The 60,948-nt window shown below is 42.8% G+C and overlaps 2 protein-coding genes across 2 annotated transcripts; both read right to left on the reverse strand.

Annotated features, from left to right (window-relative positions):
• Positions 1 to 13,565: 13,565 nt before the first annotated feature.
• Positions 13,566 to 15,691, reverse strand: pxmp4 (peroxisomal membrane protein 4). Its single transcript, XM_046333986.1, has 4 exons — positions 15,523 to 15,691; positions 15,013 to 15,075; positions 14,678 to 14,876; positions 13,566 to 14,109 (listed from the first exon to the last, which is right to left on the reverse strand). The coding sequence occupies exons 1-4, from the start codon at positions 15,633 to 15,635 to the stop codon at positions 13,840 to 13,842; spliced, it is 645 nt and encodes a 214-aa protein (XP_046189942.1). The 5' UTR covers positions 15,636 to 15,691; the 3' UTR covers positions 13,566 to 13,839.
• Positions 15,692 to 21,518: 5,827 nt separating this feature from the next.
• Positions 21,519 to 59,951, reverse strand: LOC124026329 (E3 ubiquitin-protein ligase Itchy-like). The gene is given in 25 exon segments (XM_046339378.1): positions 21,519 to 22,342; positions 22,892 to 22,964; positions 24,806 to 24,902; positions 25,015 to 25,119; positions 25,327 to 25,447; positions 25,630 to 25,770; positions 26,067 to 26,200; positions 27,871 to 28,030; positions 28,138 to 28,226; positions 28,548 to 28,619; positions 32,310 to 32,382; positions 32,693 to 32,821; positions 32,934 to 33,018; positions 35,873 to 35,942; positions 36,723 to 36,757; positions 36,760 to 36,896; positions 37,526 to 37,621; positions 47,285 to 47,486; positions 47,951 to 48,132; positions 49,306 to 49,357; positions 49,716 to 49,847; positions 53,330 to 53,454; positions 54,447 to 54,588; positions 55,084 to 55,152; positions 59,794 to 59,951. Coding segments are annotated over 24 exon segments (2,577 nt in total). The 5' UTR covers positions 55,109 to 55,152; positions 59,794 to 59,951; the 3' UTR covers positions 21,519 to 22,242.
• Positions 59,952 to 60,948: the final 997 nt, after the last annotated feature.

A 60,948-nucleotide genomic window follows, 5' to 3' on the forward strand; every position in this document is an offset into this window, starting at 1 on the left:
TTTCCGCTGAAGGCATTCAGATGGATTCCGCTAAGGTCCAAGCTGTCAGTGATTGGCCCGTTCCAAGGTCACGTGTCGAGTTGCAGCGCTTTTTAGGTTTCGCTAATTTCTATCGGCGTTTCATTCGTAATTTCGGTCAAGTTGCTGCCCCTCTCACAGCTCTTACTTCTGTCAAGACGTGTTTTAAGTGGTCCGGTTCCGCCCAGGGAGCTTTTGATCTTCTAAAAGAACGTTTTACGTCCGCTCCTATCCTCGTTACTCCTGACGTCACTAGACAATTCATTGTCGAGGTTGACGCTTCAGAGGTAGGCGTGGGAGCCATTCTATCCCAGCGCTTCCAGTCTGACGATAAGGTTCATCCTTGCGCTTATTTTTCTCATCGCCTGTCGCCATCTGAGCGCAACTATGATGTGGGTAACCGTGAACTGCTCGCCATCCGCTTAGCCCTAGGCGAATGGCGACAGTGGTTGGAGGGGGCGACCGTTCCTTTTGTCGTTTGGACAGACCATAAGAACCTTGAGTACATCCGTTCTGCCAAACGACTTAATGCCCGTCAAGCTCGTTGGGCGTTGTTTTTCGCTCGTTTCGAGTTTGTGATTTCTTACCGTCCGGGTAGCAAGAACACCAAGCCTGATGCCTTATCCCGTCTGTTTAGTTCTTCTGTGGCTTCTACTGATCCCGAGGGGATTCTTCCTTATGGGCGTGTTGTCGGGTTAACAGTCTGGGGAATTGAAAGACAGGTTAAGCAAGCACTCACGCACACTGCGTCGCCGCGCGCTTGTCCTAGTAACCTCCTTTTCGTTCCTGTTTCCACTCGTCTGGCTGTTCTTCAGTGGGCTCACTCTGCCAAGTTAGCTGGTCATCCCGGTGTTCGAGGCACTCTTGCGTCTATTCGCCAGCGCTTTTGGTGGCCGACTCAGGAGCGTGACACGCGCCGTTTCGTGGCTGCTTGTTCGGACTGCGCGCAGACTAAGTCGGGTAACTCTCCTCCTGCCGGTCGTCTCAGACCGCTCCCCATTCCTTCTCGACCATGGTCTCACATCGCCCTAGACTTCATTACCGGTCTGCCTTTGTCTGCGGGGAAGACTGTGATTCTTACGGTTGTCGATAGGTTCTCTAAGGCGGCACATTTCATTCCCCTCGCTAAACTTCCTTCCGCTAAGGAGACGGCACAAATCATTATCGAGAATGTATTCAGAATTCATGGCCTCCCGTTAGACGCCGTTTCAGACAGAGGCCCGCAATTCACGTCACAGTTTTGGAGGGAGTTCTGTCGTTTGATTGGTGCGTCCGTCAGTCTCTCTTCCGGGTTTCATCCCCAGTCTAACGGTCAAGCAGAGAGGGCCAATCAGACGATTGGTCGCATACTACGCAGCCTTTCTTTCAGAAACCCTGCGTCTTGGGCAGAACAGCTCCCCTGGGCAGAAGACGCTCACAATTCGCTTCCTTCGTCTGCTACCGGGTTATCTCCGTTTCAGAGTAGTCTGGGTTACCAGCCTCCTCTGTTCTCATCCCAGCTTGCCGAGTCCAGCGTTCCCTCCGCTCAAGCGTTTGTCCAACGTTGTGAGCGCACCTGGAGGAGGGTGAGGTCTGCACTTTGCCGTTACAGGGCACAGACTGTGAGAGCCGCCAATAAACGCAGGATTAAGAGTCCAAGGTATTGTTGCGGCCAGAGAGTGTGGCTTTCCACTCGCAACCTTCCTCTTACGACAGCTTCTCGTAAGTTGACTCCGCGGTTCATTGGTCCGTTCCGTGTCTCCCAGGTCGTCAATCCTGTCGCTGTGCGACTGCTTCTTCCACGACATCTTCGTCGCGTCCATCCTGTCTTCCATGTCTCCTGTGTCAAGCCCTTTCTTCGCACTCCCGTTCGTCTTCCCTCCCCCCCTCCCGTCCTTGTCGAGAGCGCACCTATTTACTAGGTACATAAGATCATGGACATGCGTTCTCGGGGACGGGGTCACCAGTACTTAGTGGATTGGGAGGGTTACGGTCCTGAGGAGAGGAGTTGGGTTCCGTCTCGGGACGTGCTGGACCGTTCACTCATTGATGATTTCCTCCGTTGCCGCCAGGATTCCTCCTCGAGTGCGCCAGGAGGCGCTCGGTGAGTGGGGGGGTACTGTCATGTTTTGTCATTGATTATCATGCCTTGTCCCTGTTCTTCTCCTTCTATTCGTTTCCCTCTGCTGGTCTTATTAGGTTCTTTCCCTCTTTCTATCCCTCTCTCTCCCCCCCCTCTCTCACTCTCCCGCTCTCTCTTCTCTCTATCGTTCCGTTCCTGCTCCCAGCTGTTCCTATTCCCCTAATCAATCATTTAGTCTTCCCACACCTGTTCCCGATCCTTTTCCCTGATTAGAGTCCCTATTTCTCTCCTTGTTATCCGTTTCTGCCCTGTCGGTTCCTTGTCTAGAATTCACCGTGCTGTGTTTGTGTATCGCCCTGTCGTGTCGTGTTTTCCTCAGATGCTGCGTGGTGAGCAGGTGTCTGAGTCTGTTTGGTTCAAGTGCCTTCCCGAGGCAACCTGCTGTTCACCTGCTGTTCAAGATCGAGTCTCCAGTTTGTCCTCGTCTTTTCGAGTGAAAGTTGTGTTTTTTGATTGTATTTACTTTACTGGATTAAAGACTCTGTTTTCGCCAAGTCGCTTTTGGGTCCTCTTTCACCTGCATGACACACTCATTACTGTTCTGAATATACACTCTATACTCTACTGAATATACACTCTATACTCTACTGACTATACATTTACATTTACATTTAAGTCATTTAGCAGACGCTCTTATCCAGAGCGACTTACAAATTGGTGCATTCACCTTATGACATCCAGTGGAACAGTCACTTTACGATAGTGCATCTAAATCTTAAAGGGGGGAACTTATCCTATCCTAGGTATTCCTTAAAGAGGTGGGGTTTCAGGTGTCTCCGGAAGGTGGTGATTGACTCCGCTGTCCTGGCGTCGTGAGGGAGTTTGTTCCACCATTGGGGGGCCAGAGCAGCGAACAGTTTTGACTGGGCTGAGCGGGAGCTGTACTTCCTCAGTGGTAGAGAGGCGAGCAGGCCAGAGGTGGATGAACGCAGTGCCCTTGTTTGGGTGTAGGGCCTGATCAGAGCCTGGAGGTACTGAGGTGCCGTTCCCCTCACAGCTCCGTAGGCAAGCACCATGGTCTTGTAGCGGATGCGAGCTTCAACTGGAAGCCAGTGGAGAGAACGGAGGAGCGGGGTGACGTGAGAGAACTTGGGAAGGTTGAACACCAGACGGGCTGCGGCGTTCTGGATGAGTTGAAGGGGTTTAATGGCACAGGCAGGGAGCCCAGCCAACAGCGAGTTGCAGTAATCCAGACGGGAGATGACAAGTGCCTGGATTAGGACCTGCGCCGCTTCCTGTGTGAGGCAGGGTCGTACTCTGCGGATGTTGTAGAGCATGAACCTACAGGAACGGGCCACCGCCTTGATGTTGGTTGAGAACGACAGGGTGTTGTCCAGGATCACACCAAGGTTCTTAGCGCTCTGGGAGGAGGACACAATGGAGTTGTCAACCGTGATGGCGAGATCATGGAACGGGCAGTCCTTCCCCGGGAGGAAGAGCAGCTCCGTCTTGCCGAGGTTCAGCTTGAAGTGGTGATCCGTCATCCACACTGATATGTCTGCCAGACATGCAGAGATGCGATTCGCCACCTGGTCATCAGAAGGGGGAAAGGAGAAGATTAGTTGTGTGTCGTCTGCATAGCAATGATAGGAGAGACCATGTGAGGTTATGACAGAGCCAAGTGACTTGGTGTATAGCGAGAATAGGAGAGGGCCTAGAACAGAGCCCTGGGGGACACCAGTGGTGAGAGCGCGTGGTGAGGAGACAGATTCTCGCCACGCCACCTGGTAGGAGCGACCTGTCAGGTAGGACGCAATCCAAGCGTGGGCCGCGCCGGAGATGCCCAACTCGGAGAGGGTGGAGAGGAGGATCTGATGGTTCACAGTATCGAAGGCAGCCGATAGATCTAGAAGGATGAGAGCAGAGGAGAGAGAGTTAGCTTTAGCAGTGCGGAGCGCCTCCGTGATACAGAGGAGAGCAGTCTCAGTTGAATGACTAGTCTTGAAACCTGACTGATTTGGATCAAGAAGGTCATTCAGAGAGAGATAGCGGGAGAGCTGGCCAAGGACGGCACGTTCAAGAGTTTTGGAGAGAAAAGAAAGAAGGGATACTGGTCTGTAATTGTTGACATCGGAGGGATCGAGTGTAGGTTTTTTCAGAAGGGGTGCAACTCTCGCTCTCTTGAAGACGGAAGGGACGTAGCCAGCGGTCAGTGATGAGTTGATGAGCGAGGTGAGGTAAGGGAGAAGGTCTCCGGAAATGGTCTGGAGAAGAGGGGAGGGGATAGGGTCAAGCGGGCAGGTTGTTGGGCGGCCGGCCGTCACAAGACGCGAGATTTCATCTGGAGAGAGAGGGGAGAAAGAGGTCAGAGCACAGGGTAGGGCAGTGTGAGCAGAACCAGCGGTGTCGTTTGACTTAGCAAACGAGGATCGGATGTCGTCGACCTTCTTTTCAAAATGGTTGACGAAGTCGTCTGCAGAGAGGGAGGAGGGGGGGAGGATTCAGGAGGGAGGAGAAGGTGGCAAAGAGCTTCCTAGGGTTAGATGCTTGGAATTTAGCGTGGTAGAAAGTGGCTTTAGCAGCAGAGACAGAGGAGGAAAATGTAGAGAGGAGGGAGTGAAAGGATGCCAGGTCCGCAGGGAGGCGAGTTTTCCTCCATTTCCGCTCGGCTGCCCGGAGCCCTGTTCTGTGATACACTCTATACTATACACTCTATACTCTACTGCATACATGCTCTATACTCAATACTCAACTGAATATACACTCATTACTCTTCTGAATATACACTCTATACTCTACTGAATATACACTCTATACTCTACTGACTATACACTCTATACTATACACTCTATACTCTACTGCATACACACTCTATACTCAATACTCTACTGAATATACACTCTATACTCTACTGAATATACACTCTATACTCTACTGGATATACACTCTATACTCCACACACTACTGCATATACTGTCTATACTCTACTGGATAAACACTCTATGCTCTACTGCAAATACACTCTATACTCTATATTCTACTACATATACACTCCATACTCTACTCTATACTCTACCTCTATACTCTATACTATACCGCATATACACTCTATGCTCTACCACATATACACTCTATACTCCAATACATATACACTCTATATTCTACTGCACATACACTCTATACTCTACTGCATATACACTCTATACTCTATACTCTACTGCATATACACTCTATACTCTATATTCTACTACATATACACTCCATACTCTACTCTATACTCTACTGCATATACACTCTATACTCTACTGCATATACACTCTATACTATACTGGATATACACTCTATACTATACTGCATATACACTCTATACTATACTGGATATACACTCTATACTATACTGCATATACACTCTATACTATACTGGATATACACTCTATACTATACTGCATATACACTCTATACTCTACTGCATATACACTCTATACTCTACTGCATATACACTCTATACTCTACTGCATATACACTCTATACTTTACTGCATATACACTCTATACTCTACTGCATATACACTCTATACTCTACTGCATATACACTCTATACTTTACTGCATATACACTCTATACTCTACTGCATATACACTCTATACTCTACTGCATATACACTCTATACTCTACTGCATATACACTCTATACGCTACTGCATATACACTCTATACTCTACTGCATATACACTCTATACTTTACTGCATATACACTCTATACTCTACTGCATATACACTCTATACTTTACTGCATATACACTCTATACTCTACTGCATATACACTCTATACTCTACTGCATATACACTCTATACTTTACTTCATATACACTCTATACTCTACTGCATATACACTCTATACTTTACTGCATATACACTCTATACTCTACTGCATATACACTCTATACTTTACTGCATATACACTCTATACTCTACTGCATATACACTCTATACTCTACTGCATATACACTCTATACTTTACTGCATATACACTCTATACTCTACTGCATATACACTCTATACTTTACTGCATATACACTCTATACTCTACTGCATATACACTCTATACTTTACTGCATATACACTCTATACTCTACTGCATATACACTCTATACTCTACTGCATATACACTCTATACTTTACTGCATATACACTCTATACTCTACTGCATATACATTCTATACTCTATAATCTACTGGATATTTGGCACATTGTTTTGTTGTTGTAATGAAACATGAATTCCATTTTCAACATTTACAATTGTAATACAGGCACCTTTTCCTTGACATTGCCCGTTGGATCTTCACTGGAGTGTTTTAGAGGTGTGTCGGTTTTGTTCGCGGACAATGTCAGTGGCTCATTCTCATGCTGGGGCTCTGCTTCACTGACCGCAGAGGTTTGATGCTCTGCATTTGTTACCTGGCAGTTACCTGACATTGAAGACACATTCATTTGGTGAACTACATGATACGAACATTCAAGCTATCTTGCATTTAATAGTTTGGATTTATTTCCTATTGGACAATTCCATATATTATGCAAAGGGCCAGGGTTTTTCTTGGTCAGGTCACATATTCAGTTAAAACTCCTGGTCCTAGGCAGGGCCGGACTAATCAAATCTGGGGCCCTAGGATAGATCACTTTAGAGCAGGGGTGTCAAAGTCAAATGGACGGAGGGCCAAATAAAAAATTTAGCTACAAGCCGAGGGCCGGACTGTTCGAATGTTCATTGAAAAATTTTTAAATGACGCATATAGTCTAGTGAACCTAATTGAACCTACTGAAAACCTAACAAATATATTCCAATATGATCAGATAAATAAAGCAATATTTTCTTATGGCTCTGTCAGTAATCTTTAATTTTCAACAGACACAAAAGACAAATTTCCTTTATATAAAAATCCCCATAACATGAACATTAAATGAAAGAAACCGGTATTCAAGGCACCATCAGTAGCCTATATTTTCTATTTTAGCAAAAGTGGGCTAAATTTACTTCAAAGAAAAAAACAATAATAGCAAGTTTCTATCATCCACTCAACTTGGTTTTAAATGCCTTCACTGTACTGTACATATCAGAGATGACACGATCCCGACCCTGCAGCTGCAAGTTCATTGCATTCAGATGACTCGTAATGTCACACAGAAAAGCCATTTCACACAGAAACATTTCGTCTCGGAGTTGTGTTGTGTCTTTCCCTTTGCTGTCCAAGAACAGACAAATCTCCTCACGAAGCTCGAAACATCTTTGAAGCACCTTTCCCTGGCTTAGCCATCGCACCTCTATGTGATAAGGCAAATCACCATGCTCCGTTTCTAACTCCGTCAGAAATGCCTTGAACTGGCGGTGATTCAAACCTTTGGCTCTGATAAAGTTAACTGTGCGCGTGATGATGCTCATTACATGCTCCATTTTCAAGGCTTTACCGCACAACGCTTCCTGGTGTATGATACAATGATAAGCTGTCAGCTCACCTGTCGCGTTTTCCTCTTGCATCTTTTCCCGTATCTTCACCACCAGTCCGCTCCTGTGTCCACACATCGCAGGTGCTCCGTCGGTTGTCAAACCCACGAGTTTTTCCCAAGGCAGCTCCATCTCATTTACACATCTTGACACCTCTTCATACAAATCATGCCCCGTAGTTGTGCCATGCATAGGACGTAAAGCCAAAAACTCCCCTGTCACGCTTAGGCTGGAGTCCACTCCGCGGATGAAAATTGACAACTGGGCAATGTCAGAAATGTCGGTGCTCTCATCCACAGCCAAGGAATATGCAATGAAATCTTTTCCCTTTTTCACAAGCTGCTCTTTTAGATTGATGGACAACTGGTCTACTCTCTCGGCAATGGTGTTTCTGCTCAGACTCACATTTAAAAAGAGTTGCCTTTTTTCTGGGCAAACTTCGTCACAAACTTTAATCATGCAGTTTTTGATGAAATCCCCCTCCGTAAATGGCCGGGCTGATTTAGCGATCTCTTCTGCCAAAATAAAACTGGCCTTGACAGCAGCCTGGCCTTGTGATTTGGCTTTTTTGAACAGAGCCTGTCGAGATTTGAGGCCTCGTTTTAATTCCTCTGCCTTTTGTAGCCTTTGTTCCATGTCCATATTCTTGTTTTTGTCCGCGTGTTTCGTTTCATAATGTCGTCTCAGATTATACTCTTTCAGTACCGCCACACTTTCTCCACACAGAAGACACACAGGTTTTCCAGCTACCTCCGTGAACAAATACTCCGACTCCCACCTTGTTTGAAACCCCCGGTTCTCAGTGTCCACCTTCCGTTTTGCCATTTTTGATGGGTATCTGAAAGTTAATTTTACTGTGATGCTGACAACTGCTGTGCCAATAAATATTGAAATGAAGCAGCCTACTGCTCGGTGCGTCACCGTTGCATTGTGGGAAATGTAGTATTGGTGCGTGTAAAAGATCTGCGGGCTGCCGGCTTGCTGCGGTCTGCGGGCCGGTTCTAATAACAAATCAAGATCATCCCAGGGGCCGTAAAAAACCTTCTCGCGGGCCGGATGTGGCCCGCGGGCCTTGACTCTGACATATGTGGACTAGACAATCTCTTTCTAAAATGATCCACCGCAATTGTTGCAGCCATATTACTATTCTGTCTAAACTTTCATATACTATGAGATCCCTAAAGATTGGAAAGCTGCCACGGACATCTCCTCTTCAAATGGGGAGACACTCTAGACCCAAACTGTTACAGGCCTATATCTATCATACCCTGCCTTTCTAAGGTCTTCGAAAGCCAAGTTAACAAACAGATCATCGGTCATTTTGAATCCCACCGTACCTTCTCCGCTATGCAATCTGGATTCCGAGCTGGTCATGGGTGCACCTCAGCCACACTCAAGGTTCTAAATGATATCATAACCGCCATCGATAAAAGACAGTACTGTGCAGTCGTCTTCATTGACCTGGCCAAGGCTTTCGACTCTCTCAATCACCACATTATTTTCGGGAGACTCAACAGCCTTGGTTTCTCAAATGACTGCTTCGCATGGTTCACCAACTACTTCTCAGAGTTCAGTGTGTCAAATCGGAGGGCCTGTTGTCCAGACCTCTGGCAGTCTCTATGGGGGTGCCACAGGGTTCAATTCTCAGGCTGACTCTTTTCTATGTATAAGTCAATGATGTTGCTTTGGCTACTGGTAATTCTCTGATCCACCTCTACGCAGACGACTCCGATCTGTATACTTCTGGCCCTTCTTTGTACACTGTGCTAACAAACCTCCAGATGAGCTTCAATGGCATACAACACTCCTTCCGTAGCCTCCGACTGCACTTAAATGCAAGTAAAACTAAATGCATGCTCTTCAACCGATCGCTACCCGACCGTCTAGCATCACTACTCTGGACGGTTCTGACTTAGAAAATGTGGACAACTACAAATACCTAGGTGTCTGGTTAGACTGTAAACTCTCCTTCCAGACTCACGTTAAGCATCTCCAATCCAAAATTATATCTAGAATCGCCTTCCTACTTCGTACAAAACCTCCTTCACTTATGCTGCTAAACATACCCTCATAAAACTGACTATCCTACCGATCCTTGACTTCGGTGATGTCATTTACAAAATAGCCTCCAACACTCTACTTAGCAAATTGGATGTAGTCTATCACAGTGCCATCCGTTTTGACACCAAAGCCCCATATACTACCCACCATTGTGACCTGTATGCTCTTGTTGGTTGGCCCTCAGTACATATTTGTTGCCAAACCCACTGGCTCCAGGTCATTTAAGTCTTTGCTAGGTAAAGCCCCACCTTTATCTCAGCTCAATGGTCACCATAGGAGCATCCACCCGTAGCACATGCTCCAACATTTCACTGGTCATCCCCAAAGCCAACTCCTCCTTTGGCTGCCTTTCCTGACAGTTCTCTGCTGCGAATGACTGGAACGAATTGCAAAAATCACTGAAGCTGGAGACTTATGTCTCCCTCACTAACTTTAAGTATCAGCTGTCAGAGCAGCTTACCAATCATTGCACCTGTACACAGCCCATCTGTAAATAGCCCACCCAACTACCTCATCCCCATGTTATTTTTTGCTTTTTTGCACCCCAGTATCTCTACTTGCAAATCTATCACTCCAGTGTTAATGTTAAATTGTAATTATTTCCCCACTATGGCCTATTTATTGTCTTACCTCACTAATCTTACATTTGCACACACTGTATATAGATGTTTCCATTGTTATTGACTGTATGTTTGTTTATCCCGTGTGTAACTCTATGTTTGTGTCGCACTGCTTTGCTTTATCTTGGCCAGGTCGCAGTTGCAAATGATGAAATAGTGAAATCAAATAAAAAAGTGAACAACACACTAAATGCTGGCCAATAAATCAGTATAGTGGAATTACAAGTCGATAGGTGATTATCATACTATTCCGTGGCTTGACAGTAGTTATGGTTGAAATTCAGGTCACAACATCTATTACTGTTTGAAGGTCAGGGGTAGCTGTGCAGAAAGAAGCCTGTCCTAAAAAGGCCGTAGTGTGTGCAGGCTTTTATAGGCTGCAGCCAAGCATTAACACACCTGATTAACTAGTTGTGAACACCATGATAAGTTTTTTTTAAAGTATTTCCTTCTGAAACTGATCTACATCTTGAGTGTGGGTGCAAGGTGTATGTATGGGTTGTCTATTTCACATGAAATTGTGAATTACTTGGCACCACCATGTGGCTACTTTGTTTGACAAATACAATCATGTTTCATTCCATGCAAATCACAGGCAAGTGTCAAGAAAGTAATAATATACTACATAAATCATAAAAGCAGCATTTATTCTGTTGCATTTGAAGAGCCTGTATAATTAGATAACTGAATGTAATCTGTAACCCGATTCCAATTCTAAGCAGAATAATTTTGTGAGGAATGGGTTGGTGAAAGGAATATAATTGAGGCTCCCTCAAGCCAAATGCATACACCAATGGTTTGAAATCCCTGAGGGGGACTGAATGCGTGCATACTCAATGAGGGAGAAACGGAATTGGGCTTGTATCACGTTCACTCCCACTCCACGGGTGGAACCTGAATTGAGCAACAAACAGACCAAAGGATCAATGCTAGACATAAAAAAGATTGAGAAAGTAAGAATGGGTCAGACTATTCTTGTTTTTACACCACTTACAAAAACAACATTGTAAAGTGTGTGATCTGAAAAGGACACATACTTTACCATGAATAGCACAGTGAATGTGTCCTTAATAAATGAAAAAGCATTGTTCAAAGACAGTATGGCTAAGAAAGGCAATTCACTTTTAAGAGAACTGTAGGTACATTTTGTATCATGCTAACCTACATTTAAAAAAAAGTAATTGTAACAAACATTTAAAAAGCAAACACTGTTCAAGGTCAAACTGATGATTCGTACCAAAAACAACTAAGGAAAGTAAAATGAGTAGTATATGAATATTCAAATAAAATGTTTAAAAACACCGGTTTTAGATCATGGAAATATCACATTAAATCCTGCTTACTGCTTTGTTATTAAAAACAAAGTAGCACTATCTTATGAAATAAACATTAAAGAACATTACAAAGAATCTAGTAATTACTGGAAAATATGCTATTCTATGAATCAAGTGCGGTAAGTGCATGGAAAAAAAAACTGTAGGTAGTGCATAGTCTTAAGCAGGGGTTCCCAAACTCGTTCCTGGGGGCCACATTTTGGTTTACACAGCTGATTCAAATAACAAACTCATGGTCACGCTTTGATTACTTGAATCAGCTGTGTAGTGCCCGGGCAAAAACCAAAACAGGCCCCCAGGACCGAGCTTGGGAAACTCTGTTCTAAACTACAGTAGCATATAAAAACTGATACAATTCTAGATTGACAGGGAGAGCAAATCGGCTTCACACCTTTTCAGGTATTATTTATTTCACTTACACTAGATCTAGGAGCACATACTTTTTAATGAAAGCCAACTTTAAAAAAAAATATATTTAATTTCTTTAAAAGGTTTATAATCACTAGCTCTTGATTTAACATGGCAGAGAACCAGGACCCGTATTCACAAATAGTGCTGATCTAGGCGATATACAGTACCAGTCAAAAGTTTGGACACACCTACTCATTCAAGGGTTTTCTTTTATTTTTTACTATTTTCTACATTGTAGAATAATAGTGAAGATGTCAAAACTATGAAATAACACATATGGAATCATGTAGTAACAAAAACCCAGATATTTTATATTTGAGATTCTTCAAAATAGCCACCCTTTGCCTTGATGACAGCTTGGCACACACTTGGCATTCTCTCAATCAGTTTCATAAAGAAGTCACCTGGAATGCATTTCAATTAACAGGTGTGCCTTGTAAAAAGTGCATTTGTGGAATTTCTTTCCTTCTTAACGCGTTTGAGCCAATCAGTTGTGTTGTGACAAGGTAGGGGTGGCATACACAAAAAAAGCCCTATTTGTGTATGACCAGGTACATATTATGGCAAGAACAGCTCAAATAAGCAAAGAGAAACAGTCCATTATTACTTTAAGACTTGAAGGTCAGTCAATCCGGGAAATGTAAAGAACTTTGAAAGTTTCTTCAAGTGCAGTCGCAAAAACCATCATGCGTTATGATGAAACTGGCTCTCATGAGGACCACCACAGGAAAGGAAGACCCAGTTACCTCTGCTGCAGAGGATAAGTTCATTAGAGTTACCAGCCTCAGAAATTGCAGCCAAAGTAAATGCTTCACACATGTCAACATCAACTGTTCAGATGAGACTGCGTGAATCAGGCCTTCATGGTTGAATTGCTGCAAATAAACCACTACTAAAGGACACCAATAAGAAGAGACGTGCTTAGGCCAAGAAACATGAGCAATCGACATTAGACTGGTGGAAATCTGTCCTTTGGTCTGGAGTCCAAATTTCAGATTTTTGGTTCCAACCACGCAGTGTCTTTGTGAGACGAAGAGAAGGTGAATGGATGATCTCCACGTGTGGTTCCCACCGTGAAGCATGGAGGAGGTGTGATGGTGCTTTGCTGGTGACAAGGTCTGTGATTTATTTAGAATAAGGCACACTTAACCAGCATTGCTAATGCAGCATTCTGCAGTGATACGCCATCCCATCTGGTTTTCGCTTATAGCACAATGACCCAACACACCTCCAGGCTGTATAAGGGCTATTTGACCAAGAAGGAGAGTGATGAGCGCTGCATCAGATGACCTGGCCTCCACAATCACCCGACCTCAACACAATTGAGATGGCTTGGGATTAATTGGACCGCAGAGTGAAGGAAAAGCAGCCAACAAGTGCTCAGTATATGTGGGGACTCCTTCAAGACTGTTGGAAAAGCATTCCAGGTGAAGCTGTTGAGAGAATGCCAAGAGTGTGCAAAGCTGTCATCAAGGCAAATGGTGGCTACTTTGAAGAAGCTAAAATCTAAAATATATGTTTTGATATCTTCACTATTATTCTACAATGTAGAAAATAGTCAAAATAAAGACCCTTTAATGAGTAGGTGTGTCCAAACATTTGAGTGGTACTGTATGCATCATCTTATTAATCATTTTCTAAAGGGCAAAACTGATCCTAGCTCAGCCCTCCTACTCTGAGACACTTTAAATACGGGCCAAGGCCTGCATCGCAACAGTCTAAAGTCATACTGGGAATTTGCTTTCCACCCTGTCCAGTTCTTTCAGACCAGATGAAGTAAAGGAGACGAGGAAGACACTTTAGTCTATTGAGATGCTTATTTTAGCTTTAGCTCACTTGGGAGCGACAGTCCTTGGCTTGTTGTAGACAAGGAAGTCTGAGATATCGTGCCACACGTTGCTGTCGTGGTAGAGGTAGTTCATGGAGGACTGCAGTGAAGGCTGCAGGGTGTGGGGGTGGTACTCGAACAGCCATAGCACAATGCCCCACACCAGGGTAGCAAACAGGGGGAAGGGGTCCCGCTTGGGCTGTGGTACAATGCCTTTCTCCACAGCCAGACGAGACAAGGCAAACAGGATCCTAGACAGCAGGTACATGTTGATCTAGAGACGTAACAAGAAAGATCCTTTCATTAGACAAGACAACAAGGAAGTACATTTCATTAGAAATACAGTAAGGTAGAATATTGGCTAGCCTACATAAGAACAAGCTTTCTTTCGACCACTATTTTCTCTCGTAACCACTTTGAAGACTTGACATAGTGCAACAAGGTGACAAACTATCCAGATGTTTTATTGGGCATGTATTGGCACTCGTAACCCAGGTTGAGCGCAGCCCTCATGACATAAGTATCGTCAATTTATCTGGCTATTAATCTCTTGTGGAAAGGCAAATATAAATGGGATGGGACAACTACCGAGGAACAAAATGTTCCAGTGTGCTGGTTTTGTGTCACTGGTTATTTGGACAGTTCACAACTCACCTGTAGATTTAAAATTTCAGGAGTAGACATTTGGCCCATAGACTTACCTGAGACTTCAGGGAGAGGAGAGGAGGGGGGGGGGATAGAACTACCAATGAGGTTCTGGCACTCGTGCTGGTTTCATCTCTCATAACTCTTCCCCTAGATCATCATAGAGCAGTTTCTGCCATGTTTTAGTTCTGGATTACCTGGCTATTGATGTTGTTGTTTTCCCCAAACACCAACCAGCCACCGAGGCAGGCGGCGAAGAAGGACTGAGATGGTAGACTCTTCCCCTGGATCCTCTCCTGTAGGGCTTGCAGTCCTTTGTACGTGAACACAAAGTAGGCGAGGTTGCGCGAGTGTTGGTACGTGGCCTTCACAATGGCTCGCAGCTTATCTTTCAGGCTGTGCATATGAAAAAGGGTGGTGGGTGGGGAGCGCATTGTCCATTGTTAATAGACCATTATCAATGTTTGATGCAGTTTTGATTTATTTTAGCGCTAGCTAAGGGATCTGGGAGAGTGCTTAAATGTCTTCTTACCTTCCACTTCTGAAAAGAAACGTCATGACAAGAGCATGGGGTGCCCGGATTTTTGCCCCATAACTGGAAATGAGAAATATCAGGTTCAAGGTCAGTGTCAACTGATTTACACGTGTGTGTGATATGGCAGGTCAGCCAAACTGTATGAATCTTGAGAAAGGTCAAACCACTGAGTTAGCAAGCTAGCTACAGTTAGGTTAACTAATGTCAAGTGTTTCAGGGTTTGATAGATAGCTACTAACTTTAGTTAACTAACAACAGCGCTAGGTCTATCTAGTTGACTTTGCTTGACCATCATCATTAGCTACATAGCTAGTTATTTCAATATGCTTGCTGGCCAACCTTAGCTAACTAGCTCAAAGGGCAGCTAGCTACTGTACGTTGGATAGCAAGCTGTAAAATAATAGCTAACGTAGATAACAGATTCGAGCGGATTGGACAAGCTAGCTAGCTAGAAATAAGCAACGTAAGTTAGCTAGCTAGCTAGAAAGTAAGTAGTAAACAACTCACACAGCACCATTTCGGAATCCTTTAACAACTGCAAGTGCAGCTTTATACTTTTCTTGCTGTAATATATTATTAATTGTGTACAACACAGTTTTGACTAAATCTGGACCTGCCATTTTGGGGGTCTTGAATGAATGTGACACAAACCCAATCGTTTCAGTGCCGCGCAAATATTTTCCGTCACGGGACGAGGATTCTGCATGAAGGTTCCTATTTAAGCCTGAGGACAGCCACCAAAGTTACAGTAACTGTCCAGTGTTGCCAGAGTTCTATGAAATATGACCTATTTACAATATGAGAAAAATAGTTTCTTTAAAAAAATGGTAGTTAAGTATGTTTTAAGAGCAGCTTTTCTGTGTTGGAATGTTGTGAGCGTACTCCAATAACAGAATTGTGTGGGCATATACCCGTCATTAAAAATATGAATGAGAGTACTTCTCCATTTGGGTTTAATGGCAGTTGGCATCCAATACAACTCTGTTTTTCAACTTCAAATGCAAACATTTTTTTTTTGCACAAATAAAAAAGAAACATCCCAAACTACATATACTACACCACCCACCCCTAGCCATCTATCCATGCTAGAGTTCAGGTAAATTAATCCCTTCTTGGCCCACAGGCCTGGGAGGGTGGCACTCCTTCTCCCAACATCTTCTGTAGATCCTCTGTAGTTATGTCTCGAGCATCCAGAAAACATCCTGCCGATTTCACAATAATGGCCAACTCTCTGACCTGCTTTCTACTTGCGCAGCACAATTCACGACCATTGCCATGAAGGCCAAAAACCTGGATTTGTCAACGCACAGTAACATTAACTTTTTAAATTGGCCCTGTTATCACAGCGACAGCAGAAGCATTCCCTCTCTCTCCACCCTTCTCACTGCATATGTAACACCCGGTCCTACTCTGACTTTAGCTACCTCTATCTGTTTCACTTTAACCAGGATTTCTGTATTCTTGGCTTAATGACTATCTTCAGTTACTACACTGTCAGGGCTCCTCCTTCAGACATGTCTCCACTAAATGGAAACCTCCACCCCTACCACATCTCAGCTGAACCTTCCTACACACTGACCATGCCCATACTTCTGGCAGCAGAAACCCTGAAAAACATTAGGCACAAATGCTCTAACCAAACAACTCATATCCTAACATCACCCTATCAGGGAGAACCTCCAACTCAGAGCACAGCATCACGGCCAGACTTTCCTCCCTCCAGCCGCCTCGATTTCTGGTTAATCGCCGGGCTTCACACACGCCAAGAACCTTCTTTAGTTGCTAATCCTCTACACTTAGAGGCATGGTTATCACTCCCTTGAGAGGAGCTCTGCTCCGTAGACTAAAACACATTACCTCTCATTCCCTGCAGTCGACCCAAGCACAATCCCTCGGATATAAACTTTCAGGACCTTGTCTTTCAAAGATAACTCGTAAAAATCCAAATAACAGATCTTCATTGTAAAGGGTATAAAAACTGTCTCCCATGCTTGCTCAATGAACCATAAACAATTAATGAACATGCACCTGTTTAAGAGTAGTTAAGACATCCAGCCCTGAGTAGTGAAAAGAGGTGAGGTAGACAAGCTAACTCATTCAAGGGAGTAGACCTCTGATTGGCCAGCCTATCCTCCTAAGGATGACATCATCCTCTAAGAGGAAATAGCAAGTTTGAGGTTTTTTTTGTCATTTCTCTAATTTGTGTTTTGGCCACAAATACGAGTATAGGAAGAGTCAACAACCTTATTTGGGTAGGAGTTAACAGAATATGAACTTTTAAGTGAGATTTTCACAGGACAGTTACTAAATTAATTTCAGTGTCAGATATTTGATAGCGTCTGAATTGAGGTTTTGCGGGACTTAAATGTAAAAAAAAGAAATCACGCAAGACTGAAGTTCCAGTTGCCCACTGTTTATTTAGATTTTTTTTTTACATGATAAAGATCCTTCATCTTCACGTAAGAAAAAATAACTAGTATCCAACCATTAACTCACATTTATTAAAATGTTAGAGAGCTTTAACAATGAAAAATACTATCAACATGATTAGTTAACACATTTCTGTACATTTTATTCCTTTATGATCTGGGAACATGGCAATACTTTAAAAAAGAACAATAATTTAAAGTGGTTAATAAGCCGAGTAAGGCGCTATCACTTGTTATGTGTTAATAACAGCCATCTCTTCATGGCAGTGCACTATGAGGTGGTGAGCCAGAATGAGTGTGTGGTCAAGAAGTCTTGAGGATGCAGTGAAGCAATGGGATGTCGAATCGCCCTGACTTTACACCCAGTTATAAAACTGGTATCAGAGACGAGACAGCCACGGCACACAATACATGACGTTTTGAAAATATTTGTTTTTAAACGAAAAAGTGTGTTTCTTAATGGAAGTTCAAGGAGTTTCCAAAACAACCCAGACACTCACAGCTAAGACAGCCACTAGGCTGGGGTTAACACTATTTTTGTCATTCGGAAAGTATTCAGGCCCCTTGACTTTTTCCACATTTTGTTGAGTTACAGCCTTCATTTAAAATGTATTAAATTGCTTTCTCCCCCTTCATCAATCTACACACAATACCCCATAACGACAAAGCAAAAATTGGTTTAGACATTTTTTTAAATTTACAACACCCCGCCCCCCGGAAATATAACATTTACATAAGTATTCAGACCTTTTACTCAGTACTTTGTTGAAGCGCCTTTGGCAGTGATTACAGCCTCAAATCCTATTGGGTATGATGCTACACGCTTGGCACACCTGTATTTGGGGAGTTCCTCCCATTCTTTTCTGCAGATCCTCTCAAGCTGTCAGGTTGGATGGGGAGCGTCGCTGCACAGCTATTTTAAGGTCTCTCCAGAGATGTCCGATCGGGTTCAAGCCCAGGCTCTGGTTAGTCCATTCAGAGACTTGTGCCCAAGTCACTCCTGCGTTGTCTTGGACCCCATTCTGAGGTCCTGAGCACTCTGGAGTAGGTTTTCATCAAGGATCTCTCTGTCCTTTGCTGCATTCTTCTTTCCCTAATCCTGACTAGTCTCCCAGTCCCTGCCAATGAAAAACATCCCCAAAGCATGATGCTGCCACCACCATGCTTCCCCATAGGGGTGGTGCCAGGTTTCCTCCACAGGTTACACTTCACATTCAGGCCAAAGAGTTTAATCTTGGTTTCAACAGACCAGATAATCTTGTTTCTCATGGTCAGAGTCCTTTAGGTGCCATTTGGCAAACTACAAGCGGGCTGTCATGTGCCTTTCACTGAAGAGTGGCTTGCATCTGGCCACTCTAAGATAAAGGCCTAATTGGTGGAGTGCTGCAGAGATAGGAGAACCTTCCAGAAGGACAGCCATCTCCACAGAAGAACTCTGGAGCTCTGTCAGTGACCAACAGGTGCTTGGTCACCTCCCTTCTCCCACGATTGTTTGGATGGGCGGCCAGCTCCAGGAAGAGTCTTGGTGGTTCCAAACTTCTGCCATTGAAGAATGATGGAGGCCACTATGTTCTTGGGGAACTTCAATGCTGCAGAATTTTTTTTGGTACCCTTCCCCAAATATGTGTCAAGGCACAATCCTGTCTCAGGGCTCTACAGACAATTCGTTTGACCTCATATGGCTTGGTTTTTGCTCTGATATCCACTGTCAACTCTGGGATCTTATATAGACAGTTGCGTCTCTTAACAAATCATGTCAAATCAATTGAATTTTACCACAGGTGGACTCCAATCAAGTTGTTGAAACATCTCAAAGATGATCAATGGAAACCGGATATAGCCAAGCTCAATTCCCGAGTCATAGCAAAGTGTCTGAATACTTATGTAAATAAGGTATCCGTTTATAATTTTTGTATACATTTGCTAAAATAAAAAATAAAATAAAAATGTTTTTGCTTTGTCATTATGGGGTATTGTGTGTAGATGAGAAAAATATTATTTAAACCATTTTAGAATAAGGCTGTAACGTTAGAAAAATGTGGAAAAAGGGAAGGGGTCTGAATACTTTTCGTATGCACTGTATGTAAATTGGTGTCAAATGAATTCAAATACGTCACTCACGACAAGGATATTACGTGTGTCACTTGGATGCTTGATTTGACTGCAAATACACATCTGTGACCTAAACATTTCTTGAAAGAAAGCTATATTTAATCTAACTTGATTATACTGCCACTGTTCTTACGAAGAAATGCTACCGAGAGGCATGTTGAGGAAATGCCTGAGAAGCAGAGTTCACAAAAGGTCAGATGTGGTAGATCTCATTCAATGCCAATCAACATGGTGATGTTCATCAGGTCACATGAAGGAAAAAGTTATGGAACATTTTGCAATGTGTAAAAAATCTAGAATGACAAAACTGAACCCTATAAAACTAGGGCCGCTATATATATATATATATATATATATATATATATATATATATTTCTTAGGGCTATGGGCCTGGGACATACATATAAACACTCGGCGTCCAGTTTATTAGGTACAGCCATCTAGTACCGGGTTGGACCCTCTTTGCCACCAGAACACCCCAACTTCTCCGGGGAATTGATCCTACAAGGTGTTGAAAATTTTCAAACGTTGCTCAATTGGTATCAAGGGACCTAAGGTGTGCCTGAAAAACATTCCCCACAACATTACACCACCAGCCTGTACTGTTGACACCAGGCAGGATGGGGCCATGGACTCATGCTGCTTATGGCAAATCCTGACTACTATCAGCATGACGGAAAAGGAACCGGGATTCATCGGACCAGCCAATGTTTTCCCACTCCTCAATTGTCCAGTGTTGGTAATCCCTTCTCGTGTTTAGCTGATAGGAGTGGAACCCGGTGGCGTTGTCGGCTGCAACAGCCCATCCGCGACAAATCCGCGACAAGGACCGACAAGTTGCACGTTCCGAGTTTGCCGTTCTGTGCCATTATTTGCCTGTTTGTGGCCGGCCTGTTAGCTTGCACAATTCTTGCCATTTTCCTTCGGGCCTCTTATTAACGAGCCGTTTAGCCCACAGGACTGCCACTTACTTAATGTTCTTTATCGCACCATTCTATGTAAATCCTAGACACTGTCGTGCGTGAAAAGCCCAATCGGCACGAATGGCACCGAGGATCATACCACTCTCAAAGTCGCTGAGGTAACTCCTTTTGCCAATTCTGACGTCAAATCATTGAGCAGCTGCTCTTTAACATGGTCTCTAAGCCACACCCCTTCCACATGTGTTAGAAGCTCAGAATGAGAAGGTCTAGGCTATATAGAAATAATGATGCTCAAATTGAAAATCAATTAACAAAATAATAAGGATTTATATCATCCTAATCGAGGTGTAGATTACATCACAGATGCCAGTGTTCAGAATTGTAACACAGCTGCATGGGATTTCTGTTAATGTGACATCCAATGTCTGCTTCAGGTAAAACCCCATCAGCCGCTTGTGAATTTGACAGCTCCAACACAGTTCCACCTCAGACACCACCAAAACAACAGCTATGCAGGTGTCAGCTAGCGCAGATATGATTTAAACTAGTCGTTAATCATTAGATCTTGGAGTTGATGATAACTCTCTATACAACAAAAAAAGGTTTACCTTTCAGTGGGAGTGATTTTCACAAGCAGTCGTCTTATTTCTAATTCCTAAATGTACTCTTTCCTTATCGGTTGTCCTTACATTAACTTTTGACACACTGCTGACACTCCCACGTCATTAGTAACTCATTCGGTTTGCCTTAAAAATTAAAACAATGCTATTATTGTAGACAAGTACGGTCCTAATGCCGACTGTTTGGGAAAGAAAGGGTCTAATCACACAACAAACCAGGGTCATGGTCAGAAGGCACAAAAACATTCAAAGTTTTAAAAAAAGATCAATGTTCTCCCATTAGGTGAAAAATGAATACGACCCTGTTTTGCTACAACAATTTTAGGCTATAAATTTTTTAATAAAAACCTTTTCAATATTCAGGGTTGAAATCAATACGTAGACTTGATTACAACTGACTTTATAAACAAAAACTTTGGATTGAGGTAATTAATGAACGTCTGGTTTATCTATATAAAGGGCATAAACATCTGACTGTAAAACTATTGCACGCCAAAAATAAAGCTTTTCATCATAACATTCACAAAAACCCTTACCACCACAACCGTGGTGTACCAGCAAAGTAAATGTCTTAAGATTCAATATTTCATCTGGAAAGCAACATGTTAAATCAACTAAAACACTCTAAATGTCACAAATTGACAACGGGACTTTTTTGGAAGAGTCAGCTGCACACAATTCTAACATTCATTCATACACTCAACAGTCAGGGAGACGAAGGGGAAGAAATGAAACAGCTGACATTGTAGTGAATATCTTCCGTGATTATTAACTACTGTGGTGAAGAGGTGACAGGCAGATGTGACATGGGGAGGGAATATCCCCTCCCCTTCCTCTCTCTCTTTCCGGACACGTGGTCTGATTAGGCAGAATAATTAAGGCAAGCTTCAACAGGGTTACACAGGTCAGGGGGTGAAAGCGGAATCATTCAGTATGAAGGGTCGTCACCATGGAGACAGTGATTCCACCTCAGGTGTAATGACTTTGGGGGTCTGTATAACGTGGCAGAAAGGGACGCGTCTGTTAGTGCCTGTCCATCTCAAGAGAGCCAGGACCTGGGGGAAAAAGTGCAGCTGCCTGAAACCTAGACAGATCAAAGTGCGTGGAGAACGGCTCCTCATGGTGGCCGTATAGGCTGTGTTACTACTCCTGTCCGAAGCCCTCAGTTTCCTCGATGGCAAACATCAGCTTCTCCTTCAGTTGCTCGTAGCTCTTGTAGGGGGGCAGGTCCAGTCGATTAAAGCTGGGATTACAAAATAAAACAATTACATTGTAGATAGACACATAAATGGAATTAGGTCCTGTGTGACTCAGTTGGTAAGAGCATGGCACGATTAACACCAACAAATTATGTTCTCACTGTACAGAGTTGCTTTGGATAAAAGTGTCTTAAGTGGCAGGGTAGCCTAGTGGTTAGAGCGTTGGACTAGTAACCGGAAGGTTGCAAGTTCAAACCCCTGAGCTGACAAGGTACAAATCTGTCGTTCTGCCCCTGAACAGGCAGTTAACCCACTGTTCCTAGGCAGTCATTGAAAATAAGAATTTGTTCTTAACTGACTTGCCTAGTAAAATAAATAACATTTCTATTTGATAACAAAATCAATAGTTCAAATACCAAGAGGAAAGGTTATTAATGACAAAGTATTGTGTGCCAGGGTCAGTTTAATGCAGACTGAGTTGACATTGAGAGGTGAACTGGCATAAACCCTCAGATATGACAGGAATTGTATGTTGATGTTCAGACAGTGAGCGTTTAGAAACGACTGGAGAGTAACTCCACTAATGGACTTACCAAGTGTGACTTCTTGGAAGCCAGTTTTCTTTGCCCACCTTCTCGATGCAGAACTTCTGTGGTCCATTACTCCCTGTAAACACAAAATGACGACATGAAAACTCTCCTCAGAAATACCAAAATCCTCAATTTCTGTGACTAGAGCTGGTCCATCGATCTCTTTCAATGTCTATATCTTTCAAAATAAAAGTCCCAAAAAACATTTGTATCCTCGACTTCCATGGATTATTTGCTAGTTATCCATAAACAATCCCTTAAGGTGTAGATTAGTTGTTAGTTTAATACACTGCTCACACTTAAACAACACAATATAACTCAAAGTCAATCACACTTCTGTGAAATCAAACTGTCCACTTAGGAAGCAACACTGATTGACAATAAATTTCACATGCTGTTGTGCAAATGGAATAGACAACAGGTGGAAATGAGCAAGTCACCCCCAATAAAGGAGTGGTTCTGCAGGTGGTGACCACAGACCACTTCTCAGTTCCTATGCTTCCTGGCTGATGTTTTGGTCACTTTTGAATGCTGGCGGTGCTTTCACTCTAGTGGTAGCATGAGACGGAATCTTACAACCCACACAAGTTGCTCAGGTAGTGCAGCTCATCCAGGATGGAACATCAATGCGAGCTGTGGCAAGGTTTGCTGTACCGTGTCCAGAGCATGGAGGCGCTGCCAGGAGACAGGCCAGTACATCAGGAGACGTGGAGGAGGCCGTAGGAGGGCAACAACTCAGCAGCAGGACTGCTACCTCCACCTTTGTGCAAGGAGGAGCACTGCCAGAGCCCTGCAAAATGACCTCCAGCAGGCCACAAATGTGCATGTGTCTACTCAAACGGTCAGAAACAGATTCCAAGAGGGTGGTATGAGGGCCCGACGTCCACAGGTGGGGGGTTGTGCTTACAGCCCAACACCGTGCAGAACATTTGGCATTTGCCAGAGAACACCAAGATTGGCAAATTCGCCACTGGCACCCTGTGCTCTTCACAGATGAAAGCAGGTTCACACTGAGCACGTGACAGACGTCACAGAGTCTGGGGAAGCCGTGGAGAACGTTCTGCTGCCTGCAACATCCTCCAGCATGACCGGTTTGGCGGTGGGTCAGTCATGATGTGGGGTGGCATTTCTTTGGGGGGCCGCACAGCCCTCCATGTGCTCGCCAGAGGTAGCCTGACTGCCATTAGGTACCGAGATGAGATCCTCAGACCCCTTGTGAGACCATATGCTGGTGCAGTTGGCCCTGGGTTCCTCCTAATGCAAGACATTACATTACATTTAAGTCATTTAGCAGACGCTCTTATCCAGAGCGACTTACAAGACAATGCTAGACCTCATGTGGCTGGAGTGTGTCAGCAGTTCCTGCAAGAGGAAGGCATTGATGCTATGGACTGGCCCGCCCATTCCCCAGACCTGAATCCAATTGAGCACATCTGGGACATCATGTTTTGCTCCATCCACCAACGCCACGTTGCACCACAGACAGGATGCTTTAGTCCAGGTCTGGGAGGAGATCCCTCAGGAGACCATCCACCACCTCATCAAGAGCATGCCCAGGCGTTGTAGGGAGGTCATACAGACACGTGGAGGCCACACACACTACTGAGCCTCATTTAGACTTGTTTTAAGGACATTACATCAAAGTTGGATCAGCCTGTAGTGTGGTTTTCCACTTTAATTTTGAGTGTGACTCCAAATCCAGACCTCCATGGGTTGAAAAATTTGATTTCCATTGATCATTTTTGTGTGATTTTGTTGTCAGCACATTCAACTATGTAAAGAAAAAAGTATTTAATAAGAATATTTCATTCATTCAGATCTAGGATGTGTTATTTGAGTGTTCCCTTTATTTTTTTGAGCAGTGTATAAAAAAAACATATGGTATATATGGATAGCAGAAACGGTTCTCTTACGTACCCATAAGGTCAGCGAAGCCACCCATGGGGAGCCGACAGGTGCCAGTGACAAACTGTAGCAGCCTCATGCGTTTCTCGTTGTCCATCTCCTTCACAAACTGTAAGAAACACGTTCACGTCAGAACATTTAATTGTCAAAATACACCAAACAGTAAACACCCCTTCACGATATATCATAATTGATGAATGAAACAGTAGAGGCCTGCTGACCTGCCAGAACCAGAGGATCTGCTTGCTGCTGCGAGCATAGTGTCTGTAGATGGTGTGCCTCTGCCAGTCCACCAGGTCTATCTCCTGCATGCCACACAGCATCACCTAGTGGGGGGACCAGATATTATGTTACACCACTCTCAATGGGGAACAATGACCAGTGAAATCTGGGATAGAGGTTGGTCCATGCCATTTTCTGTGTAGCCACCATACGTGGAGATAAAACAGATCGAGTAAGCATGAAGTTGTGTGAGTGGTTTTCACATCTACAGTAACTCATTTGATCTGTGTATGAATAAACCCATGGTGTACCTCCAGTTCCTTAGCGTCAAAGTACTGCAGGTACTGCTGGGGGAGGACCTCGTTGAAGCCCTCGAAGAAGGCCTGGGTCTGCTCCTCCACCCCTCTGGACAACCTCCACTCTGCCACCAGCCTGGAGGAAGCGCACACACACACACACACACACACACACACACACACACACACACACACACACACACACACACACACACACACACACACACACACACACACACACACGTATCAGATAATATGCTTTCTTCTGTTGGGCAATAAATATGTACCCACTAATTTCTAGTTGGTTTTCAATCCTACCTGATGTATTCCTCTTTGTTCTCCTCAGTGACCAGTACGTTGCCTCCGTCCGGCTTCAGCTCGTGAGTAGTAACCTCCCCCAGGATCTCCTTGTCCACAGAGAAGAACATCTCCAGACCACACTCCTCCAGGTTGTTATCCCTGGGAGCAACCACAAGAGGGTAGAAGTCATCACCAGCCCCTCAACTCATCAGTTACTATCATCATCATTTTCTTCTCCTCTTCATCATCATTTCCTCATAGTTATAATCATCACCATCATCACTAGGATCGTCAATATTATTTGTTCATCATATTCAACATCATTATAACCCTTACCATCATCATCATCATCATCATCATCATCATCATCATCATCATATCCTAACCGACACCACCACTAAACCACCATTATAAGGGAAAGCTCTCCACATTCCCATTCCCATTCCCAGACTCACTTGATCCAGATGAGGGAGTTGTAGAATTCCGTGTCAATGGATTCCAGGTCCTTTAGGGCCAGGGGCTTGTTCAGGATGCGCTTGTAGAAGGGCAGGGAGAATCCCGTATCGATGAACTTCCCATGGAACAAGGACTGTAGAGAAACATCAAGAACGAGGGATGCGATCAAGAACTACAGAGTGACATCATGAACCAGGGATGTGATCAGAAACTACAGAGTGGCATCATGAACCAGGGCTGTGATCAGCAACTACAGAGTGACATCATGAACCAGGGCTGTGATCAGCAACTACAGAGTGGCATCATGAACCAGGGATGTGATCAGCAACTACAGAGTGGCATCATGAACCAGGGCTGTGATCAGCAACTACAGAGTGACATCATGAACCAGGGCTGTGATCAGCAACTACAGAGTGGCATCATGAACCAGGGATGTGATCAGCAACTACAGAGTGGCATCATGAACCAGGGCTGTGATCAGCAACTACAGAGTGGCATCATGAACCAGGGATGTGATCAGCAACTACAGAGTGGCATCATGAACCAGGGATGTGATCAGCAACTACAGAGTGGCATCATGAACCAGGGCTGTGATCAGCAACTACAGAGTGGCATCATGAACCAGGGCTGTGATCAGCAACTACAGAGTGGCATCATGAACCAGGGATGTGATCAGCAACTACAGAGTGGCATCATGAACCAGGGCTGTGATCAGCAACTACAGAGTGACATCATGAACCAGGGCTGTGATCAGCAACTACAGAGTGACATCATGAACCAGGGCTGTGATCAGCAACTACAGAGTGGCATCATGAACCAGGGATGTGATCAGCAACTACAGAGTGGCATCATGAACCAGGGCTGTGATCAGCAACTACAGAGTGGCATCATGAACCAGGGATGTGATCAGCAACTACAGAGTGGCATCATGAACCAGGGATGTGATCAGCAACTACAGAGTGGCATCATGAACCAGGGCTGTGATCAGCAACTACAGAGTGGCATCATGAACCAGGGCTGTGATCAGCAACTACAGAGTGGCATCATGAACCAGGGATGTGATCAGCAACTACAGAGTGGCATCATGAACCAGGGATGTGATCAGCAACTACAGAGTGGCATCATGAACCAGGGATGTGATCAGCAACTACAGAGTGGCATCATGAACCAGGGCTGTGATCAGCAACTACAGAGTGGCATCATGAACCAGGGCTGTGATCAGCAACTACAGAGTGGCATCATGAACCAGGGATGTGATCAGCAACTACAGAGTGACATCATGAACCAGGGATGTGATCAGCAACTACAGAGTGGCATCATGAACCAGGGCTGTGATCAGCAACTACAGAGTGGCATCATGAACCAGGGATGTGATCAGCAACTACAGAGTGGCATCATGAACCAGGGCTGTGATCAGCAACTACAGAGTGGCATCATGAACCAGGGCTGTGATCAGCAACTACAGAGTGACATCATGAACCAGGGATGTGATCAGCAACTACAGAGTGGCATCATGAACCAGGGCTGTGATCAGCAACTACAGAGTGGCATCATGAACCAGGAATGTGATCAGCAACTACAGTCGGCGCTGAACAAACTGAAACAGAGAGGCTCATTTTCTGTTACAACATGTTATGTTACTAGCCCTTATGAACAAGGCCCAGGCTAGTGAAGGGCCGCATCCGAATTCCCACTGAAGTCAATTTCACTTAGTCTCCCATTGACATCAATGCATGACTTAGTGAAAATTAGACTAAAGGTGGAGGTTAGGATTCACCCCATAGATAGCATTGAGGTAGGTACCATGGCGATGAAGCGTCCGATGAACTTGAAGTACTTGAGGTGGTCGGGGTTGATGTAAGAGGCAGGGTTGATCTGGAGACAGTAGTTGTCCTTCCCAGCGTACTCAAACAGGCAGTACATGGGGTTCAGCACCTCATGAGACAGCAGGAAGAACCACTCCCTGACAACACACACACACAATGTTTTAAAAAATATGTTGAAAAGACTGACACACACACACATTCCTTATATGAGCTCATACTTAACCTATCAAAATAGTTAAGTTACCTTGCCACTCCTCCGTAGTCCAAGCCTTCCTCTCCGGGGAATATTATCCACAGCCTCCGTCTGAGATCTTGTGGATGAAAGCTCATTATCTTTGATGGACAAAGAGAGAGAATTGGAAACATTACAACGTTTGACTATTTTTGAACACAGCCCCAGTATTCATCCACCTTTCTGTATCACTGGTGCAAAAATAGAGTACTCAAAGTTGCTCAAAAGAAATTAAAAACTATTCCTGGAAGACTAACAACTTTTTAATTTGTGTTATTTTTGTATTTATTCACAGGGCTACAAAGAGCGCAAGTTTAGTGATGTGCCAATTTTTAAATATATATATATATATATATATATATATATATATTTTTTCAATCTAATATATATATAGTATATATATTTTTTTTAAATAGACTCACTTGCTGGAATGAATCCTCAAAGAGGGTTTTGCGGGTGACGGTGATCTTGATGTGCTGTGGCATTGACAGTTGCTGAAAGACAAAGACTCACATTATGGTCCCAGGAACAATAGGATTTACTCGGGGTCTTCCCTTTTGGCCAAAATGGGGAATCGTAAATTCCAATTAAGTCAAATTTTCACTTAGTTTCCCATTGACATCAATGAATGACTAAGTGAAAATTGGACCTAAGTGGGAATCACAAAGTGTCCTTAAGTGTGCACATGTTCACTTGTCTTCGTCCTTAAAAGGAAATGACGACTGGAAGAAGCCAGACCTGGGTTCAAGTACTATTTGAAAAGTCAAACACGTTAGCTGTGCTTGATTGAGCTTGACTGTTTACATTGACATGTTAGTCATTTAGCAGACGCTCTTACCCAGAGACACTTACAGTTAGTGCATTCATCTTAAGATAGCTAGGTGGGATAATCACATATGCCAAGAGTGTGAAAAGCTGTCATCAGGGTAAAGGGTGGCTATTTGAAGAATCTCAAATGTAAAATATATTTTTGATTTGTTTAACACTTTTTTGGTTACTACATGACTCCATATGTGTTATTTCATAGTTTTGATGTGTTCACTATTATTCTACAATGTAGAAAAAGTAGAGATAAAAGAAAACCCTTGAATGAGTAGATGTTCTGAAACAGTGTATAAAGATATTTTTTTTGGGGTAGGGGGGGGATTTCCTGTTTGCATGTTATTTTGGCATTAATACATGTCACATATCAGTTGGAAAACAATGTAAAAAATCTATCATTGAGTTAATAAAGCCAAATACACACATGGTCTCTTTTTTGTTTTCTTGAGTGAGGCAGCTCCAAAATGCAGACGTTTCAGCCTAGCTCAGTGCTTTCTGTGGTGGTAGGGCGAGCCAGCAGAAAATAGGAGCATTGCGCAACAATCTACTGGCAAATCCCATTTAATCCTTGTCATATGAAGAGAAATAACTAAGATAAATGATAGATAAAACGTATCGGTGCTCATTGGCCATTGGACATAAAGATTAAACAAGTTGGAAATCGCAAATTCAACAATGAGTCGTTTGGAAGGAATCCGTGGCTAACTGCAACCAACCACTAGCCTGCTATTCAATGGAGTGCCTGTGTGCCCCCTTCCCCCCCGTTCCCACCATAAATCCAGAGAATGCTAGACTTTTATGACATAATTTGCCCACAATTGACCGCCGTTAGACCTAATTGAGCAAAAGTCCAAAATGTCTTGTATGCTGCTGCATAATAAAGTACTATGCAAGGGACATACAGTGAGCACCATAATTCATTGGACAGTGACAATTGTTGACAATGACAATGAGGGTGAAGTGCAGACTGTCAGCTTTAATTTGAGGGTATTTTCATACATATCGGATGAACCGTTTAGAAATTACAGCACCTTTTGTACATGGTCCCCCCATTTTAAAGTAATACAAGTATTTGTTGAATTGGCTTCACAGATGTGTCGTTAGGCAGGTGTATTCATTTGTGTCATTAGTGAATGCAGTAGAGCTGTTGATGAATAGTATTGATTCTAGACTTTGCTATTGCCTTTGGAGGTTGTTATTGGGGTGTGACAACATGAGGAAGACAGCAGTGTCGATTGCAAATGAAGCTGGCCGTCATAAGGCTCGGAAACCAAAATCCAGTGGACTGAGGAAGCACCTAAAAGAGCCCCAAGAGTTCTGGTAAAAAAGTATTGTGGACAGATGAGACAAAAAATAACATGTACCAGAGTGATGGAAAGAGGAAAGTGTGGAGAAGAAAAAGACATGCCCATGATCCAAAGCATACCACCTCATCTGTGAAACATGGTGGAGGGGGTGTTATGGCTTGGGCCTGTACGGCTGCCAGTGGAACAGGCTCACTTGTCTTCATCAATGATGTGACTGCAGACAGAAGTAGAACAATGAATTCTGAAGCATACAGAAATATTTTATCTGCTCAGATAAAACCAAATGCCTACAAACTCATTGGACGGCACATCATCATGCAACAAGACATTGAACCTAAACATACTGCTGGAGCAACGAAGGGGTTTTTGATGGCCAAAAAGTGGAAAATCCTTGACTGGCCGAGTCAATCACCGGATCTGAATCACATTGAATATGCATTTTACATGCTGAAGAGGAGACTCAAGGCAATAAGTCCCTGAAATAAGCAGGAACTGAAGATGGCTGCAGTACAGGCCTGGCATCACCAGGGAAGATGTCCAGCGTCTGGTGATGTTGATGCATCGCAGACTTCAAGCAGTCATTGCATGCAAAGGATATGCAACCAAATATTAACTATGATTACTTCATCCTACATTATGTTAAAGCTTCTATCATTTCTAAACGGTTCATCCAATATGTATGAAAACACCCTCAAATTAAAGCTGACAGTCTGCACTCCACCCTCATTGTATCCTTTAAAACTCAGTGCTAGAGTACAGTACCAAAATAACAAAACAAATGGTCACTGTCCAATGAATTAAGGTGCTCACTGTATGTATACTGTAGCTAAGAAAGTAATAGTAAGTGTATATTGTGTAGTAAGCTGTTAGTAGCCCATGCGCATCACCCTAATCATTTGGTATATTTTCACCTCTTAATTTCACCTAAAGCTACTGTTCTGACTAAGTGGTGCACATGTAGCCTATAACCTGTTTTTGAGAAATGTTATCATCTAATATTGTAAGAGGTTTCATTGTTGGCTTAAATGCCTCTTTTATTGATCCTACGGTTCAGACTTGATGTACAGTGAAAATACTGTAAGAGCAAAGCAACCCATGTTCTGCATTCTGTCGCTTTTATTGATCCTACGGTTCAGACTTGATGTACAGTGAAAATACTGTAAGAGCAGCCCATGTTCTGCATTCTGTCACTTTTATTGATCCTACGGTTCAGACTTGATGTACAGTGAAAATACTGTAAGAACAACCCATGTTCTGCATTCTGTCACTTTTATTGATCCTACGGTTCAGACTTGATGTACAGTGAAAATACTGTAAGAACAACCCATGTTCTGCATTCTGTCACTTTTATTGATCCTACGGTTCAGACTTGATGTACAGTGAAAATACTGTAAGAGCAACCCATGTTCTGCATTCTGTCGCTGTACATTTTAAAAGTGCTGAACAAACAGTTATTGACTTCGTACGTCTTAACTCGCTCATTAATGTCTTAATGGAAATGACGGAATGCCTCTTATGCGCTCATCGCTCCCCTATGCCATAGTTTGTACATTTCAATTGTCAGTAGAAACCACATTTGTTTAAGCAAGTCAGCCATATCAGCTATGTTCTTTAAAAAGACAGTAAACGAGGCTGAATTAACTGTTTCGCTGCCAGACAAAGCCTCACTGATAGTCAAGTGTAACAGTGGTAAGGATTCACTCTATTGTGCTGGAAAGAAAGCTCTGCTGTTGGGACAGTTTTATGTAGGCCCGAACAGTTTGTGGGCACCACTTGTCACCATTATAGTGTAATTAAAGTATTGTTTAGTGTTGTGTAGAGGCTTTGCTGGCATGCATCTAAAAAACATTTTTTGCGTTTGCCCCACCAAAATGTACATGCTAGAATAGCCACTGCATACCTCAATCCTCCTTTTAAATGCAGAAAGAATGCACTTGGAAGTGTATACTTCAGGGGAATTAGGACAGATAAGACTGCATTTTCAAAAGGCAGAGGTGGTTCTCAGGACACAGTGTACAATACAAAGCTAGGGTACAGGGTGTGTAGGGTACGTACCTGGCACCAGAACCTGAAGTACTGCACTTTGGCTTTGAAGTCCCTGACGTAGGTGATCTGAGGCCCATTCTCACTGAGAAGAAAGCATGAAATACATGCGTTTGTTGACAATGACATTTGTTTATGTGCTTATCTGATGGGTCTCACTGGAGTAAATAACATTCAACATATTTTGAGTGATACAATTAGGTGGGTGAGTGGATTGCACAATGGTGTGTGTGTCTGTGCACCTGGGATATTTAAAAACAACTTGAATCCTTTGGACTGTAAGCGCACGTGCAAGAGTGAGTTAGCGCGTAAGTGAGATAGTGAGTGAGTAGTGGGCTGGAGGGCCAGCAACCAAAGGGTCACTGGGAGTCAGTGAGTGAGTGCACACGACTCACAGGGAGGATTTGCCTGTGCGAGGGTCGATGTAGGTGGTGGTTCTCCTGTTGTGGTCCACAAAGTAGGGGATGCCGTCCACAGTGAACCTCATCTCCCAGCCTTCAGGTAGAGGCTTGTCATTAAGCAGCCTACACCAACACACACACACACATACACACTTATTTACAGGGCACCGACAGTCATACAAGAGCCGTTATATACAGTCAGTATTTGGGTTGTTTGTTTGGAAGTGAAACTGACCCTTGCGTCCGTGGGTCCTCCCACTGGGTCATCCGCGATGTGTGGTGAACAAAATATACCCTGCCGTTGGTGTCTGTTCGCTTCTCTGCAGTAGACATCAAAACAAACCACAAGAACGAGACTTAGAATCCTGCATCATACCACACAAAGATTCATTACAGTTATACATTTACAAAGTGGATTAAGAGCCTCCCGAGTGGCGCAGCGGTCAAAGGCACAGATGGCAGCTTCCCTACAGATCCGGGTTTGATCCCGGGCTGTGTCGCAGCCGGCCGCAACCAGGAGACGGCGTATAAATGGCCCAGTGTCATATGAGTTAGGGATGGGTTTGGCCAGCTGGGTTGTCCTTGTCCCATCGTGCTCTAGTGACTCCTTGTGGCGGCCAGGCACATGCACGCTGACACGGTGGCCAGGTGTATGGTGTTTCCTCCGACAGATTGGTGCGGCTGGCTTCAGGGTTAAGTGGGCATTGTGTCAAAAAGCAGTGTGGATTGGTGGAATCGTATTTCGGAGGAGGCATGGCTCTCAACCTTCGCCTCTCCCGAGTCGGTACGGGAGTTGCAGCGTTGAGACAAGACTAACTACCAATTGGATATCATGAAATTGGGGAGAAGAAAAACTGATAAAAAAGTACAGTAGCAAACAGTTGCAAAACATTTTATTTTTTGCTTCGGAAATTAGAGTTTCTATTGGCCAAATTCTGATAGGTCTCTCGCCATTTCATTGCATTTGGTTTCTAGTAGCCTCTACAGAGTCCCTAACAACCAGATGTTCCGGTTTTCAGGGGAAATGGTAGACTTCCCCTTTTGGATGTTAACAAGGCGACACTTCATCCAAACTCCTCCTCTACATTTACTGGATTGGTTGAAGAGTGCAGAACCTCGCAACAGTTTATTTTTCTTCTGTTCTTGACCAGTATGTAGGGGATCTAGTTTCAGGAGTTTATATTACACCTGTTACGTTAGGTTGGTTTTCTAGTGAATCCACCTCTGGAGACACTTCATAATTTTTGTACATGTGACACCAGTGTTACAGTAAAGCCAAAGAGTGTAGGAGCAGTTGCTAACTAACTGGAAGTCATTGTAGCTAGTAAGCTAACTAACCTGGCTAACTGTGGGGGAAAATAAATGACTTCTACAGTAGCTGTGTTATGACGTGGCCCTTTCTGGGTATAGATCGTGGCATCCCCCTCTCTCCCCTACACCCAGGTTCTGTTATCTCATGTCGTAAATTCCTGGAGCAGACCCATGCAGTATAGAGAGAGAGTAGAACAAAGGAACTTCTTCTACATCACAGAACTTGAGAACTGAACAATATCCATGTTTTGGACAATGTGTAAACGGTTAGTGGAGAAGCCAGGTACGACACGGTCCGTTTTGTTTCGTGTGTGACCCAGCCACATTACCATAACTCTGTTTATACAGGTGCCTCCGTTATGAGGATTGTGTCTAATTATCGCATAAAATGAATGAGTAAAGATTAAACTATTTGTGAAATGGTGTAATGTGATGTTAAACCGTTAATGTGAGAATTGTATTCCCTTAAAGTTGAACTAAGTCATTGGCCCTGTGAGCACAGACATGATCTGGCTCATTGGACAGCCCTTTTCTACTGTTACGAATAACCCCCCCCCCCTCCCCCTGAAGAAATCCTCTTCAAACCACGTGTACCTCGATGGACACTGAGGGGGCACAGGTTGAGTTCAGACAACGAAAACATTAGTATAAGCTAAGGTTGTAATGGGTGTTGAATTCCTAACCATACCACCTGGAGCATTGGCTACACGGGTGTTGAATTCCTAACCATACCACCTGGAGCATTGGCTACACGGGTGTTGAATTCCTAACCATACCACCTGGAGCATTGGCTACACGGGTGTTGAATTCCGAACCATACCACCTGGAGCATTGGCTACACGGGTGTTGAATTCCTAACCATACCACCTGGAGTATTGGCTACACGGCGGGAAATGGTTAAACTCTTGAGACTATCGATCCTGACAGAATAAGAGCAAATCTTAGATACTAATTACTAGCCTGCAGCTAGAAATTATGTCAACCTGTGATGCGAAGACCGACATCCGCCAAAACATTTATCCTGTAACAACATTTCTGAATGGTACTCTGAAGTATCCATTCTAACCACAAAAGACTTCAAGGAAGCAGAGAGAGACGCTCGGATGATCTTTCCAACAGAAAGATGGACGATTCCAACAGAGATCCCGACGACACACTGAGCGTAAATATATATTGATTACAATTATTCACGAATAAGTGAGCGTTCATGTGCAAAGGATTAGCATTTCAATTAATATAATGATCAACTGTGTAGTGACTCCTTTTGTCTTTCCCAACCTTTTCAGTCCACACCTACTTCCCTTTGTCCACCAAGCCACCATATCGGCTTAGCCCACCTCCCCTATTATCTCCTTGTAACCACATCTGCTGTTTGTTTATGCATTTCTGTGATAATTTAGTTAGAAAATAAATGATTAATACAAATGATGTATGGATGATTTCATAGCAAAGGCTGGGTTCGTGCAGATAACCAACAATTTACAACGTTTGGAATGAGACTAATGTGAGGTAAAGAATAATTAATTAATTAGAAGACTAATTGATCAGATGTTAAAATATCTGAAGAGTTATATTAGGAAAATTATAACTTTGTAATCTGAAGATTTTCCTTGGTGACTCGACTTCCTAGTTAATTACATTTACATGATTAGTTTAATCACGTAATAATAATTACAGAGAATTGATTTGATAAAATAACAGTCTTCACTTTAATGATGCCAAAGACACGCCATTAGTTATCTAATCACACATGACGCTGCCACAAACTGGCAAGACGTCACAATGTAAACATTTGTAGAAACGTCTCCACTTTCGGAGCATATTGACAGTGGAAAACGCGTCGTGATGGATCGTGCTACTTACCCCAGCCATGTGGCAGCGGCCCAAGCGGGTCAAACTCTTTGTTTGCTGCGGCTATTTGCTGATCCTGGAGCTACAATGGAGAAACAAGAAGGTTAAATGAACTGCGCTTACGTGTGTTGAATAATGCTTCTTTACAATGATATACAGTGGTCTTATAAGGTAGCTAATCACAGATTAATAAGTGATTAGATAGCTGAAAGCAAGGTCACCATGCTAGAACTTCTACCAAGCCAACCAGTTCAGAACTGTGATTCCTTCAAGGGAGGATTCATTTCTGTTGGACTACTTATTTGAAGTATTCCAAGGAGGCATGGGCTAGAGGGAGTATCCACAATATATCTTATACCAGTCATTACTTTTCAAATCAGTGGCCCATTCCCAAAAATCTAGACCCTACGCCTCCGTCCCTAGAGCATACTCCCTCCTATACACTTGTGGAGATCTGAGATGATGTAACAGCTGTAAGCAATTTGTTAATAGTTCCAATTTGCCACTCTGTTAGGCCAAGTTTATCTAAGGCCAGGTGGTTCTAAGGCCAGGTGGTTCTAAGGCCAGGTGGTTCTAAGGCCAGGTGGTTCTAAGGCCAGGTGGTTCTAAGGCCAGGTGGTTCTAAGGCCAGGTGGTTCTAAGGCCAGGTGGTTCTAAGGCCAGGTGGTTCTAAGGCCAGGTGGTTCTAAGGCCAGATTGTTCTAAGGCCAGATTGTTATAAGGCCAAGTTTCACAATATTGCTTATACCTGTCAAATCATCTCACATCTCCACAAATGCATAGAGACTAGGGGTCAATATGGGATTAGACTAGTGCAGTTTGGGAGGAAGGGGAGAGAATTGGGACGTAGCCCATGTCTTACCCCGAATATGAACCTCTGGTTGAACTGCTGCATGGCCCCTGCAGCTGGCTGCGCTGGTGCTGCCACTCCTCAAAGTTACGCACCGACTCCTGCGTAGGGCGCTGCCACGTGGTGGTCCGGCTGATGTGGTCCACGAAGTACACCCTGCCCATTGGGTCCACTCGCCGCTCCCACCTACATGGGATAGAAGAGGGAAGGTTCTACTTCTCCATGATGATTGATGACAGCCCTGTGTGAATACTTTAAAAAGGAATAATTTCTCACAAAAAAAACTAAAAGATCTGAACTGGTGAGATTGGTGAAAGTAATAGGGTGGTAACCTTGCTTATACCTATCCAATCACATATATATATCTACACTTCTCTTGAGGAAACAGCAGGAGGCATTTCTGCACTACTTCAACAGGGCCAATATTCCTCTAGGGGAGGCAGCGTGTATTGTAAAGAAATCCAGGGCCTTCGGTCTTCAGTAGGATGTGCACATAAATGGCACGGATAAAGTTTGATGTCACTTATCACTCGGTCCGAGAGAACAGGTACCTTGCAGGGTTTCTCGTGACAGCAAACTATAGTGACATCAACTTTGTGCAGGTGCTCTTATTGAAACCCATTTAACCAAATAATTTGACATTGTACCGTGTAAAACTATAATACAGTGTAAGATACGCATTAGTTAATATATTCCAAAACGCATTGGTTAATTTTTAAAGAGTAGAATTAGTGATAAACTACTGCCATATGAAAGCAAAACATATAGTATATGAATTACGAACTACGGATTTGATGAATAAATGATTTTGTTACCCAGAGGGGAGAGAATCGGGTCGGTTCCATGACGTCCTCTTTTCAATGTGATCCACGTAATACATGCGCCCATTCTGGTCCACCCTCTGCTCCCAGCTTCAGACAAAATACAGAACAGTCAGCAACTACATTTGAAGGGCACCAGTCTTGCACAAATGTTATCTTAACACCTAAATGAATGTTAAGTTCCTCATTAAAATAATTGCAAGTACATTAATTGAATTGATTCAATTACACAGAATATTTCTACTAGTAACTAATGTGCACCAAGTTTTACTATTAATACGTACTATTAGTAACTACCCACCGTAGGCATTCTACAATAGGCATACTGACCCTTATGTAACAGACTAACACTCCCTAGACTAACAGAGTTATGCCGACTAGCCTAACACTGCCTAGACTAATGCAGACTAGACGAACACTGCCTAGACTAACGCTGCCTAGACTAACAGAGTTATGCCGACTAGCCTAACACTGCCTAGACTAACGCTGCCTAGACTAACACTGCCTAGACTAACACTGCCTAGACTAACACTGCCTAGACTAACACTGCCTAGACTAACACTGCCTAGACTAACACTGCCTAGACTAACACTGCCTAGACTAACGCAGACTAGACGAACACTGCCTAGACTAACAGAGACTAACACTATGACCACTGCCTACTAACACTGCCTAACACTGCCTAGACTAATGCAGACTAACACTGCCTAGACTAACACTGCCTAACACTGCCTAGACTAACACTGCAGACTAGACTAACACTGCCTAGACTAACACTGCAGACTGCCTAGACTAACACTGCCTAGACTAACACTGCCTAGACTAACACTGCCTAGACTAACACTGACCTGCCTAGACTAACACTGCCTAGACTAACACTGCCTAGACTAACACTGCCTAGACTAACACTGCCACTAGACTAACACTGCCTAGACTAACACTGCCTAGACTAACACTGCCTAGACTAACACTGCCTAGACTAACACTGCCTAGACTAACACTGCCTAGACTAACACTGCCTAGACTAACACTGCCTAGACTAACACTGCCTAGACTAACACTGCCTAGACTAACACTGCCTAGACTAACACTGCCTAGACTAACACTGCCTAGACTAACACTGCCTAGACTAACACTGCCTAGACTAACACTGCCTAGACTAACAGAGTTATGCCGACTAGCCTAACACTGCCTAGACTAACGCAGACTAGACCACTGCCTAGACTAACAGACTGCCTAGACTAACACTAGACCACTAGACTAACACTGACTAGACTAACACTGCCTAGACTAACACTGCCTAGACTAACACTGCCTAGACTAACACTGCCTAGACTAACACTGCCTAGACTAACACTGCCTAGACTAACACTGCCTAGACTAACACTGCCTAGACTAACACTGCCTAGACTAACACTGCCTAGACTAACACTGCCTAGACTAACACTGCCTAGACTAACACTGCCTAGACTAACACTGCCTAGACTAACAGAGTTATGCCGACTAGCCTAACACTGCCTAGACTAACGCTGCCTAGACTAACACTGCCTAGACTAACACTGCCTAGACTAGCCTAACACTGCCTAGACTAACGCTGCCTAGACTAACACTGCCTAGACTAACACTGCCTAGACTAACACTGCCTAGACTAACACTGCCTAGACTAACACTGCCTAGACTAACAGAGTTATGCCGACTAGCCTAACACTGCCTAGACTAATGCAGACTAGACTAACACTGCCTAGACTAATGCAGACTAGACTAACACTGCCTAGACTAATGCAGACTAGACTAACACTGCCTAGACTAACACTGCCTAGACTAACACTGCCTAGACTAACACTGCCTAGACTAACACTGCCTAGACTAACACTGCCTAGACTAACACTGCCTAGACTAACACTGCCTAGACTAACACTGCCTAGACTAACACTGCCTAGACTAACACTGCCTAGACTAACACTGCCTAGACTAACACTGCCTAGACTAACACTGCCTAGACTAACACTGCCTAGACTAACACTGCCTAGACTAACACTGCCTAGACTAACACTGCCTAGACTAACACTGCCTAGACTAATGCAGACTAGACGAACACTGCCTAGACTAACAGAGTTATGCCGACTAGCCTAACACTGCCTAGACTAATGCAGACTAGACGAACACTGCCTAGACTAACACTGCAGACTAGACTAACACTGCCTAGACTAACACTGCCTAGACTAACACTGCCTAGACTAACACTGCCTAGACTAACACTGCCTAGACTAACACTGCCTAGACTAACACTGCCTAGACTAACACTGCCTAGACTAACTGCCTAGACTGCCTAGACTAACACTGCCTAGACTAACACTGCCTAGACTAACACTGCCTAGACTAACACTGCCTAGACTAACACTGCCTAGACTAACACTGCCTAGACTAACACTGCCTAGACTAACACTGCCTAGACTAACACTGCCTAGACTAACACTGCCTAGACTAACACTGCCTAGACTAACACTGCCTAGACTAACACTGCCTAGACTAACACTGCCTAGACTAACACTGCCTAGACTAACACTGCCTAGACTAACACTGCCTAGACTAACACTGCCTAGACTAACACTGCCTAGACTAACAGAGTTATGCCGACTAGCCTAACACTGCCTAGACTAATGCAGACTAGACGAACACTGCCTAGAATAACAGAGTAATGCCGACCAGACAAATGCCGACTAGCCTAACACTGCCTAGACTAACAGACTAATGCCGACAAGACTAACATGGCCTAGACTAACACTGCCGAGACTAACAGACTAATGCCGACTAGACTAACAGTGCATAGACTAACGCCGACTAGACTAACAGCCTAACATTGCCTAGACTCGGGATGAGGAGGGCTTTTAGAGGGTGGAATAGTGGGGACCAATTGGAGGTTTACTTAGTAGCAATGCAAATATCAAGGTACAGCTATATAGACACTCAATCATCATGTTACTTTTTAAAATGGTACATTTACAAACATATATTTTTGATAAATAGAATTGAAAGTTGTGTCTCATTTTGGTAAGTGGTGAAATAAGTATAGCCACTTACAATTGTAATGGCTTTGCAGATAATACGAAAAGACTATCAGTATTTACCTGGATAAAAGAGAAGGAATATAATATCTATTGTTTACAGGAAACCCATTCAACTATTTTAGATTAAGTTTTGTGGAAAAGGGACTGGGGGGGATATATTTCTCCCATGGGCAAAGAAATTCCAAAGGAGTGATGGTTTTAATTGACAGTAATCTTGATCCAAATGTGCAAATTGTCCAAACAGATCCTCAAGGTAGATGGATTATTTTAAACATGCTATTGGACAATAAACAGATATGGCTTATTAACCTATACGGTCCAAATAATGATGACCCAATCTTCTTTGAAAATATATATAAGAATCTATCAACTCTACAAGCAACACTAGACTCTATTATTATTGTGGGAGATTTTAATACCTCTATGGACCGGAAAGGAAATCACACTACAAACTATCACCCTCAAGCACTTAAGGAAATCACACTATAAACTATCACCCTCAGGCACTTAAGGAAATCACACTACAAACTATCACCCTCAGGCACTTAAGGAAATCATGAATGTCATGGATATATTGGAATTAGTGGATATATGGAGACTTAACTACCCTGACCTAGTGAGATATACATGGCAGAGGCTTAATCAAGCTAGTCGCCTTGACTACTTTCTTATACCATTCTCTATGGCACCAAAAGTTTAAAAAGTGTTGATAGGGGACCGAATGAGGTCGGATCATCACATAATTGGCATATATATTACTCTTAAAGAATTTCCACGTGGGCGAGAATTTTGGAAATGTAATCAAAGCCTACTAGATGATACATTGTTTAGAACTAGAACAGAAGAATTTATAACTGACGTTTTCAGACATAACATAGATACAGCAGATCCCCTTATTGTATGGGACACTTAAGTGTGCCTTTAGAGGTCATGCAATTCAGTACTCATCTATAAAACAAAAGCAATTTAGAGCAAAAGAGTCTATATTAACAAAGGAAATGGAAGGACTAACAGTACAGTTAGATAGCAACAAAAACTGTACCATAGAGGAACAGAATAAATTAGAGGAAAAACTAAAAGAAATGGAGGAACTTATTCAAGAAAGACCCAGTGTAATATATTATAAAAATAAAGCGAACTGGATGGAACATGGGGGAAAATGCACCAAATTCTTTTTCAATCTTCAATATAGAAAGGCTACCAAAAAAATGTATTAAAAATTGTTACAAATGACGGAGTCACGCATGATTCACCAAATTATATTTTGAAAGAGGAAGTACTTTAAGAATATGTTTTCATTTCAGACTCCTCCATCTCCACTAACTGAAACAAATTATGTTTTTTTCTCCTAATAATAATGTAAAATTAATTACTGTACAGAAAGACTCAAGTGAAGGCCAAATTACAGAGGAGGAACTTCTTGGTGCAATTGGGGCCTTTAAGGATGGGAAAACTCCAGGGCTGGATGGCATACCAGTTGAAGTACACAAAATGTATTGTTGATATACTCAGAGGACCATTATTATCATGTTTTAACCACTCCTATATAAATGGTAGATTATCAGACACGCAACAAGAAGGTCTGATATCATTATTACCGAAACAGGACCCAAATGGTATATGTGAAGATCCAGTCCATTTAAAAAAATGGAGACCTCTTACACTTCAGTGTTGCGATGCAAAAATCCTAGCAAAATGCTTGGCGCATAGAATTAAAAAGGAAGTCATATTATTCATCCTAATCAAACAGATTTTTTACATGGACGATACATTGGAGATAAGACTGGAAGTACTGGAAACAATAGAATACTATGAAATATCAGGGACACCAGGCCTGGTTTTCATAGCTGATTTTGAAAAGGCTTTTGATAAAGTACAACTGGAGTTTATATACAAATGCCTAAAATATTTTAATTTTGGGGAATCTCTTATAAAATGGGTTAAAAGTATGTATTGTAAACCTAGGTGTAAAATTGTAAATAATGGTTACATCTCAGAAAGTTTTAAACTATCTAGAGGAGTAAAACAAGGTTGTCCACTATCGGCATATCTATTTATTATTGCCATTGAAATGTTAGCTGTTGAAATTAAATCAAACAATAATATTAAGGGATTAGAAATCTGTGGCTTAAAAACTAAGGTGTCATTGTACGCTGATGATTAATGTTTTCTTTTAAACCACAATTAGAATCTTGGCCTCAGAGGATCGAGATACTTTTGCTATCCTCTCTGGATTAAAACCACAAAGAAAAATGCTAATTTGCATTACCATGTAGTTTACCATTAAATGGTCTGACGGAGATGTGGACATACTCTGTATCCAAATCCCAAAAGAAAGAAATGAGCTCACTCCAGTAAATTTGTATAGAAATTTAGCAAAAATAGATAAGCTCTTGCTACCATGGAAAGGAAAATACCTGTCTATTTGAAAAATCCCCCTGATTAACTCTTTAGTCATATCACAGTTGAACCCATTTGCTTATGGTTATGCCTACACCTAGTGACCTGCTTTTTAAATTATATGTTCAAAAAATATTCAATTTTAATTGGAATGGCAAGCCAGACAAAATTAAAAGGGCCTATTTATATAACGAATATGAATTTGGAGGGCAGAAATGATTAAATATTAAAGCATTAGACCTCTCACTAAAGGCTTCAGTCATACAACAGTTATACTTCAATCCAAACTGGTTCTCTAGTAAATTGGTAGGAATGTCTCATCCTATGTTCAAGAAGGGCCTTTTCCCTTTATTCAGATTACACCTGCTCACTTTGTTGTTTGAAAAGGAAATAATCTCCAAAATATCATTATTTTTTAAACAAGCCTCAGAATGTTGGTTGCAATTTCAGTTTAATCCACCTGAAAAGACAGAACAAATAATACAACAAATATTGTGGTTAAACTCAAATAAACTAATTGATAAAAATAAAAAAATGTTGTGAATGATATCATAAATAGGACTGGTGGAGTTGTCACACATACAGCTAACACAGACATATGGAAATGTCTGCTCTCTATGTCTGCTCTACCCAAAATTACAACCAACTGCAGCATTACCACAAAAATGGAAGAGGCAAGTAAAGAAGGGGAAAAAAGTAAGGAACTTGTATGTCGGCATTGTATTAAAGAACATAAATGGTTAAAGAAGTGTGATAAATAAAAACATATACCAATTTCATTTAAGGACCAAAAAACTGACAGCTGTGCCATATAAATTGCAAAATAGTTGGGAAGAGATTTTCGATGTACCCATTCCATGCCGCATGGTTTATGAATCGATACGCAAAACAACGCCGCCGTATTCAAAACTTTGAATTGTTCAATTTAAATTACTATATAAAATTCTTGCAACCAATAGAATGTTATATATTACAGGGGATACAATCTTCCCACCTCTGCAGATGCTGCTGTGAGGAGGCAGAGTCATTAGATAATTTATTTTGGTATTGTCCATATGGAGCTCGTTTTTGGTCACAGGTCCAGGAATGGCTGAAGAATTGCAACATTTGCCTAGAACTAACGTTGCAGATAGCAATACTGGGTGATTTGAAAAGCCAGTCAATCAATAATATAATTATTATTTTAGCAAAAATTGTTTATTTTCAATTTACAATGTGTAGAAGCTATGAGAATAGAAAGGTTCAATCCGTTTGTGAAGCATCACGGCACAGTTGAAAAATATATGGCCAATATAAATCCAAAATGGATGATGTTGAGAGATAGATGAGAGGGGTTGAATGGAGCTGAAGGGTGGGACTAATAACAAGATAACCAATGTAAAACATACGGAGTCTGTAAAATGTATATAGATTCAGAAATGTTGTGAAATAGCACAGTTACAAATAGAAATCAAACTGGATGGACATCAGAAATAGAAGAAGGACTAAAAACAAACAAAATAGAACTATTGTAAAATAGATTGTGTCTGTAAAATGTGTAAAAGATGTATAAACTGAAGGTAGAAGCCTAAGTGTTATTGTTTATTAGTTTACTCCAATTGGGGGAAGGGTGGTAGGGTTTGCAGGGAATAATAAAGATATATTCTTTAAAAAGTATGTATATCTATATAGGTATGTGTATGTATACAGTGAGGGGGGAAAAGTATTTGATCCCCTGATGATTTTGTACATTTGCCCACAAAAGAAAAAAGATCTGTCTATAATTTTAATGGTAGGTTTACTTGAACAGTGAGAGACAGAATAACAACAAAAATATCCAGAAAAACCCATGTCAAAAATGTTATACATTTATTTGCATTTTAAAATGAGGGAAATAAGTATTTGACCCCCTCTCAATCAGAAAGATTTCTGGCTCCCAGGTGTCTTTTATACAGGTAACGAGCTGAGATTAGGAGCACACTCTCTTTAAGAGTGTGCTCTAATCTCAGCTTGTTACCTGTATAAAAGACACCTGTCCACAGAAGCAATCAATCAGATTCCAAATTCTCCACCATGGCCAAGACCAAAGAGCTCTCCAAGGATGTCAGGGACAAGATTGTAGACCTACACAAGGCTGGAATGGGCTACAAGACCATCGCCAAGCAGCTTGGTGAGAAGGTGAAAACAGTTGGTGCGATTATTCACAAATGGAAGAAACACAAAAGAACAGTCAATCTCCCTCGGCCTGGGGCTCCATGCAAGATCTCACCTCGTGGAGTTGCAATGATCATGAGAACGGTACGGAATCAGCCCAGAACTACATGGTAGGATCTTGTCAATGATCTACCTAGACTAACAGACTAATGCCGCCTAGACTAACAGACTAATGCCGCCTAGACTAACAGACTTAAATGTAATGCCGCCTAGACTAACAGACTTAAATGTAATGCCGCCTAGACTAACAGACTAATGCCGACTAGACTAACAGACTAATGCCGACTAGACTAACAGACTAATGCCGACTAGACTAAGAACATTTTTCTACTGACTGCAAAATGAGTGATAAATTGTCAAGTCTCATCTATTAGTGGTTAAGAGGTAGATCTGCTCAGGGATTTAATGGCTGTGATGGGAGAAAACTGAGGATGAATCAAAGCAATGAACATTTTGTCCTGTATACATAGTGTTATGTTTGGGGCAAATCCAAAACATCACCGAGTACCACTCTCCATATTTTCAACCATAGTGGTGGCTGCATCGTGTTATGGTTAAGCTTGTAATCGTTAAGTACTGGGCAGTTGCACCGCTGCTAAACGCATACAGGGGAAAACACTGCAACCTTAAAGATCACATTAGCACGATGCAGGATATACAGCATGGGGATATATTGCAGGGTACATACAGAAGGCTATATAGGGCATACAGTCAACTACACACACACATTAAAACCCATGAATGACGCCAAAGAACCCCTATCTACATATACACATGACGCTAAAGACCCCCTACCTACATACATGACGCTAAAGACCCCCTACCTACATACATGACGCTAAAGAACCCCTACCTACATACATGACGCTAAAGAACCCCTACCTACATACATGACGCTAAAGAACCCCTACATATACACATGACGCTAAAGACCCCCTACCTACATACATGACGCTAAAGACCCCCTACCTACATACATGACGCTAAAGACCCCCTACCTACATACATGACGCTAAAGACCCCTACCTACATACATGACGCTAAAGACCCCTACCTACATACATGACGCTAAAGAACCCCTACATATACACATGACGCTAAAGACCCCCTACCTACATACATGCCGCTAAAGACCCCCTACCTACATACATGCCGCTAAAGACCCCTACCTACATACATGACGCTAAAGACCCCTACCTACATACATGACGCTAAAGACCCCTACCTACATACATGACGCTAAAGAACCCCTACCTACATACATGACGCTAAAGACCCCTACCTACATACATGACGCTAAAGAACCCCTACCTACATACATGACGCTAAAGAACCCCTACCTACATACATGACGCTAAAGACCCCTACCTACATACATATACACATGACGCTAAAGACCCCTACCTACATACATGACGCTAAAGACCCCCTACCTACATACATGACGCTAAAGAACCCCTACCTACATACATGACGCTAAAGAACCCCTACCTACATACATGACGCTAAAGACCCCTACCTACATACATGACGCTAAAGAACCCCTACCTACACACATGACGCTAAAGAACCCCTACCTACATACATGACGCTAAAGAACCCCTACCTACATACATGACGCTAAAGACCCCCTACCTACATACATGACGCTAAAGACCCCCTACCTACATACATGACGCTAAAGAACCCCTACCTAAATACACATGACGCTAAAGACCTAACCAAACCATGTACATATTACCTCATTCAATCACCAACTACCTCACACCCCAGTACACTGACTCAGAACTCCTTGTATGTAGCCTGTATAAAGCTTCATTATTGTTATTTTATTGTGCTACTAGTTTCTTTTGATCTAATTGTTCATTTTCTTACTTTTTAACTGCATTGTGGGGAAAGGGCTCGTATCAGCATTTCATAGTAAAGTCTCCACTTGTTGTATTCGGCGCATGTGACAAATACAATTGGATATGAAGATGAACACATGCACAGATTTTCGATGGACAGGCTGGTCAGGGCTGTCGGATTGATTGGGAGCATTCTTTTTTACTTGCTCATGATACACATCTGGTTAGGAGCCTAGTCCACTTACCCCGGTGGCAGTGGGCCGTTGCTGACAGGGCCGAGTTGGGGTAGCCCTTCGGCTGGCGGTGCCCCAATGGCTTCCGGGCCGCTGGTGCTGGCTGCCTGTGGGGGTGGGGGTTCTGCGCCGTTCTCCGGAGGGGGGTCTGAGGAGGAGCCGTCTGAAGCCGGGGGCTCGCTCACGTCACTGGGAGTGGAGCTGCTAGAGGACGCTGGAGGAGAAAAGGTTAGCTATGGTCTTGGGGTGGAGCTGCTGGAGGAGGTTCGACGAGACAGAGGAGAATAGTTAGCTGCGGTTGCTAGTTGGAGACGGTATAGACGAAGAAGAGGTTAGCTGTGGTCGCTAGTAGGAGATGCTAATGAGAAGATGCGAAATAAGGCGAATGCTTTTAGACTGCATATCTGTGTTGAATAGCATATCTGGACTGCACTTCATTCAATTCCACAAAATGGCTTGAATAGTAAGTGGAATGAAAACATGAACGTTTCATTACATGAGAAGGCAATAGATGGACCTGGCATAAGCACACCAACACACAAAATGAATTTATTTCAATAGTTCTGTCAGAAACCTCTATGGTTATCTATTGTATTACTATAGTATTGTGGTATTTTGTATTGTATTATTATGGAATTGCTAGGGTATGTCTAGGGCCTTTCTTAGCGTGGTGCCCACCTGGGGAGGCGGCTGGTCTGCGAGGGGTGGGTGGAGGAGGACGAGCAGGTCTGGGTGGGCGTGTGGACTTGGAGCCCACTGGGGATGGGGCGGGAGACCCCGTGCAGTTGATCTCGTGGCCATTGGGGATGATCACCCAGTCCTCTGTAGAGTCACTGGAAGGTGACGTGTCTCTGCTGGACCTGGCGGGTATGACATCACCAAAAGTCTAAATAAACTGCATGCAGCACATAGTCAATTACATTTTGTTTGCCGTTTTGGCTGTAGGTAATGCCTCCTTTTTGGTGGTCAAAAGGTTTTTATCTACTACTGCTACCACTGCTACTACCACTGTTACCATCATCATTACTACTACTGCTACAACTGCTACTGCTACCACTGCTACTGCTACCATCATCATTACTACTACCACTACTACTGCTACCATCATCATTACTGCTACTACTGCTACCATCATCATTGCTACTACTACTACTGCTACCATCATTACTACCACTACTACTGCTACTACTACTGCTACCATCATCATTACTACTACTGCTACCACTACTACTGCTACCATCATTACTACTACTGCTACCACTACTACTGCTACCATCATTACTACTACTGCTACCACTACTACTGCTACCATCATCATTACTGCTACCACTACTACTGCTACCATCATCATTACTACTACTGCTACCACTACTACTGCTACCATCATCATTACTACTACTGCTACCACTACTACTGCTACCATCATCATTACTACTACTGCTACCACTACTACTGCTACCATCATCATTACTACTACTGCTACCACTACTACTGCTACCATCATCATTACTACTACTGCTACCCCCACTAGTACTCTTATTTTACAATACACACATACCGGAGGATCACATCACTGACATCAGCAAACAGGACACTACAAAACTAAATCTAATCAAAAAACATTTACATACAGTATTTACATACTGTCAAGAGTTATCATGAAAAATAAAAAATGTCCACCCCCTTCTGCCTTACCAAGAAAGTACATTGTTTAGGATCAATAATTGATCCTAAAGTCCTTTGATAAGATCAGTAAGCAGTTCTCTGGACATCCCAGTGGACATCCCAGTGCCGAGACAGTTGCAATGTTTTGTAAAACGATATATTAATATATATATATTAACTTCGATTTTAAACTTGACATATCGGTGCCCATCTCTAGTATTCACAATGGACAGAAGATATGCTAGTGTGACTGAGTAATATCATTAAAGTATTTTGCAGACTCACACTAAACCCCCCCCCCCCAAAAGTCAAATGTTCACTCAGAACTTACAGAAGACATACAATATAGTATTATTAAAACATGATACCTGTTGCCTCCATCTTCGTTCTGCCTCACGTCCCTGTTGGGAGCAGTAGCTGCTGAAAAAGAAAACCATCAACATTACATTTACATACATTTAAGTCATTTAGCAGACAAGCATTCAAACCCAAACAGAATACAATTAATCTAGTGAAATGTATTAATCACATCAACCTCAATTGGGATCGGCGCGACTACTTGAGTACTCAAAGGTTTGTACTCAAAATGTACAAATGCAACTATTTAGCAGGTTATATTTATAAGCATTGACAAAATGTGCTTATTTCTTGTGGAGTACGTCAAGTGCAGTAGTAAAATGTACAATGTCCTTTTCAGTTGCTTCTGAAAAAAAAACTGTAATTGGAATAACCAATAGTATACACCAAACATTTTACCCTGCCCATCCCTAATCCTCACCATGGTCCCTCTCTGCAGAAGCAAAGGTCTCTGGGTCCACCTGCACGCCATCCAGACAGATGGACAGGTCTCCCACCACGTCTGTGTTGTCGTGGTCTGAACACAGCTGTAAGATCTGCACCACCTCAGAGACTGACAGACATACAGACACGTGTAGATGCTAGTTTATAAACAAAGAGTGTAAACATGGATGGATCAGCTTGAATTCTAGCCTTGATGTATCCCGTCTAATATCAGAAATATAACTTGTGTTCCTGAAAAGCGATGGCCTCTGCACGATATGCATGTATTGACCATATACAGAGTATAGCAAACATTAGCAACACCTTCCTAATATTGAGTTGCACCCCCTTTTGCCCTCAGACCAGCCTCAATTCGTTGAGGCATAGACTCTACAAGGTGTCAAAAGCGTTCTACAGGGATGCTGGCCCATGTTGACTCCAATGCTTCCCAGTTAGCTGCATATCCTTTGGGTGGTGGGCCATTCTTGATAAACATGGGAAATGGTGGAGTGTGACAAACTGGTGCGCCTGGCACCGATTACCATATCCCGTTCAAAGGCACTTCAATCTTTTGTCTTGCCCATTGACCCTCTGAATGGCACACAATCCATGTCTCAATTCGTCTTTAGAATTTAAAGATCCTTCTTTAACCTCTCTGATTGAAGTGGATTTAACAAGTGACATCAATAAGGGATCATAGCTTTCACCTGGTCAGTCTCATCGAAAGAACAGGTGTTCCCAATGATTTGTACACTCAGTGAATATTATTATTTAATCAGTAGCATATTTGGTCACCTACATATGAGGTGCACTTCTGTGTGTCTTTGACCCCTGATTGTAGTGCAGGAATTCATGAATATATATATTTGAGGGTGACATGGGCAGCACGTAAAACCATGACTGAAAGGACTCATTCTATTGGCAAAGTAAGCCCATTCACATGCTTGAGTTACAAGTCAAGAGCCGCCTCTCATTCCAGCGGAGGCGAGAGCCGCCTCTCATTCCAGCGGAGGCGAGAGCCGCCTCTCATTCCAGCGGAGGCGAGAGCCGCCTCTCATTCCAGCGGAGGCGAGAGCCGCCTCTCATTCCAGCGGAGGCGAGAGCCGCCTCTCATTCCAGCGGAGGCGAGAGCCGCCTCTCATTCCAGCGGAGGCGAGAGCCGCCTCTCATTCCAGCGGAGGCGAGAGCCGCCTCTCATTCCAGCGGAGGCGAGAGCCGCCTCTCATTCCAGCGGAGGCGAGAGCCGCCTCTCATTCCAGCGGAGGCGAGAGCCGCCTCTCATTCCAGCGGAGGCGAGAGCCGCCTCTCATTCCAGCGGAGGCGAGAGCCGCCTCTCATTCCAGCGGAGGCGAGAGCCGCCTCACAAAGAATAGCAGACATGAAGTAGTGGATTAGAGCAGGAGTGTTAAACTCTTCCATGGAGGGCAGAGTGTCCTGGTTGTTGTTAGTTCTTTTCAATGCGTGTCCAATTAAAACCTAGGTGAGAGGAGTTCTTAACTTTAGAAAACTTTGATCAAATGCACATCCTTAAAGAAACGTAGGTGCTGGGCTAAGGAAGTACTGCAAAAAAAAAACAGGCTGAGGACCTGGTGTAGATCGAAACGTTATCAATAAACTGCTTACTGGGCGCTGTACTGCGGCTACCCTCTGGTCCAGCCTCTACAACCTAGTGTGTGTTACATATATATATATTTTATATATATTTAAGCAACAAGACCCGAGGGGGTGTGGTATATGGCCAACATACCACGGCTAAGGGCTGTTCTCAAGCACGACGCAAAGCAGAGTGCCCATACACAGACCTTAGCCGTGGTATATTGGCCACAAACCCCTGAGGTGCCACTTTGCTATTATATACTGGTTACCAACATAATTAGAGCAGGAAAAACAAATGGTTGTGTCATACCCTGGGTATACCACAGCTGTCAGTCAATCACCATTCATGGTTCAAACCACCCAGTTTATAAATATATATTTATATCAGAGGGACTGGGAAAAAAGCAGAAGACACATTTCTATCTAGTATGGATTAATAAAGTATACCTAGTATGGATTAATGAAGTATATATAGTATGGATTAATAAAGTATATCTAGTATGGATTAATAAAGTATATCTAGTATGGATTAATAAAGTATATCTAGTATGGATTAATAAAGTATACCTTATCTACCTGTATCTTAAAGGTGATAATTGGGAGCAAAGTCAGTGCGCGGGACACCTGTGGAATATTCTATTCAAGTGAGAGAGACCGTCATTTCTTCAAACAATTATCTTTAAACAATATTGATGAATTATTGCAATAATGAAACCAGTCAGCCCAACAGCTGAGCAACCTAACTGAAAAAAACTGATACTATATAGGACCGAAAAATGCTTAGTCCGACTGGTTCCATCTCCCACAAGCCACCTTGGTTATCTACACAGGATGGTGTTTTACCCCCAACCCGGCTTATTTTCCCAGATGCCAGGAAGAAGAGACAATGAGGCATTGTTCTAAACTCTTCCAGGCTCTCTATCGCGGGTCAAACACACGTCATCTTGTCTATGGAACTCCCGCGTTTAGGTTTTTATCACCATCTCTAGCAGACTAACTGCAGGAAGATAGAGTGGAAAGCATCTCTTTACAGAAACACAGAATTAAACAGAACAGAAATGTCCTATTAATATCAAACAAACCAGGTAAATACGTAATTTTTCTATCACACACTCGTTTTACCTATATTCAGTTAGCAGCCACTACGAAATCGCCACTGCTATTTTTCTACTATTTCTTCAACTTCCTTCAAGTTGAAATAACAACATTTCACTATCCCTTGAAGATTAGAGTAACAGTACAACATACACAAAAGTATGTGGACACCCCATCAAATTAGTGGATTAAGCCATTTCAGCCACACCTATTGCTGGCAGGTGTATACATTCGAGCACACAGTCATGCAATCTCCATAGACAAACATTGGCAGTAGAATGGCCTCGCTGAAGAGCTCAGTGACTTTCAAAGTGGCACCGTCATAGGATGCCACGTTTCCAACAAGACAGTTCTTCAAATTTCTGCCCTGCTAGAGCTGCCCTGGTCAACTGTAAGTGCTGTTATTATGAATTGGAAATGTCTAGGAGCAACAACGGAAGTGGTAGGCTACACAAACTCACAGAATGGGACCGTCGAGTGCTGAAGGGTGGAAAAATAGTCTGTCCTCGGTTGCAAAACTTACTACAGAGTTCCAAACTTCCTCTGGAAACAACGTCAGCACAATAACTGTTTGTCAGCAGCTTCATGAAATGGGTTTCCATGGCTGAGCAGCCACACACAAGCTTAAGATCACCAACGCACAATGCCAAGCGTCAGCTGGAGTGGTGTAAAGCGCGCCGCCATTGGACACTGGAGCAGTGGAAACCAACTCCATATCAATGACCATGCTTTTGGAATGAGATGTTCGACGAGCAAGTGTCCACATTTCAGAGGACTATTTGTAAATCTGACAACCACTTACTGCAAAGCTCTTGTATATCTTGTCATACACTTTTCCGCTATCAAAAAGTCAGAGATTTCATATAATCACATTTAATACTACCTGCTCCGTGCCTCATCAGGAGAAGAGAATGAACTCACGTTTCATATCATTGGACTTGAGGGTTTCACTCATGTCCAATGTGGCCACGCCCAATAGGAAGTCTGCCTTCAGCGTCTGATGACTCCATACCCGGAAAATGAGCTTACTGAAAGGTGTGACAATTCTGTGTAGAGGGTGGAAAACATTTGTTTATGGTTTCACTACTGTACTTAGTAGGCTATACAACAATAGACGAGGAGACGACATGCAATTCTTGGTGACCGGCCTAAACAATTACACTATTATAAAGGAATGAGTTAACCACATAAACAATAAGGAGATCACCGTGGGCCAGTTTTCCAGATACGGATTACACCTACAGACTAAGAAACACTTTCCATGGAGAATCTCTGAACATGCGTATTAGTCCAAGACTATGAATGAGAAATGCACTATAGGCCTATATGCAAAATGAATATACATGCGAATATAAATTTGTCAGAGGAAGGCGGTGTCAGAGGTAGGCCTTAAATGGTCAAAAACTCCAGCCAGCCAAGTCAAAGTATGTTCTCTCTGCTACCGCACGGCAAGAAGTCCCAGAGCGCCAAGTTGGGACCTGAACAGCTTCTACCCCCAAGCCTTAAGACTGCTGAACAGTTCATCTAAATGGCTACCCGGACTATCTGCATTGACCTCTGGAATTGTGTTATGTATATATTATTTTGCATTGACATTCTTGCACTGGCTCTAGACACACACTCACTGGACCCTACCCACACACTACATAAGCTCACACATAAAGACATGCATGCATATTGACACCACACACACACACACACACACACACACACACACACACACACACACACACACACACCAGTTTATTATGTATCCCATTGCCTTGTCACTTTATCCCTACCTACATGTACATATTACCTCAACTACCTTGTCCCCCTGCACAGTGACGCGGTACTGGTACTCCTTGTATATAGCCTCATTACTGTTATTTTATTATGTTAATACTTCCATTTTGTTAGCTAATCTCTTTTTACTACATTGTTGGGAAAGGGCTCATAATTAAGCATTTCACGGTCAAGTCCACACCTGTTGTATTCGGCGCAAGTGACAAATAACATTTGACTTGAAATGCAAATAGGTATTAAAGTAGCTACTTACACTGTGAGTGACTGCTTCCATTTGGGGGTGTGGGTGTTGCTGCATTTCTCTGTCTTCTTCGACTGGTCGTCCACAGCCACCTCCACGTACGGACTGGGGCCAAACCAGTTCTTTTTGTTCTCCTTCAGTTTGGCCGACAGAACTGCATGCCATAATATACACAAATCATGTCATGGTAAGAGACTCTAGTTAACACTGTTATAAGTCACGGAAGTTAGCCATAGAAATAAACCACAGAACGGAAATGTGAGATCCATGTTCACATTGCCTCATTGACCCACCACTGTAGCCTAAGCACTACCTCTGTTTAGAACGATTCTTTAGCCTAGTTGGTTTACTGTACATCCTACTATGTTATTGATATATATTTCAACCACTGAAAAAGAAAATAAAGTTATTCTATTCCATCTATTCCATAAATACTTGATGAATTCACAGTCTGTACCATCAGCTAGGCCTATAGAGAACAAGCACCCGCCAGTCCCATTAAAAAGCGCATTCTACAGCTTCGGGTGTCAGTGGCTTATTATTTCATTTAGGATATTAGTAGAATCCCGATTATCTGAAGCCATGATGACAGCTTCTTCCTGAGGTCCGCCACATAATGAAAAATATGAATAGTAAGGTCAAAACTCACCAGTGACTTGAAGTTGTGCCTTCATAGTTCAGCCATTAACAATGCAGCATGCTTTGGCTATGACATGAACTGCAAAGAAAGAAAACGTGACATCACGTAAACATTAAGAGACAAGAAACACGGCTATAGTGCAGGTGTCCTGGTTTACATAAGGGATCGTCTATAGCACAGGTGTCCTGGTTTACATAAGGGTTTATCTATAGTACAAGTTTCCTGGTTTACATCCTACTGTACCCGATGGAATGTTTAAACAGACTCCTGCACAACCCTATAACAAACCCATGGAGACATAAGCAAAACAAGGAAGTAAAATGCTAACATTGAGCATTTTGCTGTACAGAGAGTAGCCTTGGCATACAAATATGGCTATTCAACTGCCTTGTTGTTGTTCTACAATAGAGCTGGGATACTGGTTGAGAAGCCATGTGGTGGTAACAGCTAAATCAGAAGGACAGGAAAAATGTAATCCCTCCTGGATTACCAGATTACATAAACTGGTACATCATGAGTAAGCGATAGTTTCAGACCCTGGTTGGTGTCAATGGTTAGCGGTTAGACCTAGGGGTTCATAGGTAACTGAGTTACAGACTGTGTTCCCTGTAAAAAAAAAACTATGCCATTTGGGATTATCGATGACATTATAGCCTAGATTATGTAAGCATATGTAGGTAGCCTAATGTTGTTGAGCAGTCTAAAAGCTATTCAAGTATTTTAGCTAGATTACTAACATCTCCTCTGTTTACTCACTAAGCAGAGTTGTGTCTAAAGCAGAGCCAAGATAATTCAAGCAAGTAGATTTAATTTAGGTTCAGGAAACCTGTTGTTTTACATAATAAGAAATTAAAATGTAGGTAGTTCCTCGGCGTACACATCACAGACAAACTGAATTGGTCCACCCACACAGACAGCATCGTGAAGAAGGCGCAGCAGCGCCTCTTCAACCTCAGGGGGCTAAAGAAATTTGTCGTCACCAAAAGCACACAAACTTCTACAGATGCACAATCAAGAGCATCCTGTCGGGCTAGATCACCGCCTGGTACGGCAACTGCTCCGCCCACAACCGTAGGGCACTCCAGAGGGTAGTGAGGTCTGCACAACGCATCACCGGGTGCAAACTACCTGCCCTCCAGGACACCTACACCCCCTGATGTCACAGGAAGGCCATAAAGATCATCAAGGACAACAACAACCCGAGCCATTGCCTGTTCACCCCGCTATCATCCAGAAGGCGAGGTCAGTACAGGTGCATCAAAGCAGGGACCGAGAGACAGAAGCTGTTTTTCAATCTCAAGGCCATCAGACTGTTAAACAGCCACCACTAACATTGAGTGGCTGCTGCCAACACACTGACTCAACTCCAGCCACTTTAATGATGGAAATTGATGTAAAATATATCACTGGTCACTTTAAACAATGCTAGTTAATATAATGTTTACATACCCTACATTATTCATCTCATATGTATTTGTATATACTGTACTCGATACCATCTACTGCATCTTGCTTATGCCGTCCTGTACCATCACTCATTCATATCTTTATGTACATATTCTTCATCCCTTTACACTTGTGTGTGTATAAGGTAGTAGTTTTGGAATTGTTAGGTTAGATTACTCATTGGTTATTACTGCATTGTCGGAACTAGAAGCACAAGCATTTCACTACACTTGCATTAACATCTGCTAACCATGTGTATGTGACAAATACATTTGATTTGAAATGCATGCACATGCGACTTTCTAAGGCAATTGTCAGATTTAGCCTAAAGTAGCCGTGTCATCGAGGGTTGGCCAGTTTGGTCATCTGCACGGCGTAACCATGTAAAACCAGTGTCAACTTGCAATCTGCTAACTGTGTCAACAAGTTAATTCATATCTAATAATATAGCATGGGTACTGTCCACACCACTGAAACAAGAAACAATCATTGCAAAGTAAAAAAATAGATATATATTTTACCTTTATTTAAGCAGGCAGGCCAGTTGAGAACAAGTTCTCATTTACAACTGCGACTTGGCCAAGATAAAGCAAAGCAGTGCGACAAAACAACACAGTAAGAAACACACAAACATACAGTCAATAACACAATAGAAAAATCTATGTACAGTGTGTGCAAATGTAGAAGAGTAAGGAGGTAAGGCAATAAATAGGCCATAGAGGCTAAATAATTACAATTTAGCATTTACACTGGAGTGATAGACATGCAGATGATGTGCAAGTTGAGATACTGGGGTGCAAAAGATCAAGATGATAAGTAACAATATGGGGATGAGGTAGTTGGGTGTGCCATTTACGCATTGGCTGTGTACAGGTACAGAATAACACAATTATACTGGTGCATAGAGTTGTATGGTTTGTTTAACTTTGCAATCATTCGTTTTTGATTGGTATACATTTTGAAGTAAAAAATCACGAGTCTGCATCTGTTACAATGGAATTGCCCTAAAGCAGGTTGGAGCAGTCTAAAAAAAATCCTATATCTGCTAATCATCAATGCAGTGATCATGAATTGAAAGTAATGTAGGAAAACAATGACAAATGTATAGGATATTGCAATATAACCCAAATGCTTTAGACTAAATGTTAATGCCTGTTTGATAACATGTTTGGAATGACCATGGGTCCCACGGGGACCAGAACAAGATGGTCTCAAAATAGGGCTGTCCCCCTCACCTCATTTATTTACTAGCTACTGTAACCTGCTTAATTGCTTGATTCAAGGCAATGACTCTTCCCTTGGTTTCTTAACTACCCAACAACCACAGTCAGTTAAGTCAAGCTCAGAAGCTACCACAAATTCCATAACTGCAAACAGTAAATCTGACATTACATAAATCAGCTAGCTACTGCTCTTATAAACTCTCCGAGTTGGGCATCTCCGGCGTGGCCCACGCTTGGATTGCGTCCTACCTGACAGGTCGCTCCTACCAGGTGGCGTGGCGAGAATCTGTCTCCTCACCATGCGCTCTCACCACTGGTGTCCCCCAGGGCTCTGTTCTAGGCCCTCTCCTATTCTCCCTATACACCAAGTCACTTGGCTCTGTCATAACCTCACATGGTCTCTCCTATCATTGCTATGCAGACGACACACAATTAATCTTCTCTTTTCCCCCTTCTGATGACCAGGTGGCGAATCGCATCTCTGCATGTCTGGCAGACATATCAGTGTGGATGACGGATCACCACCTCAAGCTGAACTTCGGCAAGACGGAGCTGCTCTTCCTCCCGGGAAGGACTGCCCGTTCCATGATCTCGCCATCACGGTTGACAACTCCATTGTGTCCTCCTCCCAGAGCGCTAAGAACCTTGGCGTGATCCTGGACAACACCCTGTCGTTCTCAACTAACATCAAGGCGGTGGCCCGTTCCTGTAGGTTCATGCTCTACAACATCCGCAGAGTACGACCCTGCCTCACACAGGAAGCGGCACAGGTCCTAATCCAGGCACTTGTCATCTCCCGTCTGGATTACTGCAACTCGCTGTTGGCTGGGCTCCCTGCCTGTGCCATTAAACCCCTACAACTCATCCAGAACGCCGCAGCCCGTCTGGTGTTCAACCTTCCCAAGTTCTCTCACGTCACCCCGCTCCTCCACTCTCTCCACTGGCTTCCAGTTGAAGCTCGCATCCGCTACAAGACCATGGTGCTTGCCTACGGAGCTGTGAGGGGAACGGCACCTCAGTACCTCCAGGCTCTGATCAGGCCCTACACCCAAATAAGGGCACTGCGTTCATCCACCTCTGCCTGCTCGCCTCCCTACCACTGAGGAAGTACAGTTCCCGCTCAGCCCAGTCAAAACTGTTCGCTGCTCTGGCTCCCCAATGGTGGAACAAACTCCCTCACGACGCCAGGACAGCGGAATCAATCACCACCTTCCGGAGACACCTGAAACCCCACCTCTTTAAGGAATACCTAGGATAGGATAAAGTAATCCTTCTCACCCCCCCCTTAAAATATGTAGATGCACTATTGTAAAGTGGCTGTTCCACTGGATGTCATAAGGTGAATGCACCAATTTGTAAGTCGCTCTGGATAAGAGCGTCTGCTAAATGACTTAAATGTAAATGTAAATGTAATAAACTCAAATGCTGACTAGTAAATTTGTTAGGTATTGTTTGTTTTAGGGAATAGGTAGCTAGCTTGCTAGCTAATCCAAGTTTTTGTGCAAGGTCTAATATGGTTGTATTTTGCTAGCTAGCTAATGTTAGCTATCTACGTTAAGTAGTAAAAGTATTTTAGCTACCTAGCTGCCTTGTACGTAGCTAGCTATTCTTTCAATACTTTCAAAAATTATAAAGGTAGCTAAGACAATTAATAAATGACTTCTACATGGAAAGGGAGTGAAATAAATGGGAAATGGCAAGAGAAAATTGACAGGGAAGATTTCAATACCAATCCCAGGACGCTGAAAGGAGGCCAAACAACAAGCTAGTAACTTACCTAGCTAAATCCACATAGCAGCTAGCTATAACAACTCTGGTCGCTATCTAGCTGTTAGCTTCACAACATAAAAAAATCACTAGTTAATTACACTCTTGATGTGCATAACTATCTTAATAATGAACTCGTAGGATGTGTCGTGAAGGTTTGCTCGCTTTGAATATCGATGTCACTTAGGTGAGCTAGCTAACGTTAGCTACCCTATCTAACCATCTACGGATATCTTTGAAAATGGACAATTCCTCCATATAAAACGATTGGATTACATCTTACCCATATCAGAGGGCAGCAAATGTTTCTGTAAATATCCTTCTTACGCCCACCAACGAATGTGGATTGTAAACAACGTCTCAGAAAAACTAAAAAGCTGTATGACAAGTACCACTCGGTCTGAATTTCTTCCTGACCGTGTCATGTGACTAAACCACAGACAGAAGGGGTAAACCCAATACGTCACGGTTGCTATAAAACGAAAGGTTCCGTTTAGAACGTTTTCTCATCACCAAATATGGTACTGAGGGGAAGTCTTGTCGCGAGTACTGGTAAACTGAGGATGGAACTAGGTGATACTGGGCCAAAATTCTGCTAATTTTCTCATCTATGAAACATCTGATCTCAATGCACAGTGCACTACGTTTTATAGACATGACACTTTGCCAAAGTTTGAAACAATTGCGTTGTTTGGAGTGCAACGTCGAATTGAGTTTCTGCACATGCGAACTTCACAGATAAGGCGTTCCCCTTCTGAAATATGCAAATACCTAATTCAACGAGCCAAACAGTGCTTGGCCTGTTTTCCACACAATGCTTCATTTGCTTCCACTGTAAACGACACAGGTTAACTATCTTTTTTTATTTTTTCATTGATTTTATTTATTAACAACAAATCAATACATAAAGCACATGAGGGAACACAAGCATACATAGATTACAAACAATGGACAATCGAGCTAGGGGGTACAATATCACATTACAATTACACAAGGACCTTTAAGGGACATGCATATACTTACATTTACATCAATTCTAACAGCTTTTTTTGTTAGTAGAGCATTTAACAGTCTTAAAATACAGTTCAATTTATTTTTGTAGGATACGAAAATGTGGTTTTCTGTTTGAAAATTTATATTTGTGTATATGAAATTTGGCCAAAAGAATAATGAAATTAATTACATAAAAATGATTCCGCTTATTTCTATTGTATGTAAAGAATCCAAACAGTACATCTCTCCACAATAGTGTAAAATCTTCATAAATGTGTTCAATTATAAACCTACTGATGTCTTGCCACAGTTATCTGACATGCATACAATGCCAAAAAAGATGCACAACTGTTTCTGGGTGGTCATTACAAAAGGAGCAATTTGAGTTGATGTTTTCCTTAAACTTCTTCATATAGTTGTTGGCAGGATAATATTTATGAATAAT

Source organism: Oncorhynchus gorbuscha, linkage group LG03, assembly GCF_021184085.1.
Source record: "Oncorhynchus gorbuscha isolate QuinsamMale2020 ecotype Even-year linkage group LG03, OgorEven_v1.0, whole genome shotgun sequence".
NCBI classification, from domain to species: domain Eukaryota; kingdom Metazoa; phylum Chordata; class Actinopteri; order Salmoniformes; family Salmonidae; genus Oncorhynchus; species Oncorhynchus gorbuscha.

What these genes read in the sequence shown, in the direction of transcription:
- pxmp4 (XM_046333986.1), bottom strand. Translation starts at nt 15,635, where the DNA reads ATGGCAGGTCCAGATTTAGTCAAAACTGTGTTGTACACAATTAATAAT. An exon ending in GGATTCCGAAATGGTGCTGT is followed by an intron (nt 15,076 to 15,522) that starts GTGAGTTGTTTA and finishes TCTCATTTCCAG; the next exon opens with TTATGGGGCAAAAATCCGGG. An exon ending in TTTCTTTTCAGAAGTGGAAG is followed by an intron (nt 14,877 to 15,012) that starts GTAAGAAGACAT and finishes TCATATGCACAG; the next exon opens with CCTGAAAGATAAGCTGCGAG.